The 72,089-nt window shown below is 43.7% G+C and overlaps 3 protein-coding genes and 1 long non-coding RNA gene across 11 annotated transcripts; 2 read left to right on the forward strand and 2 right to left on the reverse strand.

Moving 5' to 3' along the window:
- The first annotated feature begins 9,022 nt into the window (after window positions 1-9,022).
- On the forward strand, window positions 9,023-12,345 carry LOC149976970 (uncharacterized). Its single transcript, XR_016487500.1, has 2 exons — window positions 9,023-11,558; window positions 11,942-12,345. It is a non-coding gene; the product is annotated as an uncharacterized LOC149976970 (long non-coding RNA).
- Window positions 12,346-15,403: 3,058 nt separating this feature from the next.
- On the reverse strand, window positions 15,404-40,839 carry cdk16 (cyclin dependent kinase 16). 7 transcript variants are annotated; one of them, XR_016487495.1, is made up of 18 exons: window positions 40,331-40,839; window positions 33,832-34,054; window positions 30,161-30,337; window positions 27,818-27,951; window positions 27,554-27,679; window positions 24,599-24,655; window positions 24,318-24,432; window positions 23,953-24,047; window positions 23,722-23,784; window positions 23,120-23,243; window positions 22,226-22,346; window positions 22,013-22,110; window positions 21,733-21,838; window positions 21,590-21,632; window positions 21,359-21,449; window positions 21,173-21,250; window positions 16,393-17,824; window positions 15,404-16,318 (listed from the first exon to the last, which is right to left on the reverse strand). XR_016487495.1 is itself a non-coding variant. In XM_036947580.2 (17 exons), exons 2-17 carry the CDS (start codon window positions 33,950-33,952, stop codon window positions 17,787-17,789), a joined length of 1,587 nt encoding a protein of 528 aa, XP_036803475.1. In that variant the 5' UTR covers window positions 33,953-34,054; window positions 40,331-40,839; the 3' UTR covers window positions 15,404-17,786. The 7 variants fall into 7 exon arrangements, 3 of the variants coding, with proteins under 3 accessions (XP_036803475.1, XP_090059919.1, XP_036803476.1); XR_016487496.1 differs by having other exon boundaries at window positions 15,404-15,946; window positions 17,732-17,824; window positions 40,331-40,832; XR_016487498.1 differs by having other exon boundaries at window positions 15,404-15,946; window positions 17,732-17,824; window positions 40,617-40,773.
- On the forward strand, window positions 38,725-56,333 carry comta (catechol-O-methyltransferase a). 2 transcript variants are annotated; one of them, XM_021566978.3, is made up of 6 exons: window positions 38,725-38,943; window positions 52,366-52,537; window positions 52,735-52,852; window positions 53,254-53,447; window positions 53,612-53,743; window positions 53,855-56,333. In XM_021566978.3, the coding sequence occupies exons 2-6, from the start codon at window positions 52,367-52,369 to the stop codon at window positions 54,032-54,034; spliced, it is 795 nt and encodes a 264-aa protein (XP_021422653.1). In that variant the 5' UTR covers window positions 38,725-38,943; window position 52,366; the 3' UTR covers window positions 54,035-56,333. The 2 variants fall into 2 exon arrangements, with proteins under 2 accessions (XP_021422653.1, XP_021422652.1); XM_021566977.3 differs by lacking the exon at window positions 38,725-38,943 and adding an exon at window positions 46,401-46,927.
- A 7,346-nt stretch (window positions 56,334-63,679) lies between these two features.
- Window positions 63,680-65,603, reverse strand: abt1 (activator of basal transcription 1). The gene is given in 4 exon segments (NM_001165126.2): window positions 63,680-64,396; window positions 64,599-64,774; window positions 64,875-65,211; window positions 65,480-65,603. Coding segments are annotated over 3 exon segments (858 nt in total). The 5' UTR covers window positions 65,176-65,211; window positions 65,480-65,603; the 3' UTR covers window positions 63,680-64,015.
- Window positions 65,604-72,089: the final 6,486 nt, after the last annotated feature.

Raw genomic sequence — 72,089 nt, forward strand, 5'->3', positions numbered from 1 at the left:
GGGTGGTTGGCCTCAGACGATAACGCAGTTGAAGAAGCCGGATGTGGAGGTCCTGGGCTGGCATGGTGACACGTGGTCTGCGGTTGTGAGGCTGGTTGGACTTACTGCCAAATTCTCTAAAATTAAGTTGGAGGTGGCTTATGGTAGACAAATTAACATTACATTCTCTGGCAACAGCTCTGGTGGACATTCCTGCAGTCAGTATGCCAATTGCACACTCCCTCAAAACTTGAGTCACCTGTAGCATTGTGTTGTCTGACAAAACTGCACATTTTAGAGTGGCCTTTTATTGTCCCCAGCACATTTGTGTAATGATCATGCTGTTTAATCAGCTTCTTGATTTGTCACACCTGTCAGGGAGATTATTTTGGCAAAAGAGAAATGCTCACTAACAGGGATGTAAACAAATTTGTGCACAAAATTTGGGAGAAATAAGATTTTTGTGAGTATGGAACATTTCTGAGATCTTTTATTTCAACTCATGAAACATAGGACAAACACTTTCCATGTTGCGTTTATATTTTTGTTCACTATAAATCATTGATTGGGACATATTATTTATTATAAGATAAAATCTCTTCATCTTGAATATATCAACTGTATCTGTAAAATTGTTTTATTGTATCTAAAAAGAAGTTCAGCAGGTGAACCGGTCTGTGAAAATTCCCAGTCAACTCATGATTGATCAGATATACCAACAAAAAATTAACAACTTTTTATTGAGTTTAAAACATTTTTCCAGATGTACAAAAAAACAGTGTACAAAAAAACAATGAAAGAAATGCACACAAATATACCCCCCCCCCCCTCCCCCACACACACACCCTTCCCCGACCCGAAGAAAGCATCCCACCCCTTCCCATCCCACCCAGCAACTGAAGTTACGTATCAGTCCCGCGCCCACCAATCCATCCCATTCCCCCGCCCTCCCCCATTCCCGTGGGCCTCAAAGCAAAGAAAATAACAAAAGTCTAAAGCTTTAGCTGAGATTGTTCTTTACAGAGTCAAGTATATTTGTCCAGGGCTCAATTGTTCCTTCATAGCACCTTGACCTGACTGCAGATAATTCTGTTATAACTTCAAGTCAGTTAAGAACAAATTCTTATTTTCCATGACAGCCTAGGAACAGTGCTGCCTGTTCAGGGGCAGAACAACAGATCAGCTCGGGGGTTTGAACTTGCAACCTTCCCGTTACTAGTCCAACGCTCTAACCACTAGGCTACCCTGCCGCCCCCAGTGGGAGAAAGTGAGGTGGTGCCAGCAGTAATCTGCTCTGACTGATTGAGAGATTCAATGAGTTATCATCGTTAAGTAACTATAGATGAAAAGCATTGAATATTTAAAATGTATGTACTTCAAACTGAATTTTGTAACTTTGCCCCAGAAGCATTTAGCTGCAGGGCACTCCCACATCATATGAAGGAATGTGTCTGATGTAGGGGACACTGGGAACTGTTGGGAGTTGGGGCCAATTTCATCGTAAAAAAGTTTCCTTGGGTGTTAAATACAGTCTGTGAAGAAAATAAACATGTTTAAATTGATGGTTCGGATTACAGGATTACAAGGTCATATTTTCAAATATTCGGTTTCTGTCACGATCGTCGTAAGAAGCGGACCAAAGCGCAGCGTGGTGTGAATGCATGATTTAATGAAGACGGGAAAAAAAACACGAAATACACTAAAACAAACAAACAAACTAACCAGACGAATGTGACCGCTATAGAAACAGAGTGCTAACATGCAACATCACATAGACAATAACCCACAAACCACAATACAACACAGGCTACCTAAATATGGTTCCCAATCAGAGACAACGACAAACACCTGCCTCTGATTGAGAACCATATCAGGCCAAAACACATAGAAACAGACTGACTAGACATGCAACATAGAATGCCCACTCATATCACACCCTGACCAACCAAAACATAGAAACAAACAACGCAAATAATGGTCAGAGTGTGACAGTACCCCACCCCCCCCTAAGGTGCAGACTCCGGCTGCAAAACCTAAACCTATGGGGGAGGGTCTGGGTGGGCATCTGGCCACAGTGGCGGCTCTGGCGCGGGACGTGGACCCCACTCCACCATAGTTATTGCCCTCTTCAAGGGCCTCTTTAGAGTGACGACCCTCGTCTCCAACCTTGAGTCTAAGACCCTCTTAAAGGCCCCACTAGACTGAGAAGCGCCTCTGGACTGAGGGGCAGCTCCGGACTGATTGACGGCTCTGGCGGCTCCTGGCTGGCTGACGGCTCCTGGCTGGCTGACGGCTCTGGCGGCTCCTGGCTGGCTGACGGCTCCTGGCTGGCTGACAGCTCTGGCGGCTCCTGGCTGGCTGACGGCTCTGGCGGCTCCTGGCTGGCTGACGGCTCTGGCGGCTCCTGGCTGGCTGACGGCTCTGGCGGCTCCTGGCTGGCTGACGGCTCTGGCGGCTCCTGGCTGGCTGACGGCTCTGGCGGCTCAGGACAGACGGGAGACTCTGGCGGCTCAGGACAGACGGGAGACTCTGGCGGCTCAGGACAGACGGGAGACTCTGGCGGCTCAGGACAGACGGGAGACTCTGGCGGCTCAGGACAGACGGGAGACTCTGGCGGCTCAGGACAGACGGGAGACTCTGGCGGCTCAGGACAGACGGGAGACTCTGGCGGCTCAGGACAGACGGGAGACTCTGGCGGCTCAGGACAGACGGGAGCACCTGTAGGGATGAGACGGAGAGACAGCCTGGTGCGGGGGGCTGCCACCGGAGGGCTGGTGCGTGGAGGTGGCACTGGATAAACAGGACGTGCAGGCGCACTGGAGCTCTTGAGCACCAAGCCTGCCCAACCTTACCTGGTTGAATGCTCCCGGTAGCCAGGCCAGTGCGGCAAGGTGGAATAGCCCGCACTGGGCTGTGCTGGCGAACCGCGGACACCATGCGAAAGGCTGGTGCCATGTACGCCGGCCCGAGGAGACGCACCGGAGACCAGATGCGTAAAGCCGGCTTCATGGCACCTGCTCGATGCCCACTCTAGCCCGGCCGATACGAGGAGCTAGAATGTACCGCACCGGGCTATGCACAGCACCGGGGACACAGTGCGCTCCACCGCATAACACGGTGCCTGCCCGATCTCTCTCTCTCTCCGGTAAGCACGGGAAGTTGGCGCAGGTCTCCTACCTGGCTTCACCACACTCCTTGTATGCCTCCTCTCAATACATTTTTGGGGCTGCCTCTCGGGCTTCCAGCCACACTGCTGTGCTGCCTCCTCATACCCGCGCCTCTCTGCTTTCGCTGCCTCCAGCTCTGCTTTGGGGCAGCGATATTCCCCTGGCTGTGCCCAGGGTCCTTCGCCATCCAGAATCTCCTCCCAAGTCCATGAGTCCTGCGTTCTTTGCCGCTGCTGCTGCTGGCCGTTACCATGCTGCTTGGTCCATTGTTGGTGGGTTATTCTGTCATTATCGTCGTAAGAAGCGGACCAAAGCGCAGCGTGGTGTGAATGCATGTTTTAACGAAGACGGAAAAAAACACGAAATACACTAAAGCAAACAAACAAACTAACCAGACGAACGTGACCGCTATAGAAACAGAGTGCTAACATGCAACATCACATAGACAATAACCCACAAATCACAATACAACAAAGGCTACCTTAATATGATTCCCAATCAGAGACAACGATAAACACCTGCCTCTGATTGAGAACCATATCAGGCCAAAACACATAGAAACAGACTGACTAGACATGCAACATAGAATGCCCACTCATATCACACCCTGACCAACCAAAACATAGAAACAAACAACACTAATAATGGTCAGAGTGTGACAGTTTCAGTTGAAGAGTTGTTCAGACTCAATTATCGGTGGACATTTTTAATGGCTAGCTCAGAATATGATCTTTCCAAGAGTTGTTTATATATATTAGATAAGTTCAGCCCTTTCGGGAGCCCAGAATTTATTTAAATGTGATATACTGTTACGGTGAGTGAATGAGGACCCAAAAGCGAACTAACTTAAACAGAGCTTCTTTAATAACCAAACATAGGTAGGCTCAGATAGACCGGCAGATTCCGACAGGACAGGACAAGGTTACAGCAAACATGACGATAGTCTGGCTCAGGCATGAAACACAACAAACAAGAATCCGACAAGGACAGGAACAAAAACAGAGAGAGATATAGGGACCTAATCAGAGGGAAAAAGGGAACAGGTGGGAAACGGGGTGAATGGGTAGTTAGGAGGAGACAAGGCACAGCTGGGGGAAAGAGGGGGAGAAAAGGTAACCTAACAACGACCAGCAGAGGGAGACAGGGTGAAGGGAAAGGACAGAAACACACAACATGACAATACATGACAGTACCCCCCCACTCACCGAGCGCCTCCTGGCGCACTCGAGGAGGAAACCTGGCGGCAACGGAGGAAATCCTCGATCAGCGCACGGTCCAGCACGTCCCGAGAGGGAACCCAACTCCTCTCCTCAGGACCGTACCCCTCCCAATCAACGAGGTACTGGTGACCACGGCCCCGAGGACGCATGTCCAAAATCCTGCGGACCCTGTAGATGGGTGCGCCCTCGACAAGGATGGGGGGGGGGGGTGGAAGACGAGCGGGGGCGCGAAGAACGGGCTTAATACAGGAGACATGGAAGACCGGGTGGACGCGACGAAGGTAACGCGGAAGAAGAAGTCGAACTGCGACAGGATTAATGACCCGAGAAATACAGAACGGACCAATGAACCGCGGGGTCAACTTGCGAGAAGCCGTCTTAAGGGGAAGGTTCTGAGTGGAGAGCCAAACTCTCTGACCACGACAATATCTAGGACTCTTAGTTCTACGCTTATTAGCAGCCCTCACAGTCTGCGTCCTATAACGGCAAAGTGCAGACCTGACCCTCTTCCAGGTGCGCTCGCAACGTTGGACAAAAGCCTGAGCGGAGGGGACGCTGGACTCGGCGAACTGAGATGAGAACAGCGGAGGCTGGTACCCGAGGCTACTCTGAAAAGGAGATAGCCCGGTCGCAGACGAAGGAAGCGAGTTGTGGGCGTATTCTGCCCAGGGGAGCTGTTCTGACCAAGACGCAGGGTTGCGAAAAGAAAGACTGCGTAAGATGCGACCAATAGTCTGATTGGCCCGTTCTGCTTGACCGTTAGACTGGGGGTGAAAGCCGGAAGAGAGACTGACGGAAGCCCCAATCAAACGGCAAAACTCCCTCCAAAATTGAGACGTGAATTGCGGACCTCTGTCCGAAACGACGTCTGACGGAAGGCCATGAATTCTGAAAACATTCTCGATGATGATTTGTGCCGTCTCTTTAGCAGAAGGAAGCTTAGCAAGGGGAATGAAATGAGCCGCCTTAGAGAACCTATCGACAACCGTAAGAATAACAGTCTTCCCCGCTGACGAAGGCAGTCCGGTGACAAAATCTAAGGCGATGTGAGACCACGGTCGAGAGGGAATGGGAAGCGGCCTGAGACGGCCGGCAGGAGGGGAGTTACCGGACTTAGTCTGCGCGCAGACCGAACAAGCAGCCACGAAACGACGCGTGTCATGCTCCCGGGTGGGCCACCAAAAACGCTGGCGAATGGAAGCAAGCGTACCCCGAACGCCAGGGTGGCCGGCTAACTTGGCAGAGTGAGCCCACTGAAGAACGGCCAGACGAGTAGGAACGGGAACGAAAAGAAGGTTCCTAGGACAAGCGCGCGGCGACGGAGTGTGAGTGAGCGCTTGCTTTACCTGCCTCTCAATTCCCCAGACAGTCAACCCGACAACACGCCCCTCAGGGAGAATCCCCTCGGGGTCAGTGGAGGCTACTGAAGAACTGAAGAGACGAGATAAAGCATCAGGCTTGGTGTTCTTAGAGCCCGGACGATAAGAAATCACGAACTCGAAACGAGCGAAAAACAGCGCCCAACGCGCCTGACGCGCATTAAGTCGTTTGGCAGAACGGATGTACTCAAGGTTCCTATGGTCAGTCCAAACGACAAAAGGAACGGTCGCCCCCTCCAACCACTGTCGCCATTCGCCTAGGGCTAACCGGATGGCGAGCAGTTCGCGGTTTCCTACATCATAGTTATGTTCCGACGGGGACAGGCGATGAGAAAAATACGCGCATGGGTGGACCTTGTCGTCAGAGAGGGAGCGCTGAGAAAGAATGGCTCCCACGCCCACCTCTGACGCGTCAACCTCGACAACGAACTGTCTAGAGACGTCAGGTGTAACAAGGATAGGAGCGGATGTAAAACGATTCTTGAGGAGATCAAAAGCTCCCTGGGCGGAAACGGACCACTTAAAGCACGTCTTGACAGAAGTAAGGGCTGTGAGAGGAGCTGCCACCTGACCGAAATTACGGATGAAACGACGATAGAAGTTCGCGAAGCCGAGAAAGCGCTGCAGCTCGACGCGTGACTTAGGGGCGGGCCAATCAATGACAGCTTGGACCTTAGCGGGATCCATCTTAATGCCTTCAGCGGAAATAACAGAACCGAGAAATGTGACGGAGGAGGCATGAAAAGTGCACTTCTCAGCCTTCACAAAAAGACAATTCTCTAAAAGGCGCTGGAGGACACGTCGAACGTGCTGAAGATGAATCTGGAGTGACGGTGAAAAAATCAGGATATCGTCAAGGTAAACGAAAACAAAGATGTTCAGCATGTCTCTCAGGACATCATTGACTAATGCCTGAAAGACAGCTGGAGCGTTAGCGAGGCCGAAAGGAAGAACCCGGTATTCAAAGTGCCCTAACGGAGTGTTAAACGCCGTCTTCCACTCGTCCCCCTCCCTGATGCGCACGAGATGGTAAGCGTTACGAAGGTCCAACTTAGTGAAAAACCTGGCTCCCTGCAGGATCTCGAAGGCTGAGGACATAAGAGGCAGCGGATAACGATTCTTAACTGTTATGTCATTCAGCCCTCGATAATCTATGCAGGGGAGCAGAGACCCGTCCTTCTTCTTGACAAAAAAAAACCCCGCTCCGGCGGGAGAGGAGGAGGGGACTATGGTACCGGCGTCAAGAGCTACAGACAAATAATCCTCGAGAGCCTTACGTTCGGGAGCCGACAGAGAGTATAGTCTACCCCGGGGGGGAGTGGTTCCCGGAAGGAGATCAATACTACAATCATACGACCGGTGTGGAGGAAGAGAGGTGGCCCTGGACCGACTGAACACCGTGCGCAGATCGTGATATTCCTCCGGCACCCCTGTCAAATCACCAGGCTCCTCCTGTGAAGAAGAGACAGAGGAAACAGGAGGGATAGCAGACATTAAACATTTCACATGACAAGAGACGTTCCAGGAGAGGATAGAATTACTAGACCAATTAATGGAAGGATTATGACAAACTAGCCAGGGATGGCCCAAAACAACAGGTGTAAAAGGTGAACGAAAAATCAAAAAAGAAATGGTTTCGCTATGATTACCAGAAACAGTGAGGGTTAAAGGTAGCGTCTCACGCTGAATCCTGGGGAGAGGACTACCATCCAGGGCGAACAAGGCCGTGGACTCCCTTAACTGTCTGAGAGGAATGTCATGTTCCCGAGCCCAGGTCTCGTCCATAAAACAGCCCTCGGCCCCAGAGTCTATTAAGGCACTGCAGGAAGCTGACGAACCGGTCCAGCGTAGATGGACCGACAAGGTAGTGCAGGATCTTGAAGGAGAGACAGGAGTAGTAGCGCTCACCAGTAGCCCTCCGCTTACTGATGAGCTCTGGCTTTTACTGGACATGAAGTGACAAAATGGCCAGCAGAACCGCAATAGAGACAGAGGCGGTTGGTGATTCTCCGTTCCCTCTCCTTAGTCGAGATGCGGATACCTCCCAGCTGCATAGGCTCAGCTCCCGAGCCGGCAGAGGAAGATGGTAGTGATGCGGAGAGGGGGGCAACGGAGAACGCGAGCTCCTTTCCACGAGCTCGGTGACGAAGATCAACCCGTCGCTCAATGCGAATAGCGAGTTCAATCAAGGAATCCACGCTGGAAGGAACCTCCCGGGAGAGAATCTCATCCTTTACCTCTGCGCGGAGACCCTCCAGAAGACGAGCGAGCAAAGCCGGCTCGTTCCAGCCACTGGAGGCAGCAAGAGTGCGAAACTCAATAGAGTAGTCTGTTATGGATCGATTGCCTTGACATAGGGAAGACAGGGCCCTGGAAGCCTCCTCCCCAAAAACAGATCGATCAAAAACCCGTATCATCTCCTCCTTAAAGTCCTGATACTGGTTAGTACACTCAGCCCTTGCCTCCCAGATTGCCGTGCCCCACTCACGAGCCCGTCCAGTAAGGAGAGATATGACGTAGGCGACACGAGCAGTGCTCCTGGCGTAAGTGTCGGGCTGGAGAGAAAACACAATATCACACTGGGTGAGGAACGAGCGGCATTCAGTGGGCTCCCCAGAGTAACACGGCGGGTTATTGATTCTGGGCTCCGGAGATTCGAAAGCCCTGGAAGTGGCCGGTGGATCGAGGCGGAGATGGTGAACCTGTTCTGTGAGGTTGGAGACTTGGGTGGCCAGGGTCTCAACGGCATGTCGAGCAGCAGACAATTCCTGCTCGTGTCTGCCTAGCATCGCTCCCTGGATCTCGACGGCTGAGTGGAGAGGATCCGAAGTCGCTGGGTCCATTCTTGGTCGGATTCTTCTGTTACGGTGAGTGAATGAGGACCCAAAAGCGAACTAACTTAAACAGAGCTTCTTTAATAACCAAACATAGGTAGGCTCAGATAGACCGGCAGATTCCGACAGGACAGGACAAGGTTACAGCAAACATGACGATAGTCTGGCTCAGGCATGAAACACAACAAACAAGAATCCGACAAGGACAGGAACAAAAACAGAGAGAGATATAGGGACCTAATCAGAGGGAAAAAGGGAACAGGTGGGAAACGGGGTGAATGGGTAGTTAGGAGGAGACAAGGCACAGCTGGGGGAAAGAGGGGGAGAAAAGGTAACCTAACAACGACCAGCAGAGGGAGACAGGGTGAAGGGAAAGGACAGAAACACACAACATGACAATACATGACATATACAATATTGAATAACACCACAAACCAGATAACAATCTTGAGAAATGTACAACTTTATTGAGCTATATATTTTTGAATACATAGAATTAACATCTTACAACATTTATATATTCAAGATACTTTTCCATACTTAAATCGTAACAAGTACAGTGCAGTGAAAAAGTATTAGCCCCTTTTCTGATTTCTTTACATTTTTGCATATTTTTGATATTGAATGTTATCAGATCTTCAACCAAAACCTGTGTACACAAATAACAATTTGATACTTATTTAATAAAGTTATGAAACACTCAATGCCTCTGTGTAAAAAAAGTAATTGCCACCGTACACTCAACAACTGGTTGTGCCACCTTTAGCTGCAATGATTGTAACAAAACGCTTCATGCAGTTGTCATCAGTCTCTCACATCGCTGTGGAGCAATTTTGCCCCACTCTTCCATGCAGAACTGCTTTAACTCAGCAACATTTGTGGGTTTTCAAGCATGAACTGCTCGTTTCAAGTCCTGCCACAACAACTCAATCAGGATTAGGTCTGGACTTTGACTAGGCCATTCCAAAACATAAAATGTGTTGCTTTTCAACCATTTTCATGTAGACTTGATTGTGTGTTATGGATCATTATCTTGCTCCATGATCCAGCTGCGCTTCAGCTTACGGATGGATGGCCTGACATTCTCCTGTAGAATTCTAGAATTCTCTGATACAGAGCATTGTTCCTCTAATGATGACAAGTCGTCCAGGTCCTGAGGCAGCAAAGCATCCCCAAACCATCACACTACCACCACCACCACCACGCTTGACCGTTGGTAAGAGGTTCTTACTGTGGAATGCAGTGTTTGGTTTTCGCCAGACATAATGGGACCCATGTCCTCCAAAAAAGTTGACTCAAGTTTGCCAAATAAGTACCTGGATGATCATCAAGATGCTCTATGGACAGATGACTCAAAAGTATAACTTTTTGGACGACATGGGTCCCGTTATGTCTGCCGAAAACCAAACACTGCATTCCACAGTAAGAACCTCATACCAGTGGTCAAGCATGGTGGTGGTAGTGTGATGGTTTGGGGATACTTTGCTGCCTCAGGACCTGGATGTCTTTCCATCATTGAAGGAACCATAAATTCTGCTCTGTATCAGGAGAATGTCAGGCCAGCCGTCCGTGAATTGAAGCTGAAGCACAGCTGGGTTATGCAGCAAGACAATGATCCAAAATGCACAAAACAAGTCTAGATCCGAATAGTTGAAAAGCAACAAATTTGAAGTTTTAGAATGTTCTAGTCAAAGTTCAGTCCTGATCCTGATTGAAATGTTGTGGCAGGACCTGAAATGAGCATTTCATATTTGAAAATCAACAAATGCCACTAAGTTAGATTACAATTACTTTTTTACACAGGGCATTGGGTGTTGCATAACTTTGTTTATTAAATAAACAATATATGTAATTGTTGCGTTATTTCTTCACTCAAGTTTTGGTTGAAGATCTGGTAACATTCAATGTCAAAAATAGAGAAAATCAGAAAGGGGCAACGAGTTTCACAGCACTGTACGTGGACTCAATAAAGCAATTTATAGTTTGCAGTTACTTGGAAGGAAATGGCTGACTTAAAGACACACAGAGCAATTTGACAGCTTCTGAGCAAAGTTCGGAAGAATCATATCATGCAATATTGCAGATAACTTTGGTATTGGACTGAGGCAAAAGCTGATGGCAACCAAAAGCAAAGCTCTTTTACAATTCACATTGAGGCGTGCATTTATAGCTGTGTTGTACACATTTGTTTGTTGATTAACAGTATATCAACCGATAGAGACTATGAAATATCTTAATAAATCCAGTCAAAAGGTAATAACATTTTAAATGTACAGACGCAGACAATATAGCATAGCGTTATTTCACCAAAATATTTTTTATAAAAGGAGAATTACACAACCAATGCTGTAATCATCTGTTCAAAATTGTGGCTTGTAAATGTTTTGCCTTTAAAATGAATTATTCTTTAATGGGGAATATACTAACAGCTCATATAACCAAGTTCCTCAGGTTGTGTTAAATGAATCTAAATAATCTCTCTATAGTATTATGGTCTTAATCCTCCCAATTCACTGGGGTGAGCTAGAATCGTGATGTGCTGAAGACCATTAATACACGGCCATTTAATTGAAGTGAAACTTTGGCTAAATCAAACCTCAGGAGGACAATTACATTCATAAAATACTATTCCGAATGGCATTATTTGTAGATAAGTGTTTGTAGTACAGTTACATTAAAAGATTCAGACACTCAAAAGAGTGGATAAATACAGGAGCAAACATTACATTGGCCAGTGACTGTCATGACTGTAAATCTTTTCTTATATTGTCTGACTAAATGTATGTAGTTGTGAAGAAATAAAGCATTTGCGTGAATTATTTTGCTTCCATAAAGCAAATGTGCCAAGCTCTGTTTTTCGCTGTATCTAGTCCATCTGACAAGTCCTGGAAGATTGTGTATCACTACCCAGAAGGGAGCGCTCAACTGTCAGCCATATATCTGTGGTATTTCAGTGCGTCACCGATATAATAACCACAGGTTCATGATGGTGTGGTATTTCAGTGTGTCACCGATATAATAACCACAGGTTCATGATGGTGTGGTATTTCAGTGTGTCACCGATATAATAACCACAGGTTCATGGTGTGGTATTTCAGTGTGTCACCGATATAATAACCACAGGTTCATGGTGTGGTATTTCAGTGTGTCACCGATATAATAACCACAGGTTCATGATGGTGTGGTATTTCAGTGTGTCACCGATATAATAACCACAGGTTCATGGTGTGGTATTTCAGTGTGTCACCGATATAATAACCACAGGTTCATGATGGTGTGGTATTTCAGTGTGTCACCGATATAATAACCACAGGTTCATGATGGTGTGGTATTTCAGTGCGTCACCGATATAATAACCACAGGTTCACCGTGTGGTATTTCAGTGTGTCACCGATATAATAACCACAGGTTCATGATGGTGTGGTATTTCAGTGTGTCACCGATATAATAACCACAGGTTCATGATGGTGTGGTATTTCAGTGTGTCACCGATATAATAACCACAGGTTCATGGTGTGGTATTTCAGTGTGTCACCGATATAATAACCACAGGTTCATGATGGTGTGGTATTTCAGTGTGTCACCGATATAATAACCACAGGTTCATGATGGTGTGGTATTTCAGTGTGTCACCGATATAATAACCACAGGTTCATGATGGTGTGGTATTTCAGTGTGTCACCGATATAATAACCACAGGTTCATGGTGTGGTATTTCAGTGTGTCACCGATATAATAACCACAGGTTCATGGTGTGGTATTTCAGTGTGTCACCGATATAATAACCACAGGTTCATGATGGTGTGGTATTTCAGTGTGTCACCGATATAATAACCACAGGTTCATGGTGTGGTATTTCAGTGTGTCACCGATATAATAACCACAGGTTCATGATGGTGTGGTATTTCAGTGTGTCACCGATATAATAACCACAGGTTCATGATGGTGTGGTATTTCAGTGCGTCACCGATATAATAACCACAGGTTCACCGTGTGGTATTTCAGTGTGTCACCGATATAATAACCACAGGTTCATGATGGTGTGGTATTTCAGTGTGTCACCGATATAATAACCACAGGTTCATGATGGTGTGGTATTTCAGTGTGTCACCGATATAATAACCACAGGTTCATGGTGTGGTATTTCAGTGTGTCACCGATATAATAACCACAGGTTCATGATGGTGTGGTATTTCAGTGTGTCACCGATATAATAACCACAGGTTCATGATGGTGTGGTATTTCAGTGTGTCACCAATATAATAACCACAGGTTCATGGTGTGGTATTTCAGTGTGTCACCGATATAATAACCACAGGTTCATGGTGTGGTATTTCAGTGTGTCACCGATATAATAACCACAGGTTCATGATGGTGTGGTATTTCAGTGTGTCACCGATATAATAACCACAGGTTCATGGTGTGGTATTTCAGTGTGCCACCGATATAATAACCACAGGTTCATGGTGTGGTATTTCAGTGTGTCACCGATATAATAACCACAGGTTCATGATGGTGTGGTATTTCAGTGTGTCACCGATATAATAACCACAGGTTCATGGTGTGGTATTTCAGTGCGTCACCGATATAATAACCACAGGTTCATGGTGTGGTATTTCAGTGTGTCACCGATATAATAACCACAGGTTCATGGTGTGGTATTTCAGTGTGTCACCGATATAATAACCACAGGTTCATGATGGTGTGGTATTTCAGTGTGTCACCGATATAATAACCACAGGTTCATGATGGTGTGGTATTTCAGTGTGTCACCGATATAATAACCACAGGTTCATGGTGTGGTATTTCAGTGTGCCACCGATATAATAACCACAGGTTCATGGTGTGGTATTTCAGTGTGTCACCGATATAATAACCACAGGTTCATGATGGTGTGGTATTTCAGTGCGTCACCGATATAATAACCACAGGTTCATGGTGTGGTATTTCAGTGTGTCACCGATATAATAACCACAGGTTCATGATGGCGTGGTATTTCAGTGTGTCACCGATATAATAACCACAGGTTCATGATGGTGTGGTATTTCAGTGTGCCACCGATATAATAACCACAGGTTCATGATGGCATGGTATTTCACTTGACAATTTACACTGTAGTCCTTTCCAAACCGCTGCTCAGATGGGAAAAATAATAACTATTGCCGCAATCCAAAGAGCTTTTGAATATCCAAATCCAGTTTTTACACACAGTGGACGGAGCCTATCAAACAAAACATTCTCTTCACAAAACATCTTGAGCATTTACATATTCATACAATATACACACAGATCTAAAACATATTCAGATGTGCAGCCATGAAGAACGTGTCAGAGAAAAATGCCAGTCTAATGTGTTGGTTGCTCCATAGGCTACATTCCATTTATATCTGCAACTTCCTGTAGTGTTATACCTACTGAATATGGCCCAGTTTTCCCAACCAACTATAGGAAAAACATCCTATCACATTGCTGTGTACTGTAGCCTCCACATAACATGCCATTCCTAAATGCTATCAGAGCACCAACTTGTTTGGCTTCTGCATCAGACATTTGCCAAATGTATTGCTTGGGTTTGTTTAAATTCCTTTTCAAATGGTATGTTTTACAGTACCTACATATGTACACACACACACACACACCAGTTTACAGTACATGTTCATACCTTTTCAACCTCATCAACACATCACATGCCCATTAGATATGCTGGGCTGTATGGTAAAGCTGCTTCAAAACCAAGTCTCATTGCATTGTCCAATCTGTAATCCAACTCTCCTTGACAACTGAAGAACATGGTCTTAACCTCGGCACATACACTACACCTTAGAATTGAACTTGTTTTGCTTTATAAAGAAATGTCAAACAGTTTTATCAATACTGAAAACTACAAGAAGTTTCTTGTTTCTTGGCTCAATAAAAGAAAAACGAAGCGCTTTGTCAACAGTGATATCAAAATCTCACTCTTTGAATCCAAATGTAAAAGTGACAATGGGCAATAAAACAGTCTCCAGTATCTTTTTTTTGTTCTACTTAAAGTTGTGACTTCATTGTTTTTGTGTTAGATATAAAGTATTCAATCCACTGGTAAATTTGGACAGGGATCACGTACTGTACAACTTGTTATTGCGTAGTACAACAGTTATTGCGAAATATAAAATGGGACAAGAGGCGACTTCACGACCAACCTATTAGCCCTTCCATGGCAACATATCCATGCTTCTTCTGACAATGTATATGGAAGAGCCCCTTTCACCATCAGAGAAAACAAATTATAAACATAAAATGCAAATATCTACACTGATTATGTATTCTATGAACAAATAAACCTTTTCTCATTAAAAGCACAATAACAATATAATCAATGATCATCGTAAGAAAACTATATTCTTATCTTCAAAATGACATAATGAGAAGAGTATCCTCATCTCATTGCACAGTCCTCTGCTCGGTTCCGTAAAATAATCTAAGGTTATTTACAACATACCATATTCTTTTTCCACAATATAACATTGCCGTGCTTCACGACACATATCCTCTGCTCTGACTCTCTCACTCTGGCTCTTTCATACACACACATACACACACACACACACACACACACACACACAGACAGCACACGCTCACTCATTCACACTTACTAAGTTCACAACATCTCGCTGCTAGGATCACACCCCAACCCACCAAACTAACCCAATGGTTGAGATGGTGAGAATTCATAACCAACTGCATTTCTCTCCACGTTACCACCTCAATCCAAAAATGTATACTTTGGTTATTTGAGGTTTGAAACACATCATCTATCCCCATTCAAAACGACGAGCCAGAAATGTCAGATGACAGTTTTATGCAATGTTCACTTTGGTTTTCACAGATTCCACATACGGAAGTGCTTTAGAACAGTGTTTCCCAACCACGGGAACGTGGCCTATCCACAGGGGGTACTTGAGAAGACTCATGAGACCATAGGCCTACTGGTAAATTGTACATGGGTAAAAGGTTGGGAACCACTGCTATAGAACAACAGCCGTGGTTAATAGGTGGGCTAACTACATCAGCAGGCGGTGTAAAAGTAGTGACACTGTGTCTGGTGCACTCTCTCACTCTCCTCAGAATGATGACCACACATCACCCTGTACATAGTGGGGACATTTGCAGACTGTCTCTTTCACTCCAAACAGGTAGATGTGTAAACACAATTACATTACACCCAACAATACTGTACCCTGTGCCCTAAAGAGTCATTAAACCTATCAGGGTTGTGATGTTTCACCGTGGAAGCTCAATTTGTATTGGATGCATGTCTATATAATCAATAAAGAGAACGCCATCTCCAGGTTTTTGGTACAACGGTTCCCCAAATTCCAGAATTCCTGCAAGAATGAGGAGAATTCCTGTAAGTGCTATGGATTCCTCAGAGAACTGCAAAACGTTGTGTGAAAATAGAACAGAAGTGCTTTTCTTTCAAACCATTGTACCATATCAGCCAAGCACAGCATTATGAAAATAAATAAATAAATACAACATGAGGATTTCCCCCAAATGCCACCATGACACTGTTGGGATTAATCTACCTGGTACTAAACTAACCCTTCAATGATTACGGAGATGGGAGGGCTAGACTGTAATACCTTGCTGTGGTGGAAATGGGAGGGATAGACTGTAATACCTTGCTGTGGTGGAAATGGGAGGGATAGACTGTAATACCTTGCTGTGGTGGAAATGGGAGGGCTAGACTGTAATACCTTGGATTGATGGAGCTGGGAGGGATAGACTGTAATACCTTGCTGTGGTGGAAATGGGAGGGATAGACTAATACCTTGCTGTGGTGGAAATGGGAGGGCTAGACTGTAATACCTTGCTGTGGTGGAAATGGGAGGGATAGACTAATACCTTGCTGTGGTGGAAATGGGAGGGATAGACTGTAATACCTTGCTGTGGTGGAAATGGGAGGGCTAGACTGTAATACCTTGGATTGATGGAGCTGGGAGGGATAGACTGTAATACCTTGCTATGGTGGAAATGGGAGGGATAGACTGTAATACCTTGGATTGATGGAGCTGGGAGGGATAGACTGTAATACCTTGTTGTGGTGGAAATGGGAGGGATAGACTGTAATACCTTGGATTGATGGAGCTGGGAGGGATAGACTGTAATACCTTGCTGTGGTGGAAATGGGAGGGATAGACTGTAATACCTTGCTGTGGTGGAAATGGGAGGTCTAGACTGTAATACCTTGCTGTGGTAGAAATGGGAGAGATAGACTGTAATACCTTGCTGTGGTGGAAATTGGAGGGATAGACTGTAATACCTTGCTGTGGTGGAAATGGGAGGGATAGACTAATACCTTGCTGTGGTGGAAACGGGAGGGCTAGACTGTAATACCTTGCTGTGGTGGAAATGGGAAGGTATGGGAGAGATAGACTAATACCTTGCTGTGGTGGAAATAGGAGGGATAGGCTGTAATACCTTGCTGTGGTGGAAATGGGAGGGATAGACTGTAATACCTTGCTGTGGTGGAAATGGGAGGGCTAGACTGTAATACCTTGCTGTGGTGGAAATGGGGGTGTGGAAGACCAAGGTGAGACACTTCAGCCTCACCGTATTATTCCCCCCCTCAATTAGAAGACAACTCTAATCAACTTATCACTTATTCAAGCCTTGTCATTTTTCAAATTATTCCTTCATTGTGGTATTATACAATAACAAATAGAAAGGTTCTAGCTAGGGGTATTACAATAGCATTGTGCATAATTTAAGTGAGTCGAAAACTTTGGTCCAAATCCATTAAAATGTACGGGTGATGATTATTGCATTCAAAGAATGTCCTGACATGTCTAAATGTAATTATACAGGGCTGCAATTATGTCAGCCTGTAAACTAAAAATCACAGTAGTTAGCTATACAAGGAAAAATGGTAAGGCTTTCTTTGCCTGTCAGCATTTACAGTATACGTGATGGTAAAAGTGTGTCTGTGACAGTAAACTGTTCTATATAGAGGAGAGAGTGCATATTGAGAGCAAACACAGAAGAAAAACAGGTATCCTCCTCAGCCTCGTCTTACATGTAAACAGCTAGTGAACCTCTCAACACTAAATGGACCAACAATGACAATTCAAAAGGTATAAAGATGATGAATATGTATCCCTTCATCGCACACAGAAATGTCTCAGCTTCCCGTCCTCTCGTTCGTCCGTCTCTGTCTCACTCCACTCAGAAAAGCAGGCTCTGTCGTCGAGATATGCTGTTCACTGTGAGGAGAGAGAGAGACCGTGAGAGGAGTGACAGACAGACCCCAGGAGGAACACTCATCATCACAGGTACTTGAACAGAGACCAGAGGGAGAAGGTTCCATCAGGGTAAGAGAGCTGCTGACAAAGGAGATACCGTATGAAGACAAACAGCACACACAGTGATACGTTGACAACGGAAATAAGTAGCACTTGTGTCAAAATTCAACACAAATGTGTGTTTTGTATCCGCATCATTACATTCCAAACCATCATTAATTACCGCTGCCCTCCACGGACAGCACAAAAATATTTGAAATAAAGTACAGATATCAGGAGCATTATGGTATTATTTGACACTAGTGCCGTATTTTCACTTTGCATTGTCAAAACAGGGCCCACAATACAAATTCAGTGTGGAAACAGATGAATGTGTTTGGTAACCATGTTGAATGATCTATCAGGGCGTTGGCCCAAAGAGAGAGAGAGCGAGAGCGAGAGCGAGAGCGAGAGCGAGAGCGAGAGCGAGAGCGAGAGAGAGAGAGAGAGAGAGAGAGAGAGAGAGAGAGAGAGAGAGAGAGAGAGAGAGAGAGAGAGAGAGAGAGAGAGAGAGAGAGGAGCAGGAACAAACATAGGGTTTTCATACAGGACAACTCAGTGGGTAAGGTCCCTACAGGCAATATGTCACATCAGCATTCCCCTTTGGTGTGTCAGGAAGGGGAGAAATGTAAATTACTCTGAACTCAAATACACCAAGTCCTGGGAGGCCGAAAGGGGTACATTTTTTGCATGTAAAAAAAACTATAAAAACTATACAGAGTATTGCACAGTATTAACGTCAAACATAGTTGAAGTAAACTGTACTTTTCCCTTCCGCATTGTTGATAAGCTTCAAGTAGATAGAATAGCAGCAGTGTTGTAAATGAGAATGAGTCAGAGATCCACCCTCTCATTATCACCCCACTCCTGACTCCTCAGGCTAAATCAGGAGTTATCTACAGGACGGTTAACCCTTCCTCTGTCATATAACAGGAACGAGTTTAGGGTGAGAGAGCAGAACACCCCTCAGAAAGACATATGAATAATTAATGCAGGAAATTATGTAATCATGAATTTCTCATTATAAACTGTGTTACAAAACAACACACATTTTATCCATGGCTGATATTTGGATTATGTAAGCAACAGGCCAATTGATTTCTCTTCACATTTTTTACTGCATGTGTGTGTTGGGCATAATTTGGATATTGATTTTCATTGTTGAGCAGGGGTTTAGTAGTCTGTGTTTTATTACATTTGTTAAAAAGGAATTGTTTTCCTCAGTAAAAGACAGCATTGCCTCCCGAGTGGCTCAGCGGTCTAAGGCACTGGTCGCCAGCTGGACAGTGTTTCCTCCAACACATTGGTGAGGCTGGCTTCCGGATTAAGAGAGCAGTGTGTCAAGAAGCAGTGCGACTTGGCAGGGTCGTGTTTCGGAGGACGCACGGCTCTCGACCTTCGTCTCTCCCGAGTCCATAGTGGAGTTGCAGCGATGGGAGAAGACTAACTACCAATGGGATATCATGAAATGGGGAGAAAAAGGGGTAAAAGTCCAGGGGAAAAAAACAGCTCATAAACAATGCAGCCAAGAGAACACAAATAATAATTATCTGATTGGCTGGGTCCAGTGAATTCTCTGATTGGCTGGGTCCAGTGAGAGCTGCTCAGGCGGGAGGTTAAGGGAAGCAGACTCTTATGAGAAGCTCATTCTCCATCACTACACAGATCAGTGATCTGACCAGGCCTGAGGTGGGCTGACTACAACACACCAGGTCTGAGGAGGGCTGACTACAACGCACCAGGCCTGAGGTAGGCTGACTACAACGCATAATGACCAGGCCTGAGGTGGGCTGACTACAACGCACCAGGCCTGAGGTGGGCTGACTACAACGCCCAATGACCAGGCCTGAGGTGGGCTGACTACAACGCACAATGACCAGGCCTGAGGTGGGCTGACTACAACGCACAATGACCAGGTCTGAGGTGGACTGACTACAACACACCAGGTCTGAGGTGGGCTGACTACAACGCACCAGGCCTGAGGTGGGCTGACTACAACACACCAGGCCTGAGGTGGGCTGACTACAACGTATAATGACCAGGCCTGAGGTAGGCTGACTACAACGTATAATGACCAGGCCTGAGGTGGGCTGACTACAACGTACCAGGCCTGAGGTGGGCTGACTACAACGTATAATGACCAGGCCTGAGGTGGGCTGACTACAACGCACAATGACCAGGCTTGAGGTGGGTTGACTACAACGCACAATGACCAGGCCTGTGGTGGGCTGACTACAACGCATAATGACCAGGCCTGAGGTGGGCTGACTACAACGTACCAGGCCTGAGGTGGGCTGACTACAACGCACAATGACCAAGCCTGAGGTGGGCTGACTACAACGTATAATGACCAGGGGACTGAATGCTCCTGAGTCAGAGCTGAGGGCAGGCATGTTTTCAACAAATCAAACACAACCAGGAAGAACAGGGGACCAACCAGAAACAGCTATTTTAGCAAATAAAACCTATAACCATTCAGAGGTGGAGTACTGTGCACTAGCCCTGTTGATGTGATGTGACTTGGTGTTTGTTCGAGGATAGTCTTGTATTCAAGGTGCTGTTCAGTGATGCATGCTGTTTGTGTTCATTTCTAACAAACGTCTGAGGCTATGTTCATGAGCCAAAAAAAATTGGCATAAAAAAGCTCGCCTAGCATACTTAAATATCTGAGAGCACTGCTCTTGCTACTCCTTTCTCTATATTATTGTGTATGAGTGTGTATTACAATGAAGTGGGAATTTCCATTGAAAGTAAAGACCACCTAATGTGCTTTGTATGGATGTACACATGTAAATAAATCTCAAGTATCGTGTAAAGTAGTCTTGACATAGTGTAAAGTAGTCCTGACATAGTGTAAAGTAGTCTTGACATAATGTAAAGTTCTCAATATAATGTAAAGTAGTCTTGACATAATGTAAAGTTCTCAATATAATGTAAAGTACTCTTGACATACAATATTCTTCTAGCCTCAAAGTCTAAGGAGGTGTTTTGAGAATGGTTACATATTCATTGTTAAAAGCCATGGGATGATAGACTGACACATTGAAGTGCATCAGAGGGGAAAGGAGGGGATTGGTTCGCAGCCTCCTCATGAGAGAAGGAAGTGAACTGAATATACCTAAGGTGTGCCGGAACCTTAGGCATCCCTGTACGAGCTCTGGAACACAGTGATGTAGCCATTAAGTTTACATTTTGTACAAGGAAGTTGGGACATTAAAATAAGACATTTCGTTTATGGGATGAACTACAACTGTAAAGAGAGGAACTTACCTGAGTCAGACAAGGAGCTACTTCTACAGCCGGGCTCCTTCTCCAGCTGAATGTCTTGAAGTGAAAATATTGATGTAGCTAGGAGAGGATATGTTCATATTATACAATTATTTACCAATGACATGACACTACACTGCTGTTAATAATGTGTGTGAGTCATGTGTGGAGGAGTGAAGGCCAACTCACAGTCAGGCAGTGTGATGACTCGGTCTCCCAGACTGTGGAAGTATAGATGCCTCATGGCCTCCTCTGCTGAGATGCGCTTCTTTCCCTCAAACTAAAACACAGACGGACACACAGCTTCACTCTACTGTCGCTAATGGCAACGAACACCTCCAGGACGATCATAAAGATTATCTAAAAAGGTGAGATGGGAGTTTGTCAATGACGATAATGTTGCCACAGGGGTGGTCTCACCTGCAGCAGTTTGGACAGCAGTTCCACTCCTTCATTGTCCAGTCTAGGAATAAACAACAAATACACAATAAATTAAAGTAACTCTCATTGAACGAGCAGGTCTAACGTGTCATAAACAGTCACAGTGCCGAGCACTGCATCACCTTGGTGTGTGATTCCGTAGACAGTCGGCTCTGTACCGGGGGTAGTTGTATGAGATGAATTCCTCATTGGAGGTGATTCCAGGCCAGGATGTCTCATTGGGTGTACCTGGAGCAGACACAAACAAGTGCTTCAACTCTCAAGACATTGAAAAGGAAGGGATGTTTTATATCCTTAGCCGTCTCAATGGTGCCAAAAGGCATTTCTCCCCGTCTCCTCTCCTTCAAAAGGGCAGGGCCACACCATGGACCAAGTTGGGCAGTGACGGGGGTACAGTCTCACCTAGCAGTTTAAAGATGAAGTGCAGCTCCTCCTCCACTGTGGAACCAGGAAACAGGGGGCGGCCTGTAGACATCTCATAGAAGATACAACCCACTCCCCTACAGAGTCAAAATATAACGTTACTATAACAACTTCACTGACATTTTAGAACAGAATGTTATAACGAAACATCAATATCAACCCGATTGGCTAAGACCAATAGTTTATTCTTACCACATATCTATCTGCGTTGAGTAGTCAGTGCTTCCTAGGAGGATGTCTGGGGGACGGTACCATAGCGTCACCACCTCGTTGGAGTATGTCTTGGTGGGAATGGACTTAGCCCGGGCCAGGCCTGAGACAAAAGCATGATTCACTATTCAACAAAACGTTTGAAAGAAGCTTAACATTTTTACATGACAGTTTGTGGGAGAGGCTCTTGGGGCATATTGGCTTATTACACCAACAAAACTCTGTCGTACTACCAACAAAACTCTGTCGTACTACCAACAAAACTCTGTCGTACTACCAACAAAACTCTGTCGTACTACCAACAAAACTCTGTCGTACTACCAACAAAACTCTGTCGTACTACCAACAAAACTCTGTCGTACTACCAACAAAACTCTGTCGTACTACCAACAAAACTCTGTCGTACTACCAACAAAACTCTGTCGTACTACCAACAAAACTCTGTCATACTACCAACAAAACTCTGTCGTAATACCAACAAAACTCTGTCATACTACCAACAAAACTCTGTCGTAATACCAACAAAACTCTGTCGTACTACCAACAAAACTCTGTCATACTACCAACAAAACTCTGTCGTAATACCAACAAAACTCTGTCATACTACCAACAAAACTCTGTCATACTACCAACAAAACTCTGTCGTACTACCAACAAAACTCTGTCATACTACCAACAAAACTCTGTCATACTACCAACAAAACTCTGTCGTACTACCAACAAAAAAATGGATGTCCTTTTTTTCTGAACACATCGTTTTGTCGTTACTCTTAATTATTGAGAACGTTAAACTGAAGCACTACAGATAATACTCTGGTTCCACAGAGACTTCTGAGGTGTGGTGATAAGACTGTCTGTACAGTTGGAGGTACTGACCAAAGTCAGCCAGTTTGAGCTCTCCGCGGTCGTTGATGAGCAGGTTCTGGGGTTTGAGGTCTCTGTGGAGGACTTTGCGGCGGTGGCAGTAGTTGAGGCCACGCAGCAGCTGGAACAGGAAGAGCTGAGGAGGAAAGGCACAGTAACAGACATGAGATAAGACATGTCTGCAAAGACATGACAATACCACAGACCACCCAGAGACACAGACCACCCAGAGACACAGGGACACACTGAGACACAGGGACACACTGAGACACAGGGACACACTGAGACACAGGGACACACTGAGACATGAGGTATACTGTAGGTGAGAGAGACACAGGGACACACTGAGACATGAGAGGTATACTGTAGGTGAGAGAGCCACAGGGAGACAATGTGCAACGACAAAAGACACCAGTAAAGACCCTACTAAATCACTAACTACACATTTAAAAACTATTGGCACCGTGCCATTTCATCTACTGTTGAGTAGATGTATACATCGGACTGGAATGATAGAATTCCGTTTTATGATACATGCTGATACATGCTATATAATGATAAAGAATGTAAGGGAAATCATGTATCAAGGTATTGTAGGCTGATGAGTGCCTCACCTTCACATTGTGCATGTGGATAGAGTTGCCACAATCCTCCAGATACTGCTTAAGGTCTTTATCCTGCGTGACAAATCACAAATCATTTACACAACTTTGACACTGGCACAAACAAATTCATTTGGATTTGTTTTCATTCAAAATGTAAGGAGTCGACAGATGAACAGTGTGTGTGACGCGCTGTCAGATGCTCTTATGCTTCTCCTCCTTTCTGTGTGGACGATGACTCACCAGGTACTCAAAGACCAGCGTGAGAGACTTCTGCGTGTGGATGATGTCATGGAGGGTCACTATGTTCGCGTGTTTCAGATCCTTCAGCAGAGACACTGGGGGAGAGAGAGATAACCAATGCATGATTTTAAAAAATACTTATACAGCATGCCTCAACTCTTTCCATATCAGAGGTCAGCAGCAGCAACTGTGGTTGACTGAGGTCAATCCTGTAAATAGCCAGTGCTCCCTTGGCTTGCTCTGGTTTCCACTTTCCAACCTGTTGGGTTTTATTTTTAGCTGGCGGCCCAGGCTCAGGCCCACCCGACACAAAGGTGTTTGGGCACTATGCCCAGTGCCCACCCTGTGGTGGTGTGGTGTCTCACCTTCTCTGATGGCAGTGCAGGGAGCCCCCTCCTCATGCTCCAATCGGATCTCTTTCAGAGCCACCAGGTTGTCAGTCAGCTTGCTGCGCCCTTTGTATACCGTGGCATAGGTTCCCTGGGAGAGAGATAATACTTAGACAGACTACAGTAGGAGCACATCATAAAAGCAGTGCATACAGTACATGTGAACAGTAGCAGCAGCAAACCTCAACACTGCCAGAGCAAATAAACAACGACTAAGGGGTAGGGTAATGTCAATGTATATGTTTGTAACAGCATACCTCTCCTAGCTTATCCAGCTTCACATAGGTCTCCAGCTTCCCAAAGCCAATCTCGGACTGAGAGAAAAAACACATTGTATCTTTAGAGGATTCTAGAAGTCTTACCACATGTAAAATCACAGAATGAGAACATGCTTTGTTATTCACAAATATGACAAACAGACAGACTCCAGAACATTGTTACAAACTACGAGACTGGCTTCATCCAGGAAGATGAACTACGAGACTGGCTTCATCCAGGAAGATGAACTACGAGACTGGCTTTATCCAGGAAGATGAACTACGAGACTGGCTTTATCCAGGAAGATGAACTACGAGACTGGCTTTATCCAGGAAGATGAACTACGAGACTGGCTTTATCCAGGAAGATGATACAAAGAAGGTCAATCTCATCAGGACACGTGCAACCACTTCTGTTGAGATGTCTGGCAGTGAACGTGTAAGCTCTGACCTTGAATAAATATCAATGAAAAAAAATGGTGGAGGAACAGTATAGCAAGGCATAACCGCAGGGGAGAACAAAATTGTAGTGCACATGAAAATACAAGAACTAAAATGCAAGAGGGAGAGTCTTAAGAGCTCAACACACACAGGGACAAGACAGCTCATGAAAAAAGCATGGGCCAGACAGAGTGAGCATGAGGACATAGAGGACGAGGAGGAAAGAGAGGGAGGGGGCAGTAACCTATCAGGGAGACATAGAGGAGGACAGAGAGGGAGGGGGCAGTAACCTATCAGGGAGACATAGAGGAAAGAGAGGGAGGGGGCAGTAACCTATCAGGGAGACATAGAGGAGGACAGAGAGGGAGGGGGCAGTAACCTATCAGGGAGACAAAGAGGAGGACAGAGAGGGAGGGGGCAGTAACCTACCAGGGAGACATAGAGGAGGACAGAGAGGGAGGGGGCAGTAACCTATCAGGGAGACATAGAGGAGGACAGAGAGGGAGGGGGCAGTAACCTATCAGGGAGACAGAGAGGAGGACAGAGAGGGAGGGGGCAGTAACCTACCAGGGAGACAAAGAGGAGGACAGAGAGGGAGGGGGCAGTAACCTACCAGGGAGACATAGAGGAGGAAAGAGGGGGGGGGGGGCAGTAACCTATCAGGGAGACATAGAAGAGGACAGAGAGGGAGGGGGCAGTAACCTATCAGGGAGACATAGAGGAGGAAAGAGAGGGAGGGGGCAGTAACCTATCAGGGAGACATAGAGGAGGAAAGAGAGGGAGGGGGCAGTAACCTATCAGGGAGACATAGAGGAGGAAAGAGAGGGAGGGGGCAGTAACCTATCAGGGAGACATAGAGGAAAGAGAGGGAGGGGGCAGTAACCTACCAGGGAGACATAGAGGAGGACAGAGAGGGAGGGGGCAGTAACCTATCAGGGAGACATAGAGGAGGACAGAGAGGGAGAGGGCAGTAACCTACCAGGGAGACATAGAGGAGGACAGAGAGGGAGGGGGCAGTAACCTATCAGGGAGACATAGAGGAGGACAGAGAGGGAGGGGGCAGTAACCTACCAGGGAGACATAGAGGAGGACAGAGAGGGAGGGGGCAGTAACCTACCAGGGAGACATAGAGGAGGACAAAGAGGGAGGGGGCAGTAACCTATCAGGGAGACATAGAGGAGGACAGAGAGGGAGGGGGCAGTAACCTATCAGGGAGACATAGAGGACAGAGAGGGAGGGGGCAGTAACCTACCAGGGAGACATAGAGGAGGACAGAGAGGGAGGGGGCAGTAACCTACCAGGGAGACATAGAGGAGGACAGAGAGGGAGGGGGCAGTAACCTACCAGGGAGACATAGAGGAGGACAGAGAGGGAGGGGGCAGTAACCTACCAGGGAGACAGAGGAGGACAGAGAGGGAGGGGGCAGTAACCTACCAGGGAGACATAGAGGACGACAGAGAGGGAGGGGGCAGTAACCTATCAGGGAGACATAGAGGAGGACAGAGAGGGAGGGGGCAGTAACCTACCAGGGAGACATAGAGGAGGACAGAGAGGGAGGGGGCAGTAACCTACCAGGGAGACATAGAGGAGGACAAAGAGGGAGGGGGCAGTAACCTATCAGGGAGACATAGAGGAGGACAGAGAGGGAGGGGGCAGTAACCTATCAGGGAGACATAGAGGAGGACAGAGAGGGAGGGGGCAGTAACCTACCAGGGAGACATAGAGGAGGACAGAGAGGGAGGGGGCAGTAACCTACCAGGGAGACATAGAGGAGGAAAGATGGGGGGGGAGGGGGCAGTAACCTACCAGGGAGACATAGAGGAGGACAGAGAGGGAGGGGGCAGTAACCTACCAGGGAGACATAGAGGAGGACAGAGAGGGAGGGGGCAGTAACCTACCAGGGAGACATAGAGGAGGAAAGAGGGGGGGGGAGGGGGCAGTAACCTATCAGGGAGACATAGAGGAGGACAGAGAGGGAGGGGGCAGTAACCTATCAGGGAGACATAGAGGAGGACAGAGAGGGAGGGGGCAGTAACCTACCAGGGAGACATAGAGGAGGACAGAGAGGGAGGGGGCAGTAACCTACCAGGGAGACATAGAGGAGGAAAGATGGGGGGGGAGGGGGCAGTAACCTACCAGGGAGACATAGAGGAGGACAGAGAGGGAGGGGGCAGTAACCTACCAGGGAGACATAGAGGAGGACAGAGAGGGAGGGGGCAGTAACCTACCAGGGAGACATAGAGGAGGAAAGAGGGGGGGGGAGGGGGCAGTAACCTATCAGGGAGACATAGAGGAGGACAGAGAGGGAGGGGGCAGTAACCTATCAGGGAGACATAGAGGAGGACAGAGAGGGAGGGGGCAGTAACCTACCAGGGAGACATAGAGGAGGAAAGAGGGGGGGGGAGGGGGCAGTAACCTATCAGGGAGACAGAGGAGGACAGAGAGGGAGGGGGCAGTAACCTACCAGGGAGACAGAGGAGGAAAGAGGGGGGGGGGGAGGGGGCAGTAACCTACCAGGGAGACTCTCCTTAGCCTCCGGCTCAGAGGTTTGTCAAAAAGAGGACTGTTCAGACAGAACTTCTCCAGGTAGCCATCTGGGAGACGGATGTCCGCAGGCAAGGACAACCGCTTGTTTATATCCTAACGGAAAAGATACAAAGTTAGAGGTTGAAGATTAGAAGTTAACGGTTAGAAGTTAGAATAAAACACCTCATGTGTTACTAGTGTTATAAGAGAGAGTGTGAGTGCGTGAGTCTGTGTGTGTGAGAGTGTGTGTACCTCGGTGGATATCTTGCGTACAGAGTTGTTCCTGAGGCGGACCCTGACAGGACTGTGTACTTCATCAGAAGAGGTGGCCGAGACCTGGTCACTCTCCCCATCAGAGCCGATCTTCACATCTTCATGAACTATCTCTGTACAAACACACAGCAACACTCTCAACTCCTGGTCCACATGGAAGAGTGCTAGGGTTACCAGCTCTCAATGTCCTATCGCAATCTAACGATCATAATCTTACAACCTTTGACAATAATGTTCTACTCGCCCTGTGTCTGTTAACTTTCATTATACGTTTGCTTTCTGGGAAACGTTTTGGTTCAAAAGGCACCAGGAGGGGAGCATACGGTACCGTCACAGTAAGATTTGAGAGGTAAAGCAATTCTTCGCTGATGTCTTATCATTTTGTTTCCTCGCTGTTGTCTCCCACTACAACTATTAGAGGTTTCTCTCACTGTTGTTAACTTGTTATACAGCACTGGTGTGATGTGCTTATCAGCTTTTAAATCTACTCTCCAAACAGTTTTCAAAATATGTAATTAACTTAATCCCATACTAGGACAAAAAAAACAAAAAAACAGGCATATATAGTGTCTTCAGAAAGTATTCATACCCCTTGACTTATTGCACATTTTGTTGCGTTACAGCCTGAATTCAACATGGATTAAATATAAAATGTTTTACCCATCTACACACAATACCACATAATGACAAAGTGAAATGTTTGCAAATATATTGAAAAATGAAATACAGTACGTAAATTAAATATTTCCGTAAGTAGCCACACCCCTTTGCTATGACAATCCAAATGGAGCTCAGGTGCATCCTGTTTCTATTGATCATCCTTGAGATGTTTCTTCAACATGATTGGAGTCCACCTGAGGTAAATTTAATTGATTGGACATGATTTGGAAAGTAACACACCTGTCTATATAAGGTCCCACAGTTGACAGTGCACATCAGAGCAGAAACTATACCATGAAGTCCAAGGAATGGTCTATAGATCTCCAAGATAGTATTGTGATGAGGCATATATTGGGGCAGCAGGGTAGCCTAGTGGTTAGAGCGTTGGTTGCAAGTTCGAATCCCCGAGCTGACAAGGTACACATCTGTCGTTCTGCCCCTGAACAGGCAGTTAACCCACTGTTCCTAGGCAGTCATTGAAAATAAGAATTTGTTCTTAACTGACTTGTCTAGTTAAATAAAAATATCTGGAGAAGGGTATAAAACAATTTCTAGAGTGTTGAAAGTTTCCAAGAGCACAGTGGTCTCCATCATTGGGAAAATATGTAAAAGACCTAGAGCTGTCTGTCTGACCAAACTGAGACATTGGGCAAGAAGGGCCTTGGTCAGGGAGATGACCAAGAACCCAATGACCACTCGGACAGAACTACAGAGTTCCTTGGCTGAGACGGGAGAACCTGCCAGAAGGACAAGTCTCTACAGCACTTTAGCAATCTGGGCTTCATGGGAGAGTGACCAGGCGGCAGCCACTCCTGAGAAAAGACACACGACAGCACGCCTGGAGTTTAAAAAAAGGGCACGTGAAAGACAGATCATACGGCAAAAGATGCTGTGATCTGATGAAACAAAAATGTAACTCTGACCTGAATGCAAAGTGCTATCTAACACCATCCCTACCGTGAAGCATGGTGGTGGAGGCATCATGCTATGGGGATGCTTTTCAGCAGCAGGGACTAGGAGACTGGTAAGGATAGAAGAAGCCAAATACAGCCACATCCTTGATGAGAACCTGCTTCAGAGTATAAATGGCCTTAGACAGGGGGTGAAGATTTTACCCAGCCAAAGCCCAGACCTGAATCCCATTAAAAATCTGGATAAAGACTTGAAGATTGCTGTTCACTGCAGCTCCCCACCTAACTTAACAGAACTTGAGAAAAATCTGCAAGGAAGAACGGGAGAAAATCCCAGAATCCAGATGTGCGAAGCTGAAAACAGACATACCGAAGACAACTGAAAGCTGTAATCGACGCCAAAGGTGATTCAATAAAGTATTGACTCAGGGGTGTGAATACTTATGTAAATGTGATATTTCCTTTTCAACACATTTGAAAACATGTTTTCACTATGTCATTATGGGGTATTGTGTGTAGAAAAAAATATATATATTTAGTCAATTTTGAAATCAGGCTGAAACAAGAAAATGTGGAATAAGTCAAGGGGGTGTGAATACTTTCTGAAGGCACTGTAAGTCTATAACATGACCAGTCATAACACACCCTTAACATACACACTCACACACTTGTAGCCAGAGGTCACAAACACACTCCCAGAGCAGACACACACACACATTCCCCTTCCCTGTGTGGGCCAAGTGTTTTGTACCCAGGCGTGTGGTGTGGTTGAGATAGGAGCTGAGGCTGCGGCCCAGGCTGTGTGGTCGGCGCAGGGCGGAGCCGTACGACTGGAGCAGGGAGTGCATGCTGAACGAGCCTCCACCACCACTGCCTCGCACTGAACCCCGCAAACTGCCAGTGCCACTGCCCCGCACTGACATGGTCTCTGGGAGAGAGAAGGGTGGGGAGGCAGAGACACAGGGGAGACACACACAGGAGGGAGGAATGGGGTACGGGTGGGAGTCATCGAAGGACAATGCAGGTGGAGGTGGTGGTTGTGAGGTGGACGGGGGACACAGGGCACGGCAGGGCATGGTATGATCGGGGACAGGGGTTCAAAGCAAATGAAAGAGGAAACAGATCATGATTGGGATGAAGACAGGACAACAAAAAGGGGGAAGGGGTGTAGAAAGAAGAGAAAAACAGAAAAACAAATGAAAAGTCATGGATGAAGATGTAGTATTGGGGAGAAAAGTGGAAATGTTACAGAAGTAGGCAGTAACATTTGGTAGAGAAGAACAGAGTAATGGTGGTTAAGATGAGAAGACACAGAGTAATGGTGGTTAAGATGAGAAGAAACAGGGAAGGAAAGAAAAGAGCCGGTAACTTGAAATTAAAGGATTAACCAAATGAACCGGGGGAAACACGTACAAATGTCCATCTTTCAGAGCATGCGATTCACTTTCCAAAAGAGGTTAATACACACTGGAAGACAAAAAAAATATGGGGTCAATTGACAAGGAAAACCTTCAGTATTAGTAACAGGGTTTACTGAGAAGTTTCTGAGCTGCATGAACTGGTTTCATTGCATTGTACAGGCCAGATGTGGCCCATGCTTACTGCCTCTAATAATCACAGTTGATGGTAAATTATATTACACAACAGCACTTTGTTCATTACTTCACAAAGCCAAATTCATTTCTCATTCTAAACAGTTTTTCAAAGGATTTTTTTTAAATTCAAAATGTTGATTGGTTTTAGTGCACAAATTCTTAATTTTTTTTTCCCACCAGGGAGTCAAGTTGAGGAGAATAGACTGACGTTGTTTGATTGCAACCTCCTGAGACAGCATCAATACAGCCAGTATTAGAACACAGAGAGCCATGCTGGAAGAGACATGCGTCGGATCAAATTAAGAATAGCAAGCAGGAACCAGAAGCACCGTTATCACACAAACACCCACCCCATCATCACCAGATCCTTCAGGGTGGAGCCATATAGGATTTGGAAAAGTGTAGCTATTGCCTATTTTGTGTGTGAATCTGTGGGTGCGTTCGTAAATTCACTCTGGCAATATCTACTCCAATTTCAGAGCACTCTCGTCCGAGTGTGCCAGAGCGCAGAATAACTGATGAATTTACGAGCGCACTCTAAGCACTCCAGATTGAATTTAAGAACACACACTGTGGAGTGATGGTAAGGTAAGACCTACCACTACCCTAAACCATGTATCCCAAGTAGCAGAGAAGCCATAAAAGGGTGTAATGTTTGCACTGCAGAGCTTTGCACAAGAGTGACACTACTCTGTTGCATGTACAGTACTCCCACAAATGATACTGAGTCATCATTGGTTTCAGGTCACCCAGTCATGTGTGGCATGCTTGTATAAGAAAGAAAGAAAACGTAACCTTTTACAGCAGACCTAATTTAAATATTGATGAGTACAGTTGTAAACATTTGGAGACGACACATTACGTCTCTGGTAAGAAAACAGTTGAATCAGTCAATTTGAGAGCTTTTCATCACACCATTTTGGTTTTTCATATCACCATTATGGAAAGAAGGATAAAATAACTCCCGCCTTGAGCATAAAGATGGTCCAAACTAAACTAAACATTCTGCACATTGAACTACAAAGCTGTGTGCAGTTTCACCTGTTATTACTTCTTTGACAATTAGGCCTAATTGGTCAAAGATACTGCCATATTGGTTGTTGCAGTATAATCATTCAGGGGTGAAGTATCCTACAGTTGTATTGTATAGGTAACTTGGTAGGGGTCAGCCTATACTGGAGTCATTGTATTGTATAGGTACAGTGGGGCAAAAAAAGTATTTAGTCAGCCACCAATTGTGCAAGTCCTCCCACTTAAAAAGATGAGGCCTGTCATTTTCATCATAGGTGCACTTCAACTATGACAGACAAAATGAGAAAAAAAATCCAGAAAATCACATTGTAGGATTTTTAATGAATTTATTTGCAAATTATGGTGGAAAATAAGTATTTGGTCAATAACAAAGGTTTATCTCAATACTTTGTTATATACCCTTTGTTGGCAATGACAGAGGTCAAACGTTTTCTGTCTTCACAAGGTTTTCACACACTGTTGCTGGTATTTTGGCCCATTCCTCCATGCAGATCTCCTCTAGAGCAGCGATGTTTTGTGGCTGTTGCTGGGCAACACGGATTTTCAACTCTATGGGGTTGAAATCTGGAGACTGGCTAGGCCACTCTAGGACCTTGAAATGCTTCTTACGAAGCCACTCCTTCATTGCCCGGGCTGTGTGTTTGGGATCATTGTCATGCTGAAAGACCCAGCCACGTTTCATCTTCAATGCCCTTGCTGATGGTAGGCTTTGTTACTTTGGTCCCAGCTCTCTGCAGGTCATTCACTAGGTCCCCCCGTGTGGTTCTGGGATTTTGCTCACCGTTCTTGTGATCATTTTGACCCCAAGGGGTGAGATCTTGCGTGGAGCCCCAGATCGAGGGAGATTATCGGTGGTCTTGTATGTCTTCCATTTCCTAATAATTGCTCCCACAGTTGATTTCTTCAAACCAAGCTGCTTACCTATTGCAGATTCAGTCTTCCCAGCCTGGTGCAGGTCTACAATTTTGTTTCTGGTATCCTTTGACAGCTCTTTGGTCTTGGCCATAGTGGAGTTTGGAGTGTGACTGTTTGAGGTTGTGGACAGGTGTATTTTATACTGATAACAAGTTCAAACAGATGCCATTAATACAGGTAACGAGTGGAGGACAGAGGAGCCTCTTAAAGAATAAGATACAGGTCTGTGAGAGCCAGAAATCTTGCTTGTTTGTAGGTGACCAAATACTTATTTTCCACCATAATTTGCAAATAAATTCATTAAAAATCCTACAATGTGATTTTCTGGATTTTTTTTCTCATTTTGTCTGTCATAGTTGAAGTGTACCTATGGCCTCTCTCATCTTTTTAAGTGGGAGAACTTGCACAATTGGTGGCTGACTAAATACTTTTTTGCCCCACTGTAACTTGGTAGGGGTCAGCCTCTACTGGAGTCATTGTATAGGTAACTTGGTAGGGCTCAGCCTCTACTGGAATCATTGTATAGGTAACTTGGTAGGGCTCAGCCTCTACTGGAGTCATTGTATAGGTAACTTGGTAGGGCTCAGCCTCTACTGGAGTCATTGTATAGGTAACTTGGTAGGGCTCAGCCTCTACTGGAATCATTGTATAGGTAACTTGGTAGGGCTCAGCCTCTACTGGAGTCATTGTATAGGTAACTTGGTAGGGCTCAGCCTCTACTGGAGTCATTGTATAGGTAACTTGGTATGGGTCAGCCTCTACTGGAGTCATTGTGTTGGTTTGTATCAGTCACTGTACCAGAGTCATTGTGTGTGTTGGTTTGTATCAGCCACTGTACTGTAGTCACTGTGACTGTGTTGGTTTGTATCAGCCACTGTACCGGAGTCACTGTGACTGTGCGCTGTGTCCTGAGGGCTGATGGTCTCACTGGTCTTATCCCCACTGTTGCCCCCCCTCAGGGTGAGGGACAGCTGCCGCTTGATCTTCCTCATGCGGTCCATCAGAGGGGGCAGCGGGGGGCGGGATGCGGAGGGTGGGGGGCGAGACGTGGAGGGCGGGGGCCGAGACGCAGAGGGCGGAGGGGTAGCCACAGTTCAAGCTCTCTGAGGGCACAGACAGACACAAGTAAACAAACACATTGTTAAACAGTTGTTAACCTGTCCTGTAGGGGGAACTACTAACAAAGATTGACACATCATATTAAATTATCCTCTACAACAGTCAAAGGATGACAGGTCATTCACTCCTCAGTAGTCAAATAAGACAAATGTTTAAGCCTCGAGAAGAGAAGCTGCTTCATTTTGGATTAAAAACTGATGAGAACTCAGTGGTTGGATTTGACACTAATGATAGTCTTTTGCTATTAAGGGAGCTCTCATCATTCAGACTTTGCCTATACTGGGCGTCACAAAAAGACTGTATACAGTGCCTTGCGAAAGTATTCGGCCCCCTTGAACTTTGCGACCTTTTGCCACATTTCAGGCTTCAAACATAAAGATATAAAACTGTATTTTTTTGTGAAGAATCAACAACAAGTGGGACACAATCATGAAGTGGAACGACATTTATTAGATATTTCAAACTTTTTTAACAAATCAAAAACTGAAAAATTGGGCGTGCAAAATTATTCAGCCCCTTTACTTTCAGTGCAGCAAACTCTCTCCAGAAGTTCAGTGAGGATCTCTGAATGATCCAATGTTGACCTAAATGACTAATGATGATAAATACAATCCACCTGTGTGTAATCAAGTCTCCGTATAAATGCACCTGCACTGTGATAGTCTCAGAGGTCCGTTAAAAGCGCAGAGAGCATCATGAAGAACAAGGAACACACCAGGCAGGTCCGAGATACTGTTGTGAAGAAGTTTAAAGCCGGATTTGGATACAAAAAGATTTCCCAAGCTTTAAACATCCCAAGGAGCACTGTGCAAGCGATAATATTGAAATGGAAGGAGTATCAGACCACTGCAAATCTACCAAGACCTGGCCGTCCCTCTAAACTTTCAGCTCATACAAGGAGAAGACTGATCAGAGATGCAGCCAAGAGGCCCATGATCACTCTGGATGAACTGCAGAGATCTACAGCTGAGGTGGGAGACTCTGTCCATAGGACAACAATCAGTCGTATATTGCACAAATCTGGCCTTTATGGAAGAGTGGCAAGAAGAAAGCCATTTCTTAAAGATATCCATAAAAAGTGTTGTTTAAAGTTTGCCACAAGCCACCTGGGAGACACACCAAACATGTGGAAGAAGGTGCTCTGGTCAGATGAAACCAAAATTGAACTTTTTGGCAACAATGCAAAACGTTATGTTTGGCGTAAAAGCAACACAGCTCATCACCCTGAACACACCATCCCCACTGTCAAACATGGTGGTGGCAGCATCATGGTTTGGGCCTGCTTTTCTTCAGCAGGGACAGGGAAGATGGTTAAAATTGATGGGAAGATGGATGGAGCCAAATACAGGACCATTCTGGAAGAAAACCTGATGGAGTCTGCAAAAGACCTGAGACTGGGACGGAGATTTGTCTTCCAACAAGACAATGATCCAAAACATAAAGCAAAATCTACAATGGAATGGTTCAAAAATAAACATATCCAGGTGTTAGAATGGCCAAGTCAAAGTCCAGACCTGAATCCAATCGAGAATCTGTGGAAAGAACTGAAAACTGCTGTTCACAAATGCTCTCCATCCAACCTCACTGAGCTCGAGCTGTTTTGCAAGGAGGAATGGGAAAAAATGTCAGTCTCTCGATGTGCAAAACTGATAGAGACATACCCCAAGCGACTTACAGCTGTAATCGCAGCAAAAGGTGGCGCTACAAAGTATTAACTTAAGGGGGCTGAATAATTTTGCACGCCCAATTTTTCAGTTTTTGATTTGTTAAAAAGGTTTGAAATATCCAATAAATGTCGTTCCACTTCATGATTGTGTCCCACTTGTTGTTGATTCTTCACAAAAAAATACAGTTGTATATCTTTATGTTTGAAGCCTGAAATGTGGCAAAAGGTCGCAAAGTTCAAGGGGGCCGAATACTTTCGCAAGGCACTGTATATGAATGGACAAAGCCATTGATCACGTGACACCATTCTTTCCTATGTGAAGATTCAATAGCGCATTGAAGCCAAATAAAATCGGTTAAGATAACGATTCATAACGAAATGACGTTGAGGTTAGCTCAATGCTGACCCCTCTCATTGAGTAACTCAAGTTGAAGGCTGACCAGGGTACTGCAGGCTTCCATTAGCAACTAAATGATCCTTGTAACTTCTTCTGTGTGTGACAGAAGGACGACATACATCTGGTGTTTCAAAAGCAATTACTGGTACCATGATGGTCTTAAAAATATATATACAGTACCAGTCAAAAGTTTGGGCACCTGGGCCTCCCGGGTGGCGCAGTGGTTAAGGGCGCTGTACTGCAGCGCCAGCTGTGCCACAAGAGACTCTGGGTTCGCGCCCAGGCTCTGTCACGACCGGGAGGTCCGTGGGGCGACGCACAATTGGCCCAGCGTTGTCCGGGTTAGGGAGGGCTTGGCCGGTAGGGATATCCTTGACTCATCGCGCACCTGTGGCGGGCCGGGCACAGTGCACGCTAACCAAGGTTGCCAGGGGCACGGTGTTTCCTCCTCCGACGCTGGCTTTTTGTGTATCGGAGGACGCATGACTTTCAACCTTCGTCTCTCCCGAGCCCGTACGGGAGTTGTAGCGATGAGACAAGATAGTAGCTACTAAAAACTATTGGATATCACGAAATTGGGGAGGAAAAAGGGGTCAAATTAAAAAATAAAAAAAAATGGGCACCTACTCATTCAAGGGTTTTTCAGGTTTTTTCGTACATTTTTACTATTTTCTACATTGTAAATAGTGAAAACATCCAAACTATGAAATAACACATGGAATCATGTCGTAACCAAAAAAAAATCAAAGTAGCCACGCTTTGCCTTGATGCACTCTTGGCATTCTCTCCACCAGCTTCACCTGGAATGCTTTTCCAACAGCCTTGAAGGATTTCCCACATATGCTGAGCACTTGTTTGCAGCTTTTCCTTTACTCTGCGATCCCACTCATCCCGATTTGGTTGAGGTTGGGTGATTGTGGAGGCCAGGTGATTGTGGAGGTTGGGTGATTGTGGAGGCCGGGTGATTGTGGAGGCCGGGTGATTGTGGAGGCCAGGTCATCTGATGCAGCACCATCACTCTTCTTCTTAGTCAAATAACCCTTACCCAGCCTGGAGGTGTGTTTTGGGTCATTGTCCTGTTGAAAATCAAATGATAGTCCCACTAAGCACAAACCAGAAGGGATGGTATCGCTGCAGAATGCTGTGGTAGCCATGCTGGTTAAGTGTGCCTTGAATTGTAAATAAATCACAGACAGTATCACCAGCAAGCACCCGGAGATCATCCGTTAACCTACTCTGCACCTCACAAAGACACAGCGGTTGGAACCAAAAATATAACATTTGGAATCATCAGATGAAAAGACAGATTTCCACAGGTCTAATGTCCATTGCTTGTCTTTCTTGGCCCAAGCAAGTCTCTTCTTATTGGTGTCCTTTAGTAATGGTTTCTTTGCAGCAATTCGACCGTCACAGAAAAGGAAGACCTGATTCACATAGTCTCAATGAACAGTTGATATTGAGGTGTGTCTGTTAGTATTTATTTGGGCTGCAATCTGAGGTGCAGTTAACCCTAACTTATCCTCTGAAGCAGATAATTCTGGGTCTTCCTTTCCTGTGGCGGTCCTCATGAGAGCCAGTTTCATCATAGCGCTTAATAGTTTTTGCGACTGCACTTGAAGAAACTTTCAAAGTTCTGATGGACGGTTGTTTCTCTTTGCTTATTTGAGCTGTTCTTGCCATAATATGGACTTGTCTTTTACCAGATAGGGCTGTCTTCTGTATACCACCTCTACCTTGTCACACCACAACTGATTGGCTCAAACGCATTAAGAAAGAAATTCCACAAATGAACATTTAACAAGGTACACCTGTGAATTGAAATGCATTCCAGGTGACTACCTCATGAAGCTGGTTGAGAGAATGCCAAGAGTGTGCAAAGCTGTCAGCAAGGCAAAGGGTGGCCACTTTGAAGATTCTCAAACATAAAATAAATGTTGATTTGTTTAACACATATTTGGTTACAACATGATTTCATGTGTTCTTTCATAGATGTGATGTGTTCACTATTATTCTACAATGTAGAAAATATTACAAATAAATAAATAAAGACCCTTGAATGAGAAGGTGTGTCCAAACAGACATGTTCAATGACCTTGAAAACTACATCTCAACTTATCTTTCAAATAGTACTGAAAAAGCAAATACTAAATACCAATGGAAAAAAATAGCAGTTAGTCTCTTGAGCATCTGGGAGATATTCAGGACTGGGCCGACTACTAAAGTTGTGCCAAACCTCCAGAAGCCCATGTTTTTGCCTTGTGACTAATGACTCAATTTGGCACGACGATGCCCAACAGTTTCAGCTCCAAAGCTTCTCTTTTGAAGGCTAGACGCTTGGTGACCCATTAAATTGCATATTGGCCTAAAAGGGGACTTCTTCTGTATGCACTCTGAACGCTGTCCATCCGAAGAAAATGGGCACTTCTAGGCTATCTGGTGACAGTTGTGTTAGTGCTGTAGACTTTGGAGGCATGGGGTGAGCAGGAGGGCGGACAGGGTAATCTTATGGGGCTTAGATAGCCCTGGTGTAAGAATGTCTTTGTTTATACTAAGACCCTGAGGTATGTTGAGAATGTCATCATTATCTCAACAATCTAAAGTGGTTCTACTGTTGTTGGAAAGGCTATTGGGTATGTCACTGACTGACCATTAGCTAAACTAAGTCATATTTTTCACAAAGGATTCACAGAGAAAACATTTGAAATAGTTGGAATACTTTGGATGGTGAGAGTGGAGTAAGGTTCTCCTCCTCTGGCATCCATTGCAGGGAAATCTAGAAGTGAAATCTTAGATGAAGACACTCCAAAAAGGTATTTGATTTTAAGAGGCTATTTACTTTGTGTTTGAAACATTAAACTTAACTTGTCCTGTGCAGTTAGGCTAAATGTAAAATAAAACAAAGTGCCTGTCTGAATAATTCTTAGAAATCATTTTTAGGCAAGCCTGGCCTTAATAATAATGATAATAATAAATGGGATCTAGCGCTTTTCAAGGACCCAAAGTCGCTTTACAATTGTAGGAATAAAACAAAAAAACAGCACGAGCACAGAAACTGTCCGGGTGCACTGGCATCCTCTCAGATAGGTCTAGTTGTCCCTATGTGTTTGTGTTCACATACTTTTAAAACTGGTGCATCATGAACCTTGTTGACATGGAGCAGTGTGACCATGAGAATCAGACAGTGCTGCCTGCCCGCCTATGCGAATCCGACAGGGCTGCCTGCCCGCCTGGTACTGATGGGACAGCTCAACATCAAGATGACGTTTTGAAGGCAATGCCCAGGTTGTCAACAGCAGGTGACTAGCACCCTGGAGGTTTGTGACTGCAGTTAATCAACAACATAGCAGCTAGTCGTGCATCCTTAGCTCATATGTAACCGGGGTAATCATGACAAAAACAAGCAAGACACTAGAAATTGCATGCAAGCAGGCAAATGAGCTATTCACACAGTGTAGAGGGTCTCCCCAATGGCATCCCAAAAGACCCTTAAGTTTGCTGGGTTCCCATCTGACAAAAACGAAACAAACTGACTATAGCTAGCTGACCAGGATAGGAACATACCCGGTAGCGTTACGTCCATCACATTATGTACGCACGATTCATTTTGAAGGGATATCCTAAATAAGGATTTGTGACCTAGCTTTAGCTGGTTAAGCTGTTTAGCTTTATGAGGTTTCGTAGCTATAATGCAAGAATCATTCAGCTAATGTGTGCGATAGAAACCAATGGTACACGACAGAAAAGTAATCGCCGTTAACAAGTTAATAAATGATCTAGTTAGTTAGCTATAGCTATCAAGCTAGCGTCAGTGGCTGCGCACAGCTCGGCCCTTCCTAGCTAAACTACAGCTAGCTCGCAACATGTTTCATTTACGCATGATTATGCATTGGAATGAAAGCGATTCAAAGTCTAAGAATGATTAGAAAGCGGTGATCACGAACATGCCATTTGGACATGTTTTATTCTTCAACAAAGACAATGTTGAATTATTGTAATACGTGTGATTGAAGAGCTTTAAAAGTGGGAGGTACAGTAAACCGATCTTTTGACATCAACAGTGGTTGCTGCAACAAGCTATCAAGTATTTTCGGCGGAACGTAGCTATTGACAAAAACATTTTTTTACATCGTATTCTAGCTAACCAACCCGGTGTAAATACCGTTTTGCGCAACAAGGACAGACTGCTTTGTCGCTTACCCGAGGACGCGAGATCCCGTATGCCCTTGTAATCTTAGCAAAAATATCCCAAAGCCAGTGTGCTCTCCCAATAGTCCTCAGCCATTATTCTGCTGGTTGAGATACAGCACCGGTTCGCCCCTGTCTGACAGCATGCCCTGTTCGCATTCTGAAAAATTGTTCAAACGTTTTAGCAGCTGTTCAGTTCCAAATGCGGAGGGTAGTAGAGCAGCTGCGAATAGATTCTGGAGTCACTCACTCCGGCTGATTGGAGAGGTGGAGATCCGTTAATTACGCATTCGCTTACCAGCCCCAAGTCAGGTCGTGTGACATTCCACAGTGTTTTTTATTATTTCCGTTATGTCTGGGTATTTTTAACTAAGTCTCTATCAATGGAAGCTATTCAAAATGTATATAAATTCCTCATATTACCCTAATAGAATAGGAAAAGCTTACAGTGGAATGACCCAAATTCCATTCAACAAGCTAAGACTGTCGACTGTACCATTGCCTTGGCCCACTCAGGGGATATTGAGTGCAGGGGCGCGTTCATCGGGACACAGCGTTTTGGAACATTCAGATAGACATGTGATATATAGAAGAAACATGCTTCTATGGCTTATAAAACGAGGACTCATGTCGGCTCTATTAATTTAATTTATGTCTGCAACTTTCGACAACGTTTGGCAACTGAATGTGGCCCCGGTAAGAAGGAGCAAAAACCGTTCTTTGTGAATAGGGGATTGACGTAAATGTTTACATCTGCTGAACTTTATGTTTTGACCTGTAAAAACGCTAAAAGACGCAGGAAATGGGGTTTCAAATGAGCGTTAAACCTCTGAAGACCTTTTAAATGGTAGGTATAGGTATATATATAGCAGATACAACTGCATTGGATTGTAGCATGCACAATTTCAATGTTGTAAATAAACATACACTGGAGATAATATGGAAGAACTTGGGTGATTGATTGCAAAAATTCCCGGTCAGTGCTATCCTTGGCATCCTTGGCATGCCTGCCCTAAACACCTGGTGTGTTTACGGACATATTCAATAAATCCTTATCCCAGTCTGCTGTTCCCACATGCTTCAAGAGGGCCACCATTGTTCCTGTTCCCAAGAAATCTAAAGTAATTGAGCTAAACGACTACCGCCCCGTAGCACTCACTTCTGTCATCATGAAGTGCTTTGAGAGACTAGTCAAGGACCATATCACCTCCACCTTACCTGACACCCTAGACCCGCTCCAATTTGCTTACCGCCCCAATAGGTCCACAGACGACGCAATCGCAACCACACTGCACACTGAACTAACCCATCTGGACAAGAGGAATACCTATGTGAGAATGCTGTTCATTGACTACAGCTCACCATTTAACACCATAGTACCCTCCAAACTCGTCATCAAGCTCGAGACCCTGGGTCTCGACCCCGCCCTGTGCAACTGGGTACTGGACTTCCTGACGGGCCTCCCCCAGGTGGTGAGAGTAGGTAACAACATCTCCACCCCGCTGATCCTCAACACTGGGGCCCCACAAGGGTGCGTTCTGAGCCCTCTCCTGTACTCCCTGTTCACCCACGACTGCGTGGCCATGCACGCCTCCAACTCAATCATCAAGTTTGCGGACGACACTACAGTGGTAGGCTTGATTACCGACAATGACGAGACGGCCTACAGGGAGGAGGTGAGGGCCCTCGGAGTGTGATGTCAGGAAAATAACCTCTCACTCAACGTCAACAAAACAAAGGAGATGATTGTGGACTTCAGGAAACAGCAGAGGGAGCACCCCCCTATCCGCATCGATGGGACAGTAGTGGAGAGGGTAGTAAGTTTTAAGTTCCTCGGCGTACACATCACGGACAAACTGAATTGGTCCACCCACACAGACAGCATCGTGAAGAAGGCGCAGCAGCGGTAACACAATGAGTACCCGAGTAGTGCAGCGGTCTAAGGCACTGCATCTCAGTGCAAGAGGCATCACGACAGTCCCTGGTTCGAATCCAGGCTGTATCCTAACTGGCTGTGATTGGGAGTCCCATAGGGCGGCAAACAATTGGCCCAGCATCGTCCGTGTTTGGCCGGGATAGGCTGTCATTTTAAATAAGAATTTGTTCTTAACTGACTTGCCAGTTTAAATAAAAATAAAAAATAAATGTAAAAACAGTAAGGGGACTGTATACAAGGGGTACTGGTTCCAGAGTCAATGTGCAGGAGTACAAGGTAATTGAGGTAATATGTGCATGTCGGTATGGGTAAAGTGACTTGGCATAGATAATAAACAGAGAGTAGCAGCAGGGTGTGTGTGTTGGAGTGTCAGTGTGGTATGTGTGTGGTTAGAGTCCATTGAGTATACATTGAGCCTGTGCAAGAGAGTCAGTTCAAAAAAGTATTATCATAAAATAAGGGTTCAATGCAAATAGTCCGGGTAGCCATTTGATGAACTGTTCAGCAGTCTTATGGCTTGGGAGTAGAAGCTGTTAAGGAGCCTTTTGGACCTAGACTTGGGGCTTCGGTACCGCTTGCCGTGCAATAGCAGAGAGAACAGTCTATGACTTCGGTGGTTAGAGTCTTTGACAATTTTTAGCGCCTTCCTCTAACACCGCCTGGTATAGAGGTCTACCCTCTATAGCGCCTTGCGGTTGGATGCCGAGCAGTTGCCATACCAAGCGGTGCTGCAACTAGTCAGGATGCTCTCGATGGTGCAGGTTTAGAACTTTTTTTTAGATCTGAGGTCCATTGCTAAATCTTTTCAGCCTCCAGAGGGGGAATAGCCGTTGTCGTTCTCTCTTCACAACTGTATTGGTGTTTTTGGACCATGATAGGTTCTTAGTGATGTGGACACCAAGGAACTTGAAGTTCTCGACCTGCTCCACTACAGCCCTGTCGATCTGGGTGTGATTGGCCCTCCGTTTCCTGAAGTCCACGATTAGCTCCTTGGTCTTGCTCACGTTGAGGGAGAGGTTGTCCTAGCAACACACTGCCAGGTATCTGACCTCGGTGATCAGGCCTGTTGGCAAACTTAATGATGGGGTTGGAGTCTTGTGTGGCGGATGTGTTGTTGCCTACCCTCAGCACCTGTGGCGGCCCATCAGGAAGTCCAGGATCCAGTTGCAGAGGGAGGTGTTCAGTCCCAGGGTCCTTAGCTTAGTGATAAGCTTGAAGGGCACTGGTGTGTTGAACGCTGAGCTGTAGTCAAGCATTCTCACGTAGGTGTTCCTTTTGTCCAGGTGGGAAATTGCAGTGTGAAGTGCAATAGAGATTGCTTCATCTGTGTGTAACCGATGTGAAATGGCTAGCTAGTTAGCGGTGGTGCGCGCTAATAGCGTTTCAATCGGTGACGTCACTCACTTTGAGACCTTGAAGTAGTGGTTCCCCTTGCTCTGCAAGGGCCGTGGCTTTTGTGGAGAGATGGGTAACGATACTCGTGGGTGACTGTTGTTGATGTGTGCAGAGGGTCCCTGGTTTGAGCCCAGGTTGTGGTGAGGAGAGGGACGGAAGCTATACTGTTACATGTGGATCTGTTGGGGCGGTATGCGAATTGGAGTGGGTCCATGTTGTCTGGGATGAGGGTGTTGATGTAAGCCTTTCATGGCTACAGTTGTGAGTGCTACAGAGCGATAGTTACAGGGCGATAGGTTCCCTTGGCGTTCTTTGGCACATGGACTATGGTGGTCTGCTTTAAACATGTAGGTATTAAAGACTGGGTCAGGGAGACGTTGAAAATGTCAGTGAAGAAACTTACCAGCTGGTCAGCTCATGCGCTGAGTATGCATCCTGGTAATCCATCTGGCCCTGCAGCCTTGTGAATGTTAACCTGTTTAAAGGTCTTACTCGCATCGGCTCTGGATGGCATGATCACACAGTTGTCCGGAACAGCTGGTGCACATATGCATGGTTCAGTGTTGCTTGCCTCGAAGTGAGCATTTAGCTAGCTCGTCCGGAACAGCTGGTGCACATATGCATGGTTCAGTGTTGCTTTCCTCAAAGTGACCATTTGGTCTGGTAGGCTCGCGTCACTGGGCAGCTCATGGCTGGGTTTCCCTTTGTAATTCGTTATAGTTTGCAAGCCCTGCCACATCCGACGATCTTCAGAGCCGGTGTAGTAGGATTCGATCTTAGTCCTGTATTGACACTTCCTGTTCACTTCACTTCCTGTTTGATGGTTCATCGGAGGGCGTTGCAGGATTTTTTGTAAGCATCCGGATTAGTGTCCCACTCCTTGATAGCGGCAGCTCCAATCTTTAGCTCAGTGCGGATGTTGCCTGTAATCCATGGCTCCTGGTTGGAATATGTATGTACGATCTCTGTGGGGACGAAGTCATCAATACACTTATCAATGAAGCCGGGGATTGATGTGGTATATTTCTCAATGCTGTCAGATGAATCCCAGACCATATTCCAGTCTGCGCTAGCGAAACATTCCTGTAGCTTAGCATCCGCCTCATTGGACCACCTCTGTATTGAGCGCGTCACTGGTACTTCCTCTTTTAGTTTTTTCTTGTAAACAGGAATTAGAAGGATAGAGTTATGGTCAAATTTGCCAATTGGAGGGCAAGGGAGAGGTTTGTCCGCATCACTGTGTGTGGAGTAAAGGTGATCTAGAGTTTTTTCCCTCCAGTTGAACATGTGACATGCTGGTAGAAATTAGGTAAAACGGATTTCAGTTTTCTTGCATTTAAGTCCCCGGTCACTAGATTAGCATTTTCTTGTTTGCTCATGGCCTTATAATTTCAACTTCATTGGGGTAGGTATGTCCCAAGGATCCCGGATAGCACAGACCAAAAATTCTCTGGGTTAGTTTCAAACAAGTTAGTACAGAAAATAAACTCCCTGACTGTACTCATTCAATCGGAAATAACCTATGATTTGAAAACCGACCTAAAAGTTAGCTCAATAACCATGGTGACGTCCAGTCAGTCACTCCTGTGTTCTTGTCCAGGCAGAGACATCCCTGCAGCACTTCTTTCTAAACATGCCACAGAGACTTGACAGAAAACCGTAAACGTGGAAAACCCTTGACCCCGGAAGACTAGGGCTAACATACCAACCATGACTGTTGAGCTCAGCAGCCCAGTATTACTTATAATACTGGCAAGTCCTGTACTCTGCAATGGGCTATAGTTATATAGAGCACATAGCGTTATAGTTTATGTTTATTTTTTGTTGTTGCTGAGAACTCATTCCAACTGATATATTCAGTGGACTGAACAACAGCAAAATACAGTGCTATAGATGGTTTATTAATCAGAATAATGGAATAATGGAAAACACTGGGACGAGTAGCTAAGTAAACATGCAAATGTCAACCTGGAGTGCAGTATCATAGGATAATACATCCACTGGCCACAAGAGGTCACTGTTTAGTCTGGACTAGGCTCATAATAAAATATCAACAGCGTGTGTGTGCGTGCGTGCGTGCGTGCGTCTGTGTGTGTGTGTGGGTGTGTGTGTGTGTGTGTGTGTGTGTGTGTGTGTGTGTGCGTATCAATATCACACAAGCAATAAGGCTACCTCTCTTCCTACCGATATGTGTAATGCGGCATCTTTATGAAAAACCTGGATTTATCTCTCTATGCTGCAGATAATGACAGTATTACTATTTATTACAGGTAAAAATGCACTACAATGCAGCATATTAGTTAAATAGAGATTATTATCAAGTGTAGGATGTGTTGTGCTATCATGTTTTAGAGGCAATCTCACAAAATAACAGTGTGTTTTTCCAGTGTGTGGGGATGTGCTAGCTGGGAGGGAGCATCTGTGTTCAAGTGTGATGGAGATTGCGGATGGCAGGTACAGAGAGAGAATGAGGCTGTGCCTCTCCACCCTCTGGCCCTCCTGGTAGAGGCCCATAAGGTCAGGCAGGGTACGGTGGTCTGCAAAACAGAATCCAGGGACACTTACATGGGAACTGACATTATTGATTCTATTTTAACCATGTTTTTCTTTTCTTCTAATTTTGTTGTAATAATGACGTGTTATTCAAGCTCTTTCCATTCTGGCATATCCTGAGTATGACAAAATGCAGTCCGTACAGGGTGTAGTTCTCCTGCTGCTCTCTCTTGGTCTATTTTACAGAATATGTGAATTAGTGTAGAAGGGGAGGGTGGAGAGGGGGAGGGGCAGAAAGCGAGAGATAGGATAGGAAGAGAGAGACAGGAGCATGGCAAGAGGAATAAAAAGAGAGATAGGATGAGAGAGAGAGGGATAGAATAGGATGACAGAGAGAGGAGCATGGCAAGAGGAAGAAAGAGAGAGATAGGATTATTGCATGATTGGCTAAAGAGGGATTTAAAACTCTGCCCAGTTGGCTGTTGATTAGCCTTTCTCTCTTTGTGTGGGTGTGTTTTGGGGCTTATGCTATGTCACTGTGTGTGTGCAACTGAGCCAAGCTCTGCAGTTTGACCTAAAGCTGCACATTCCTTTCAGCTCACGTCAAATCTGCCTGGGAGAGTAATAGCGAGAGAGTACAGAGCGAGAGAAAGAGAGAAAGAGAGAAAGAGAGAGTGAGAGAGGAGCGTGCCCCGTAGTGTGGTGGGGGACTTAAAGGGGAAATAGGCAACAAAGGATAAGAGGTTGTGGAGAAGCAGCTCTTAGCGTGGAGACATCAGCAGGAAGTAAGATATGGCTCTATTGGAAATTATGTTTCAGAATTATGTTCAACAGTTTGTCTGTCCTTTCTTTGTTGTGTTAAATTCCATGAAAAGCCATGGTGAGATTGCTTTCTCTGTGTGTGTGTGTGTGTGTGTGTGTGTGTGTGTGTGTGTGTGTGTGTGTGTTGCTGTTTTGAAAATGTGAAAAATGTTAACTTGAAACTCCCCCCACCACAATAACAGTATTGTTTGTGGTGCTTTGCCCTGACCTGAAATAAGAGGGCTTACTGACATCTGAGAACATGTATAATATGTTAGTGTAGAATTACTTAAATTCATGTGTATATATTAAATATAGATATATTTTATATTGCATGAAATATATATTTTTTCTTGGTAATTTGCAGAGCTAAATATCTTTACTTGGCCATGTAATGAAGCTTGAACATGCCTTCAACCTCCCCCAAAGAGATTAGGATAAAATCATCACATGCTTTATTATCCGTGTGTAAACTAATATTGTCTCAGCTGACAGATTCACCGCCTGTCTGCTACTGCTTATGCTATTGTTGCTATCTCATCTACCTGCTGAGTTCAACGTCTATTTTCAATTAAGATTTGTTTGAGTTGTGAACTAACGTGAATTCAAGGTGAAACCAACAACAAATGTCCCCATGTCATTGGATTTAGGTTAAAAGTTGGGTGGAAAAAAACCCAGAAATGTCCTTATGTTGATAGATATCTTTGTTGTTGAAATGACATGAAAACAACATTGATTCAACCCGTTTTTTTGCCCAGTGGATGATAGCGTCTTTAATTCACCGTGTGAACATTTCTCAGGCACCTCTATTGTTCTTTTGAAATCGTGGGCTCTTAAGTCCTCAACAACAACTGAAAGGAAACTCCGGTCCAAAGTGTATTGCTGCCTACTAATTAGGGAGGGTTGTAAATGGGACTAATTTGTCAACATGTTGCGTTGTTGTTCTATATTGGCCAAACCCTGATATTGTAACAGGAGCACAATTTGATTTCCTTACTAGTTCGATTTACATCTGTTACATTTTGGAGTAATAACACAAATGATTGCAACACCTTTAACATATTTTAGGAAAATTAGGATTTTCTGAAACAGATGCCACAAAAGGTCATCAATCCTTTAAAAATAATTTAATCATTTTGATCACAATGTAATTTCCCTTCATTTAAATTGACTAAAACCAAGAGACACTAGACTCACCAAATGACCAATGGAATCTTCACATTTATGACATACTAAAAGGGTGTGATTAGCTAATCCTTTTCTTTGTAGACCCCTCCTCAGATGATAGTTTGCCACCGGAGAGAATGCTCAAGGTCCTTACATATCTTTGTATTCAGTGATTTTTAAGGTGGTAACACTAATGACATAAAACCAAGGGACACGCCATACTAGTAAAACAAGTATTTTAATAGCCTTCTGTTTTTATTGATATATACAATATATTACCTCACTGTCTAGCCTTCAAAATAGTATATATATATATATATATATATATATATAAATAAATCCCCTAAATATGTCACCACACCTCTTCACATCCCCAGTGGGACAAGCCAACCTGCTAGCCCCCAGTAGTTTTTACAGTGTATACAAATAGATGTGTTGCAGTAAAAAGGACGTACATAAGTTTTAAATAACAGTTCAATAAAACGGAGAATGTATTACTTGTAATGTTTTTGTCATTTTAAAGTGTTTCTACATGGTGTCAAAGTCAAGCATTTACCACCGCAGTTCAAGAATGACCCTATTGTCACTTTACTGTGACACGGATCTTAACCCTGGGCTTGAAGCCAGTTTTCACATAATACGTGCAGAAACAGCACATCTAGAACCAAGCAAAACAATTGCACCATTTCCTTCACATGCAAGAAAAGTGCTGACTGTGGTGCATTACACATCTTTCTTACTTTCCAGCAGCTCTTCCCACTGCAGTTTCATTTGAAATTGATGTTTTAGTTCTATTTCATATTTAACTAGGCAAATCAGTTAAGAACACATTTTTAGTTACAATGACGGCCTAGGAACAGTGGGTTAACTGCCTTGTTCAGGGGCAGAACGACAGATTTTTACCTTGTCAGCTTGAGGATTCGATCTAGCAACCTTTCGGTTACTGGCCCAACACTCTAACCACTAGGGTACCTGCCGCCCCAATTTAATTGGGTCTACAGAGGGTTATTAGAAATTATGTATGATTTTATATGCGTCGTGTACTGTCGGGATTCATAGGAGGAGTTGAAAAATATTAACCAAACACCAGTGAAGCACCATTCAATGCCAATAGGGTTTTATTTATGATATTCATAATTCATGAGGCTGTCTTATCTTCATGCACAGTACTGTAGTAATCTTTACTAGCATGTTGTTCATCTTAACTATACATGTTGGACCACCATGAAGTTAGATTCACTCTGCTACAAAGGCCAGTGCCCTTTTCAAAAAGTAATGACTTCACCCTTTTTTTTTTTTTGTCTTCCACCCATTTTGAGGTTGATCAGTTACACTGTAAAAAAAAAAAAAAAAAATCCAACTTAACTAATTGCTTAATCTGTAACGGTCGTCGTATGAAGGAGAAGAGGAGGACCAAGGTGCAGCGTGGTATGTGTTCATATTTATTCAAATGAACACGGAAATAACAAAAATAATAAAGAGACACAACCGAAAACACTTCTGGCTGGTGCAGACACACAACAGAAAACAATCACCCACTACACACAAGAGAAAAACGGCTACCTAAATATGGTTCTCAATCAGGGACAATGATAGACAGCTGCCTCTGATTGAGAACCATACCAGGCCAAACATAGAAATAGCAAATCATAGAAAAACTAACATAGACAACCCACCCAACTCACACCCTGACCATACTAAAACAAAGATATTATAAAAGAACTAAGGTCAGAACGTGACATAATCAGCGTTATTCTGTGAGTTGAGTGTACTTCAAATGGACAAGAATTTGAGCTAATGTGTTGTTTACTCAACAAACTATGGTCGAAGTGAGCTGAATTTGAAAAAGCTTGTTGCGTAAAATTACAAATTCATGTTTGCCTTTGGAAGGTTAGGCAACACGGTATGTGGTTCAGCTATATGGCCAAATGCTGAGCAAACTCACAATCCTATTGAAGCTGGTTGCCTTACAATTGTACGTTAAATCAACAAACTCTGCTTGTTGAGTAAAATTGCAAATGTATGTTTGCTCAAAACCACACCCAACATGATCATATTTCCCAGAGCATGCTCTATTGCAGAGTGATTTTCATAATTGTTTGTTTCAATACCTGTGTTTTTGCATTGGTTGATTCATCTTATGGAACATAAATAACATACATTTTTCTAAACTAATCCAATCCGTTAGTAGTTTGACTTTTTCCATGTGTTACTGAGATGGCTGTTCCAGTTTATATGATTTAGGTAGTCTCAATAATCATAATCAATCATCCCTACCCTGGCAGTCATTCTCAATGCGGGTTACGGGTGATTAAAATGTTCAATTGTTGTATATCTTCACCGTTGGATTCCAATAGGAGTTACACATCACTTTGCAAGCCAGCATAATGTGACTTACAGGCTTGATGTGGCCTGTAAACCAGGAGTTTCAGACTACTGCGTTAGGGTGTAACTAGGCCTTCAAAGAAAGGCCTTATGATATACACTACCTGTCAAAAGTTTTAGAACACCTACTCATACAAGGGTTTTTCTTTATTTTGACTATTTTCTACATTGCAGAATAATAGTGAAGACATCAAAACTCTGAAATAACTCATACGGAATCATGAAGTAACCAAACAAGTGTTAAACAAATCTAAATATATTTTATATTTGAGATTCTTCAAATAGCCACCCTTTGCCTTGATGACAGGTTTGCACACACTTGGCATTCTCTCAACCAGCTTCACCTGGAATACTTTTCCGATCTTCTTGAAGGAGTTCCCACATATGCTGAGCACTTGTTGACTGCTTTTCCTTCACTCTGTGGTCCTACTCATCCCAAACCATCTAAATTTGGTTGAGGTCAGGGGATTGTGGGGGCCAGGTCATCTGATGCAGCACTTCATCGCTTTCCTTCTTGGTAAAATAGCTCTTACACAGCCTGGGGGTGTGTTGGGTCATTGTCCCGTTGAAAAACAAATGATAGTCCCACTAAGTGCAAACCAGATGGGATGGTATATCACTACAGAATGCTGTGGTAGCCGTGCTGGTGCGTTGAATTCTAAATCAATCACAGACAGTGTCACAAGCAAAGCACCATCACACTCCATGCTTTACAGTGGGAAATACACATGCAGAGATCACCCATTCACCCACACCGCATCTCACAAAGACACGGTGGTTGGAACCAGGAATCTCAAATTTGGACTCCAGACCAAAGGACAAATTTCCACCTAATGTCCATTGCTCGTGTTTCTTGGCCCAAGCAAGTCTCTTGTTACTTAAACTCTGTGAAGCATTTACTTGGGCTGTAATTTCTGAGGCTGGTAACTAATGAACTTATCCTCTGCAGCAGAGGTAACGTCTTCCTTTTCTGTGGCGGTCCTCATGAGAGCCAGTTTCATCGTAGCGCGTGATGGTTTTTGCGACTGCACATGAAGAAACTTTAAAAGTTCTTGACATTTTCCACATTGACGGACCTTCATGTCTTAAAGTAATCATGGACTGTCATTTCTCTTTGCTTATTTGGCCTATTCTTGCCATAATGTGGACATGGTCTTTTACCAAATAGGGCTCTTCTGTATACCCCCCTACCTTGTCACAACACAACTGATTGGCTCAAATGCATTAGGAAGGAAAGAAATTCCACAAATTAACATTTTCGAAGGCACACCTGTTAATTTAAATTTATTCCAGGTGACTACCTCCTGAAGCTAGTTGAGAGAATGCCAAGAGTGTGCAAAGCTGTCATCAAGGCAAAGGGTGGCTGTTTGAAGAATCTCAAATATAAAATATATTTTGATTTGTTTAACACTTTTTTGGTTACTACATGATTCCATGTTTTATTTCATAGTTTTGATGTCTTCACTATTATTCTACAATGTAGAAAGTAGTCAAAATAAATAAAAACCCTTGAATGAATAGGTATTCTAAAACATTTGACCGGTAGTGTATGTAATGTAAAGAGTTTAATTTTACACTAGGAAATATCCAAATAAGGTTGAACAAATTCTCAAGTTGAATTATATGTTCACTCAACTTAAAATTCAAAGTTGAGTGAACATTTCAACTTGAGAATGTATGTTGGTTCAGCTATATTCTCAAATGTTGAGCAAACTCACAATCCTATTGCAGCTAGTTGCCTTACAATTGTAGGTTGAATCAACATATTATTATTGTGTTGTCGCTACAGAGGCCTGCTGAGGACAAACATAGGGAAACAGTACCCTAGTGTGCTCTCCTATAACAGTGTGTCTGGTCTTTTCCTCCCCAGCATGTTGCTGTCTTTCCTGGCTTTGTGCTGTGGCGGAGCAGCTGTTCTGTATGTCCTGTATTCCTGGCTGATCCCTGCAGCTGTGCAGTACAATGCATGGTGGGCCCTGCTCTGGCACGACACCATTGTAGAGAGGGCACTCAATATCCTCACCCGATCCACCCGACCCCAGGTGACCTCTCAGACCTTTCACCCTTTGGAACTCATGTTTACTCAGTTACATTCACTCGTTTTTTAGTGCAGAAAAGTGATAGAAGATGAAGATATCATAGCTTCTTTAAAAAAACATCTTTCCCCTGTATTAATATCAGAAGTTTCTTCTGGTCTGGTTCTTCTCACACAAACCCTCATTCTCCCTCTGATGCCCAGCGTCTTCTGAGAGCAGTTCAGAAGAAGGCAATCAAAGGAGACCCTCAGAGTGTCATCTCTACTATCGATTACTTCTGCAGGCATTCTGAATGGGCCATGAATGTGGGAGATGAGAAAGGTATTGTACACCTTGTGTTCTGCTTTCACGTGCATTTCCTGGTTGCCTCCTCTCTCAGTGTGTTCTTACACACTCTCTTGAATGTTGACCTGTGGATTCTTCCCTCCCTCTACAAGTCTATCTTGTTTTGTGAGAGAATAGCCTTAAGACTTATCACAGCTCAGTCATGAATGTACTGTTTCTCTGGGTCAATAAAACATCTGCATGACTGCACATGCATAGAAGGGTACTTGACACACACACATGTGCCAGAAGCACATGCCACAAGCACAGGCAGTCAAATAACCGGTTACTATTGAATATATACTGGTATGTGGTAATATGCCATATGTTACCTAGGAAACTACACAAAGAACTGTGTAGTTATGTTAGTCACATTATTGTCCTGTCTGTGTATTTAGGGGCCATCTTGGACTCTGTGGTGTGCGAGGTTAGTCCATCCACTGCCCTGGAGCTGGGTACGTACTGTGGTTATTCCACTGTTCGTATTGCCCGCCTGCTGCCCCCTGGCACCAAGCTCATTACCCTGGAGTTCAACCCAGACTATGCCGCTGTGGCTCGTCAGATCATTGAGTATTCTGGGCTCCAGGACAAGGTGAGGGTGCTATGGACAGACGGGCTGAATTCAATAGAACACACATTGTGATCTTTATGTATGCTTAAACATTGCTCTGGTGTGTTGACTGAATTCCAAACAGGTTTACAGTAGACAGAGTCAATCATATTTATGTTATTCAAACTCCCATGATGTTTTGGCAGATTTGTCTGGTGGAAGGAGCCTCAGGAGATCTAATCCCCAAGATGCAGGAGCTATTTGGGATTAAAACGTTTGATTTTGTCTTCTTGGACCACTGGAAAGACCGCTACCTGCCTGATATCAAACTTCTAGAGGTAAAAAAACAGCTGTATATGTCTGCAATTACCCTGTACATGTACCGTATTACTTTGCATGAAAATGAACAGCAGCCAATTCTTCCCTTCTTCCTTTGCATCTTTCGTCAGGAGTGTCAGCTGCTGAGGAAAGGATCCATACTGCTAGCAGACAATGTCATCTGTCCTGGAACCCCTGACTACTTGGAGTATGTCAGGAACAGCCCCCGGTACGAGAGCAAATATTTCAAATCCCACCTGGAGTACACTAAAGTGGAGGATGGCCTGGAGAAATCTGTGTTCTTGGGATAAAGACGTGACAGGCCGTGGTTCATATTCAATAACACCTACCGCACCTATGTTTATCCAGTATCTTTGTTTACTTACCTACTGCCCATGTACACACTAAGGAGTGGCACTGTGAAAACAAAACATCTATCTGAAAGGCTCTGTGCAATTGGGATCCTTGGGACATCCCTGGTCCATTGAAGTTTACATTTAAAATGGTTATGGTTAAAGTAAGTGTAAAGGTTAAGGTTGGGTAAGGGTTACATTTTATGGTAGGGACATCCCAAGGATCCCGGATAGCACTGACCTGTCTGTAAGGAAGGCCTACCTGCTACTTTTAGAGGACCCAGCACCATTTTGACACTACTGCGTAAATACTGCCATGTGGGTTTAATTTAAATGAGCTCTCTGTATCCTTCCGTCTGCCATAGTGGAGCACAAAAAGGAAGGGCGGGTGTATTGTCCCTATTCACAAAGCCTTTATTTGACGGTTTAAAACTACTTAGTGTTGTGTAATAGGAGTCAAACCAAGATGAATAAAATCAGGAAGTCATCTTATTACCATATTTCTGATGTGATTACAGTAAAATGCAGTGCTTTACATTATATTCTTTATGCTTCACATTTTGTAAAATTGTTGTATATTACATGTTAGTCATTTAGTAGACACTTATACAGAGCAACTTACAGGAGCAATTAGGGTTAAGTTCTTTGCTCAAGGGCACGTTGGTCGATTTTTCACCAAGTTGGTTCCAGGATTCAAACCAGCAACCGTTTGGTTACTGGCCCAACGCTCTTAACCGCTACACTACCTGCTGCCCTATAAATTAATTTATCAATTGTAAACCTTGCTTGTCAGGCATCAATTGTTTAATACTTGCAAGATTTGCTGAACATTCGTATTTTTAATGATGGATTTTACTCAGATTATTTTGAACCCATCTTTGTAATGAAGGGTTTGGAGTTGTGATGATAATGAAGATATTGAGAACAACGGACAAATGCTTAAATCCAATTAATGTCTTTATTAACATCGCAAAGGATGGGTCGTGCTCAGACGAGTACCTTGCCAAACCTACATTTGACATAACTCTAACTTAAACAACATGTACATCCTAAGATCATTACCGAATTTATCATTACGAAAACATTGGGTCAGTTACAGTGCCTTCATAAAGTACTCCTACCGCTTGACTTATTTCCACATGTTGTTGTGTTACAGCCTGAATTCAAAATCAATAACATGGAGTGTTTTTCTCACCCATCTACACACAAAAGTTCATCATAACAAAGTGAAAACATGTTTTTAGAAATGCTTGCAAATGTGTTGAAAATGAAATACAGAAATATCTCATTTATATAAGTATTCACACCCCTGAGTCAATACTTTGTAGAAGCACCTTTGGCAGCGATTACAGCTGTGAGTCTTTCTGGGTACGTCTCTAAGAGCGTTCCACACCTGGACATTTTCCTAGTATTCTTTACAGAATTCTTCAAGCGCTGTTAATCATTGCTAGACAACTATTTTCAGGTCTTGCCAGAGATTTTCAAGTAGATTTAAGTCATAACTGTAACTCGGCCATTCAGGAACATTCACTGTCTTCTTGGTAAGCAACCCCAGTGTGGATCTGGTTTTGTGTTTTAGGTTATTGTCCTGCTGGAAGGTGAATTCATCTCCCGGTATCTGGTGGAAAGCAGACTGAACCAGGTTTTTCTCTAGTGTAAAAACTGATCTGAGTTGTGTTGGTAAAAGGACTGTATCTTGCTGTAACTGTTGGTTTGAGTTAGGGCGTGGTGCAGTTCCCATTAGAGATTGTGGTTTATTATTTCAGTTAAATTGGTGAAGATAATGATGACAGATGATAACATGTTTGAGGATGTATGGATGGGATGGTTACTTGGTCATAAGCATCCAAATACACAAAGGAAAGGGTTACAAGAGAAAAGGTGTCTTGTAGCAAACCACTTACAAACAGAAATGGTAAGATTTGCCACACTGATTAGTGACAGGTGTGGGAATTTAAAGGTTGTGAAGGAGCTGGAGTCCCTCCTCTGCTGGAGGGGGATTGGACAGGGGGATGGTGGTTGGTGATAGGGTGAGGGGACTGTCGGTCAGGATAGGTGCAATTAGACCACATCTAGGGTTTTGCCTGTGCTTAGCTCCATTCCATTTCTTTTTTATCTTGAAAAACTCACCGGTCCTTAATGATTACAAGCATACCCATAACATGATGCAGCCACCACGGTGTTGAGAATATGTAGAGTGATACTCAGTAATGTGTTGTATTTTCCCCAAATTAAAGACTTACTGCCTTGTCTCTTTTATTCTGTACTGGCTTCCTTCTTTTCTACAATGTTGTTGATCCATCCTCAGTTTTCTCCTTTCACAGCCATTAAACTCTGGAACTGTTTTAAAGTCCCCATTGGACTCATGGTGAAATCCCTGAGCAGTTTCCTTCCTCTCCAGCAACTGAGTTAGGAACAACTTTGTAGTTACTGTGTGTATTGATACACCATCCAAAGTGTAATTAATAACTTCACCATGCTCAAAGGGATGTTCAATATCTGCTTTTTTACATTTTTACCCATTTACCAATAGGTGCCCTTTGTGGGGCATTGGAAAACCTCCCTGGTCTTTGTGGTTGAATCTGTGTTTTAAATTCACTGCTCGACTGAGGGACCTTACAATTATCTGTATGTGTGAGGTGCAGAGATGAGGCAGTCCTTCAGAAATCATGGTAAACACTATTATTGCACACAAAGTGAGTCCATGAAACCTGACTTGTTAAGCAAATTTGTACTCATGAACTTAACAAAGGGGTTGAATACGTATTGAGGCAAGACATTTCAGCTTTTCATTCATTTAATACATTTGTAAAAGAAAATCTAAAATCCTAATTCCACTTTGACATTATGGAGTACTGTTCATAGGCCAGTGACAAATTATTTTATTTTTTTTACATTTAATTGATTTTAAATTAAGGCTGTAACACAGCAAAATGTGGAACAAGTCAGGGGTACTTTCTGAAGGCAATGTACATATTCACTTTGGTCACCATAGCTTGAAGGTAATGTATGCATTGGTAAGTCTTCTTTGTGTTCCATGAGTAGTACTGACTTGCCTAGTTAAATAAAGATTCAATAAAATAGCCCACGTTAACATACTGTATGTAGCCTAAGGAACAAGGTTCATGAAATTGATAACTTGCTAGTAACAGAAAACATTAATATACTGACTATCTCTGAACTCACTTAGATAAAACAGTGGTAACAATACATGGTTTCAACATCTTCAGATGCCAATGGTGGAGGTGTTGCCGTTTATGTTTAGAATCATATTCCTGTAGGGATTGGAAAGGATCTCATGTCAAATGCTATTTAAGTCATATGGCTACAGGTTCACCTGCCTCACCTAAAGCCCATTCTTGTGGGAAGCTTATATAGACCACCAAGTACCAACAGTTAGTATCTGGATAATATGTGTGAAATGCTTGATAATGTACAGTATGTGATATCAACAGAGAGGTATATTTTCTCGGTTACCTAAATAGAATGGCTTTCATTAAACTGCCCACTCAAGAAAAAGCTTCAAACTGTAACCAGTACCTGCAACCTGGTTCAGGTTATTAGTCAACCTGCCAGGGTAGTTACAAACAGCACAGGAATGAAATCATTCACATGTACAGTGCCTTGCGAAAGTATTCGGCCCCCTTGAACTTTGCGACCTTTTGCCACATTTCAGGCTTCAAACATAAAGATATAAAACTGTATTTTTTTGTGAAGAATCGACAACAAGTGGGACACAATCATGAAGTGGAACGACATTTATTGGATATTTCAAACTTTTTTAACAAATCAAAAACTGAAAAATTGGCCGTGCAAAATTATTCAGCCCCTTTACTTTCAGTGCAGCAAACTCTCTCCAGAAGTTCAGTGAGGATCTCTGAATGATCCAATGTTGACCTAAATGACTAATGATGATAAATATAATCCACCTGTGTGTAATCAAGTCTCCATCAGATTTAAAATACACTTTATGGAACAGGGCAGACTGTGAAAAGACACACACAGACACACACAGACACACACACATGATAACATAGCACTATACACACAGGTACACGTGGATTTTGTGTTCTAGATAAGTGGTAGTAGAGTAGTGGTCTGAGGGCACACACGTAATGTGTTGTGAAATCTGTTATGAAATGTATTGCAGTGTTTTTTAAATTGTATATAACTGCCAACATTTTGCTGGACCCCAGGAAGAATAGCTGCTGCCTTGGCAGGAACTAATGGGGATCCATAATAAACCCCAGGAAGAATAGCTGCTGCCTTGGCAGGAACTAATGGGGATCCATAATAAACCCCAGGAAGAGTAGCTGCTGCCTTGGCAGGAACTAATGGGGATCCTTAATAAATACAAATACCTTTCTGAGAAAAGTTACCTAACAAACACGCAATGAACATAATACTACGTGACGTGTCCAAGCAAATATTCAAATCAAATCTAAGTTTATTTGTCACCTTACAGTGAAGTGCTTTACTTACTGGCTCTAACCAATAATGCAAAAAAGGTATTAGGTGAACAATAGGTAGGTAAAGAAATAAAACAACAGTAAAAAGACAGGCTATATACAGTAGTGAGGCTATAAATGTAGCGAGGCTACATACAGACACCGGTTAGTCAGGCTGATTGAGGTAGTAGGTACATGTAGATATGGTTAAAGTGACTATGCATATATGATGAACAGAGAGTAGCAGTAGCGTAAAAGAGAGGCTGGCAGATGGTGGGTGGGACACAATGCAGATAACCCGGTTAGCCAATGTGCGGGAGCACTGGTTGGTCAGCCCAATTGAGGTAGTATGTACATGAATGTATAGTTAAATTGACTATGCATATATGATAAACAGAGAGTAGCAGCAGCGTAAAAAGAGGGGTTGGGGGGGGGCACACAATTTAAATAGTCCGGGTAGCCATTTGATTACCTGTTCAGGAGTCTTATAGCTTGGGGATAAAAACTGTTGAGAAGCCTTTTTGTCCTAGACTTGGCAGTCCGGTACCGCTTGCCATGCGATAGTAGAGAGAACAGTCTATGACTGGGGTGGCTGGGGTCTTTGACCATTTTTAGGGCATTCCTCTGACACCGTCTGGTATAGAGTTCCTGGGTGGCAGGCAGCTTAGCCCCAGTGATGTACTGGGCCGTACGCACTACCCTCTGTAGTGCCTTGCGGTCAGAGGCCGAGCAGTTACCGTACCAGGCAGTGATGCTATTAGAGGGAGAATAATGTTTTTTAATGTTAACAGAGATGCATGCAGTTGAAGTCAGAAGTTTAATGAATAATGTAGAAATTGGTTGGAGTCATTAAAACTCGTTTTTCAACCACTCCACAAATTTCTTGGTAACAAACTATAGTTTTGGCATGTTGGTTAGGACATCTACTTTGTCAATGACACAAGTACATTTTTCCAACAATTGTTTACAGACAGATTATTTCACTTATAATTCACTGTATCACAATTCCAGTGGGTCAGAAGTTTACATACACTAAGTTGACTGTGCCTTTAAACAGCTTGGAAAATTCCAGAAAATGATGTCATGGCTTTAGAAGCTTCTAATAGGCTAATTGACATCATTTGAGTCAATTGAAGGTGTGCCTGTGGATGTATTTCAAGGCCTACCTTCAAACTCAGTGCCTCTTTGCTTGACATCATGGGAAAATCAAAAGAAATCAGCCAAGACTTCAGAGAAAAAATTGTAGACCTCCACAAGTCTGGTTCATCCTTGGGAGCAATTTCCAAATTGTCCTATATCGACATAACCTGAAAGGCCGCTCAGCAAGAAAGAAGCCACTGCTCCAAAACCGCCATTAAAAAAAAAGCCAGACTACGGTTTGCAACTGCACATGGGGACAAAGATCGTACTTTTTGGAGAAATGTCCTCTGGCCAGTATTTATGCTGCAGTAGTTTGTGTCGGGGGGCTAGGGTCAGTTTGTTGTATCTGAAGTACTTCTCCTGTCCTATCCGGTGTCCTGTGTGAATTTAAGTATGCTCTCTCTAATTTTCTCTTTCTCTCTCTCGGAGGACCTGAGCCCTCGGACCATGCCTCAGAACTACCTGACATGATGACTCCTTGCTGTCCCCAGTCCACCTGGCCGTACTGCTGCTTCAGTTTCAACTGTTCTGCCTGTGATTATTATTATTTGACCATGCTGGTCATTTATGAACATTTGAACATCTTGGCCATGTTCTGTTATAATCTCCACCCGGCACAGACAGAAGAGGACTTGTCCACCCCACATAGCCTGGTTCCTCTCTAGGTTTCTTCCTAGGTTTTTGCCTTTCTAGGGAGTTTTTCCTAGCCACCGTGCTTCTACACCTGCATTGCTTGCTGTTTGGGGTTTTAGGCTGGGTTTCTGTACAGCCCTTTGAGATATCAGCTGATGTACGAAGGGCTATATAAATACATTTGATTTGGTCTGATGAAACAAAAACAGAACTGTTTGGCCATAATGACCATTGTTATGTTTGGAGGAAAAAGGGGGAAGCTTGCAAGCTGAAGAACACCATCCCAACAGTGAAGCATGGGGGTGGCAGCATCATGTTGTGGGGGTGACTGGTGCAGGAGAGACTGGTGCACTTCACAGAATAGATGGCATCATGAGGTAGAAAAATTATGTGGGTATATTGAAGCAACATCTCAAGACATCAGTCAGGAAGTTAAAGCTTGGTCCCAATTGGGTCTTCTAAATGGACAATGACCCCAAGCATACTTCCAAAGTTGTGGCAAAATGTCTTAAGGACAACAAAGTCAAGGTATTGGAGTGGCCATCACAAAGCCCTGAGCTCAATCCTATAGAGAAAATTGACCCAACCTATTGTGGGAAGCTTGTGGAAGGCTACCTGACACATTTGACCCAAGTTAAACAATTTAAAGTAAATGCTACCAAATACTAATTGAGTGTATGTGAACTTCTGACCCACGGGGAATGTGATGAAAGAAATAAAATCTAGAATAAATCATTCTCTCTACTATTATTCTGACATTTCATATTCTTAAAATAAAGTGGTGATCCTAACTGACAGGACATTTTTACTAGGATTAAATGTCAGGAATGGTGAAAAACTGAGTTTAAATGTATTTGGCTAAGGTGTATGTAAACTTCTGACTTCAACTGTATATACTGAACAAAAATATATAAACGCAACATGTAAAGTTTTAGTTTCATGAGCTGAAATAAAAGATCCCAGAAATGTTTATAATGAATTCATTTAAATTGATTGATTTCCTTATATGAACTGTATCTCAAATAAATCGTTGAAATTGTTGCATGTTGCGTTGATATTTTTGTTCAGTTTACAGTCGTAGCCATAAGTTTTAAGAATGACACAAATATTAATTTTCAAAAAGTCTGCTGCCTCAGTTTGTATGATGGCAATTTGCATATACTCCAGAATGTTATGAATAGTGATCAGATGAATTGCAAAGTCCCTCTTTGCCATGCAAATTAACTGAATCCCCCAAAAACATTTCCACTGCATTTCAGCCCTGCCACAAAAGGACCAGCTGAGATGTCAGTGATACTCTCATTAACACAGGTGTGAGTGTTGACGAGGACACGACTGGAGATCACTCTGTCATACTGATTGAGTTCAAAATAACAGATTGGAAGCTTCAAAAGGAGGGTGGTGCTTGGAATCATTGTTCTTCCTCTGTCAACCATGGTTACCTGCAAGGAAACACGTGCCGTCATCATTACTTTGCACAAAAAGGGCTTCACAGGCAAGGATATTGTTGCCAGTAAGATTGCACCTAAATCAACCATTTATTGGATCATCAAGAACTTCAAGGAGAGCGGTTCAATTGTTGTGAAGAAGGCTTCAGGGCGCCCAAGAAAGTCCAGCAAGCGCCAGGGCCGTCTCCTAATGTTTATTCAGATGCGGGATCAGGGCACCACCAGTACAGAGCCTGCTCAGGAATGGCAGCAGGTAGGTGTGAGTGCATCTGCACGCACACTGAGGCAAAGACTTTTGTTGGAGGATGGCCTGGTGTCAAGAAGGGCAGCAAAGAAGCCACTTCTCTCCAGGACAAACATCAGGGACAGACTGATATTCTGCAAAAGGTACATGGATTGGACTGCTGAGGACTGGGGTAAAGTCATTTTCTCTGATGAATCCCCTTTCCGATTGTTTGGGGCATCCTGAAAAAAAGATTGTCTGGAGAAGACAAGTGGAGCACTACCGTCAGTCCTGTGTCATGCCAACAGTAAAGCATCCTGAGACCATTCATGTGTGGGGTTGCTTCTCAGCCAAGGGAGTGGGCTCACTCACAATTTTGCCTTAGAACACAGCCATGAATAAAGAATGGTACCAACACATCCTCCGAGATCAACTTCTCCCAACCATCCAGGAACAGTTTGGTGACGAACAATGCCTTTTCCAGCATGATGGAGCACCTTGCCATAAGGCAAAAGTGATAACTAAGTGGCTCAGGGAACAAAATATAAATATTTTGGGTCCATGGTCAGGAAACTCCCCAGACCTTAATCCCATTGAGAACTTGTGGTCAATCCTCAAGAGGTGGGTGGACAAACTAAAACCCACAAATTCCGACAAACTCCAATCATTGATTATGCAAGAATGGGCTGCTACCAGAAGTTAATTGACAGCATGCCAGGGCGGATTGCAGAGGTCTTGAAAAAGAAGGGTCAACACTGAAAATATTGACTCTTTGCATCAACTTCATGTAATTGTCAATAAAAGCCTTTGACACTTATGAAATGCTTGTAATTATACTTCAGTTTTCCATAGTAACATCTGACAAAAATATCTAAAGACACTGAGGCAGCACTTTGTGAAAATTAATATTTGTGTTATTCTCAAAACTTTTGGACACGACTATAGTTGAAACAAATCAGTAATGAGTGATTTTGATCCTGACTTGGTCTTATTTCTGCCGTTGACCAAATGATCTGTTCTTGTTAATATTACCAGGAGTCTGAAAGTATTGAAATACATATTGTATACTGAACAAAACCATAACATGCAACATGCAACAATTCCAAAGATTTTACTGAGCTACAGTTCATATAAGGAAATATGTCAATTGAAATAAATTCAATAGGCCCTAATCTATGAATTTCAATTGACTGGGCAGGGGTGTAGCCATGGGTGGGCATAGGCCCACCCAATGGGGAGCCAGGTCTAGCCAAACAACATTCGAGTTAGCTTATGGTAGAGAAATGAACAATCAATTATCTGGCAACATCTGTGGTGGACATTCCTGCAGTCAGCATGCCAATTGCACGCTCACTCAAAACTTGAGACATCTGTAGCATTGTGTTGTGTTGCAAAACTGCAAATTTTAAAGTGGCCTTTTATTGTTCCCAGTATAAGGTGCACCTGTGTAATGATCATGCTGTTTATTCAGCTTATTGATATGTCACACCTGTCAGGTGGATGGATTACCTTGGCAGAAATGCTCACTGACAGGGATGTAAACAAATTTGTGCCCAAAATTCGAGAAAAAAACTTTGTGTGTATGGCAAATCTCAGATGTTTTATTTCAGCTCATGAAACCAACACTTTACATGTTGCGTTTATATTTTTGTTCAGCATATATCAATGTATGGTTTGTGTTTATCTTTACAATAATTAAATGAAATAATTAAGAGGTATTTCCATTTAATATTTCCAAATAGCACATACAGTATGAGCAGGTGTTTTCCATGGCGCTGAACATATTGTTACTGCATCATAGCTAATAGTTTACAATACATTAAACCAAAAAGAGGATCTGTCCAAGTCTCTCCTACATTTATAATCAAATTACACTGATGGAGAAAACCCTATTTTTCCCTCGAGTCTGTGTGTCTGGACAGAGCCCATCCTCTCAGTGTCGCTCACAACACCAGCAAGTGTCAGGGGCAAAAGTTTGCTCTAATTGTGATACTGAAAAGAGACCAGTCCTGGGATACTGTGTTTGACCAGAACTGCCGGGCTAGGTTCAGTCCCTGGCTTTGCTGCCGTTGAAGATCTTGGCCAGCAGAGAGACGTTGGACTGGGACTTCTGTTGTATGTCCCTGGCCTTGTCCTGGGCCTTCAGCAGGTTCTTCTTGGACATGGTCTGTTTACGCAGGCGACTCATCTGGATCTCATCCTCTGTACATCGCTGAGTGAAGTTCCAAGTCTTCTCCTCTATCTTCTCGCCCTTCCTCTCCCTCTTCTTCCTCAGTTTGTCCATGTTCTGGCTCTTCTCCACATTGGCCAGGTAGAAGTTGGTCTCTCGTTTGGCCTGAGAGATCTCAGTTCTGAGGCGCTGCTGGAGCACAGTCATCTCATAGGCCAGTCGCTCACTCAGGTGACACCACTGGAACCTGTGGAGGTACTGAACAATAACATTGACAATTAAGAGTCAGAAAAATTATTTAGACCGTAAAAATTTCAACAAAATCAAATGTTGGTATTAAGGTTTCTATTAATAAGGAATGTGAGGCATGTGGGTTATGACAGTGCTTTAAACTTCCAAAGTTAAATGTAGTCACACTAAAATGTCCGCACAGAGATCATTGAAGAGACAATTGAGATACCTTGATGTTCCAGAGGTCACTGACAAAGCGGCTCCTTTTCCGGGCGCCCATCGGTGTGTTGTGGAGGCTAGCTGCCACTCTCTTGGCCACTCTCTTGTCCCTGAACTCCACCCAGCCCTCAGTGAAACTGCATGCCTTGGTGCCAGCTTTCTTTTTCTTCCTCTTCACAGACCGGTCTGAGGACAACAGGTATCATTGTAATGATTGAGACAAAACACAGAAATCCCATCAGTGTGTCAGGGTTGATTTTAACATGCAGAGTGAGTGCAGTCTTACCTTCAGGCTGTAGGAATATCCTTCCAATCTCCCCATACAGACTCAGCATGCTGCGCATATTCTTGGGTCTCAGTCTTGGTGGTATATGACCTAAATACACTATTCCTGGCAGACACGTCTTGCCTACTGACACCTTTTTCTCTTTGAGATCACCTTCAGCCTCTTCTTTAAGTTCCTCATCATTTAGTTCTTCATCGTCATTCTCTGTGTTGTCGTCATCCTCATCTGCTTCAATCTTGGGCATTTCTCCAGATTCTTCATCAGCCATATCCTCATTCACTTTATTCTCCTCGATGTTCATCCTCTCCACCTCACGTATCCAGACAGATCAGATGGCCTAGATTTATGTTGACAAATGGATTCAGGACAATTGTATTATCACGTGGTCCGTTTACAGAGATATGTAGCAAAAAAACAAACATAGCAGCTAGCTAGCCGTTAGCCTGACACTTGGTGATCCCAACATAGAGGCTAACTAGCCGTATGATAGGCACTACTCGCTGACACTGGGTAACGTTAGCTAGCTAAGTGGCTATCATGTGGGTTAATCACGCTTTGCACAAGCGTCTCTTACATTTACGTCAAAGTTGTTGATTTCAACTCACCGTGCAGCCTCGCGTCGACGTTCCAATACGAAAATCAATACATTAATAAGTAAATAACAATACGCTTTTCAAAGTAGAAGCTACCTAGGAACACAACGCAAATTAATGTGGACTACACGTGCGCAGGAAGTGTGATGACGTATGGCAGAAAGAAAATCAATACTTCCGGTGCATTGCACTTTTAGAACAAAAGGTGGCAACATTACACTGAGAATTAATTTAGAACGCACTGGTGTAAGGGTAACATGTTGGATAGTAAAACGTTGGGTCTCACTTCATGCACCCGCTGTGATGATGACGCTCAAAGTGATGACAGTACTGCCCTACAATGCAAAAAGGCAGTAACTACTCATAGCGTGGAACTGAGAAAAAATGGCTTTTATTTGCCTTGGTTTCACAGTAACTTTAAGCAGTTACTGCTAACATGACCCCCATTTTCTCCAAAACACAGTACAATAGAGGCAGGATACTTGTCCACATAATTAAGCATGTATTTAATGTAGCAAAAATTACATGAACAAATTTTCGATCAAATGAGCAGTTATTGCCTTTTTGCTTGGTAGGGCAGAGTAGTATACAACTTGATCTTGAACAACGTGATACTTGTTACAACAACATCTACTATAGCCATGTAAAAGTTAACCTCTTTTTTTTATCCTATCACCTTTTTAGGCAACTTGATCTGGGACTTCACTCGCTATAACATGCAAGGTTGATGTCTTCTTCACTGGGGCCAGTCTCAAAGCCAGAGCGAAAGAGTGCACTGTCTGCAGAACTTGCAGTCTACAGTCTAGCTTGCAGGTGGAAGCCTCAGGAGAAGACTACATTTGAGACATGACATAAAGAAATGTTCACAGGGAGACATGTCTCATAGCCCAGACCACCCTCTCCCATCCTCTCTGGTGTTCTTTCTTGCAGGGCTGCACTGGTGCTTTAATATGCATGGCCATGTGCCTGTTGCATGTGTGTCCCTGCATTATTAAACAGGATGACTTGGGTTTACTAAGTGCTGCTCTGCAACCCTGTCAGTGGTCTGTCTATCTTTAAATATAACCATGAACACTAAATCTGAATTCTCCAGGGAGGAAGGAGAGATGGCATGTTTCATATTGAATGCTGTTACATAAAGATGGAAGATGGAAGCGTTGAATTAGATTCTCTGTTTTCTCCCCTTCTTTAACGAGTTTTTCACCCTTTGTTAAATTGAAATGTAAATGTTCCTTAGTGCTTGTCTCTGGGAACAACAACATCAGTCAAGTAGCGGCAGGGTAGCCTAGTGGTTAGAGCATTGGACTAGTAACCGGAAGGTTGCAAGTTCAAATCCCCGAGCTGACAAGGTACAAATCTGTCGTTCTGCCCCTGAACAGTTCCTGGGCCATCATTGAAAATAAGAATTTGTTCTTAACTGAATTGCCTAGTTAAATAAAGTAGATTGCTACTTAGGCCTATATATTGTCACATAACGTTTGCTGTTGTTCTGCTGGTAAGTGTATCAACATCTGTGTAAACCGGTGAGCTACTGTATCCTAACCAAATGTCGTTGTTATTTCCTAAACTGTATCTTCAATGAAAAATTACTATTCTGTATATGTATATTCATAAACATGTATGAATACCTGCATATGAACTGCAGCCCTGCTAGGCTATGTCCACATTGATTGAAGTCATTCCACATTACCATGCAAGAAAACAGATTATTCATTTGGATAATTCATCTAAATAGTCCTGGAATACGTGAAAATTATGTTAACTTTTTCATAAAAGCATGAAACTTGGTACACTTGTACAGTTTGGGGCCCTCAATATTTTCAGATATGGAGGCATTGGAAAAACACCTCCTGACGGGCATGGAAGCTATTTTCCATTCTGCCATAGCCCAAAAAAATATTTTGCATTATATCTACTGAAGCAAACATTAAATCACAGAAAAGGTGATGTCTACCCCTATGTTGTGATGGACAAAGATTACAATGATACCATGCACGACTTTAAAAAAAACAATGGCGGCAGTGGCGATCATTTTGCTATTACACCATAACCTGACTATGTATTTTCCGTTCATATCTGCTGAACCAAGCATGATAACACAGAAAATGTGATGTTTTCTGGTCAATGATTACAATGATTGCAAAATCAAATATTTTTTATTCTACTTTACTGAAAATGTATGCATGGAGTCAGCCACTAGGGGAGGAGCAAGCAGGATTCTGCACGGGACAAGGATGGATGTCTGGTCCCCCCCACACACTTGAACTTCTAATTTCATAGACTTCAAGAACACTTTGGTAGTATGCATTGTGTCACTGGAATATTCTGAGATTCTATGGTATACTTATTTAGATTGTTACAATCATGGACATTTTTCAACTACTTCAAGGATAGTTCCAACAAATTAGTACCTTTTGCATCTGATACTTGAAGTAGAAATTGTGCTCCAATATTACATTTAAAAGCCTGTTATATTAAATAAAGTGCCCTTTAATATAGGTCACATGAATAATTCAATAAATCAAATTTTTATTTGAATAAAGACTTGCTAAAAAGCCAAAATTCTGCATTTTGACATGTCCCTCTGCAACTTCTGTGACTTCTAGGAAGATTTCACCATCATTGTAAAGCCCTTGTCATTTCTGAATATTATTATTTATTTCATGTGATTAAATGTTTGTTCCTCATTTTAAGGTCAAGCCTGTCACATGAACTGAACTTTTAATATTAATATGGTAAAACGGTGAAACTATTCCTTTTTAAATATCTTTTTTCAAAAGAAACATTGAACATTAATAGTGAAATAAAAGCAGGTGAGCTGGTTCTACTCTTTTTGGCCATTTTATGGTGTTTTGTGGTGGGAAACTGAGCAGGTGGAGCTTAACACATCAATCCTGTTACCCAGAGATAGACAGGCTAGAATAACACATCAACCCTGTTACCCATAGATAGACAGGCTAGAATAACACGTCAACCATGTTACCCAGAGATAGACAGGCTAGAATAACACATCAACCCTGTTACCCAGAGATAGACAGGCTAGAATAACACATCAACCCTGTTACCCAGAGATAGACAGGCTAGAATAACACATCAACCCTGTTACCCAGAGATAGACAGGCTAGAATAACACATCAACCCTGTTACCCAGAGATAGACAGGCTAGAATAACACATCAACCCTGTTACCCAGAGATAGAAAGGCTAGAATAACACATCAACCCTGTTACCCATAGATAGACAGGCTAGAATAACACATCAATCCTGTTACCCATAGATAGACAGGCTAGAATAACACATCAACCCTGTTACCCAGAGATAGACAGGCTAGAATAACACGTCAACCCTGTTACCCAGAGATAGACAGGCTAGAATAACACATCAACCCTGTTACCCAGAGATAGACAGGCTAGAATAACACGTCAACCCTGTTACCCATAGATAGACAGGCTAGAATAACACATCAACCCTGTTACCCAGAGATAGACAGGCTAGAATAACACGTCAACCCTGTTACCCATAGATAGACAGGCTAGAATAACACATCAACCCTGTTACCCATAGATAGACAGGCTAGCATCTGGCTGTGATTGGGAGTCCCATAGGGCGGTGCACAATTGGCCCAGGTTTGGCCGGGGTAGGCCGTCACTGTAAATAAGAATTTGTTCTTAACTGACTTGCCTAGTTAAATAAATGAAGATAGCTATGACAACGCCTACAGGCCTGATTGGGATTTCTCCTGCAGAATATGTTTCTGGACAATCCTTGTTGTGAAAAGGGCTATATATATATAAATAGCTTTTGATGTGGTGAACCAAAGCATATTTTGTGGCAGGATTTGCTTATTTTCTGTTCCTGTCTTCATGAACATCTCAAAATGAGCTTGATGGATCTGGACTGTTATTGCGATCATTAAGGAGAACTCTAAAGGGCAAAAAAAAATGTATCTTCTGAAATATAGTTTGAGGATTGGTGGATGGCCTTTGGGACCGACAAACACTGAAGGTACATATGTGCCCATGAAATCACCAAGTCCCTGGGTCCAGACAGGCAAAGGTACTTCTTGTTTTCCCATGAATTTACACAGTGTCACACAGAATCTACGTTTACAACCAGCGGCAAGAAGACAGCAGCGGACAGCTGCATGGGTCAGTATGCCACTGAAATAATATTCTATGACGTAGTTTGTCAGAAACCGCAATTTCTTTGGGATACTTCCCATGGCTTGCCATGGCAGTCCACCATTATATAATCATCTGAACTATTTATGACGTTGTACAGCGCACAATTGTAATCCTTGACCATCAAGACATACAGTGCATTCGGGAAGTATTCAGACCCCTTGACCTTTTCCACAGTTTGTTCCATTACAGCCTTATTCTAAAATCGATTAAAGAAAATGTGTTTCTCATCAATCTACACACAATACCCCATAATGACAAAGCAAAAACTGTTTTTTAGAAATGTTTGCATAGTTATTACAAATAAAAATACAGCAATATTGCGCTTTTGGCAAAGTGCAAATAGAACTTATATTTTCGCGCTTGGCAACGCAGATGCTCGCGCGAGCAGTGTGGGTGCAATGATTGAAAAACATGTTTGTGTAAATGTATTTTGCGACCTGAGTGGTCTGGTCAGCATGTAGTCTATGGAAGGGGGTGAGAACCATAAGCTTCCTAGGTTTTCTATTGAAGTCAATATACCCAGAGTTAAACGGAAGCTAGTTGTGCTGTTGAGGCTACTGTAGACTTTCATTAAAAAATAGTTTGTTTTAATCAATTATTTGGTGACATGTGATGATATTTAGTATAGTTTTATATAAAAATGATAGCTTTTCTGTGTTATCAGGCTTCATGGTTATCATGGTTCAGCAGATACAGTATAATGGAAAATACCTCGTGTTTATGTCGGAATAGCAAAATGGCCACCACTGCTGCTAGGGGGCGTTTTGGATGTTGTGCATGTCATAATTGTAATCATTGACCATCAAAACATAAGGGTAGACATCACATTTTCTGTGATTTAATGTTTGGTTCAGAAGATATGATGCAAAATACATGATTTGGTTATGGGGCAGGTATTCTTGCAATGCCTCCATATTTTAAAATATTCAGGGTCTCAAACTGTACAAATATACCAAGTTTCATGTTTTTATGAAAAAGGGAACATATCACCTAAAATTTGTCAAATATTGCCTGGACTAAAATAGAAAATTGACATTGCACAATATACTCAATGATTCAAGTGTTCAAAGACTTCAAATAGTTCTTAATTAGACAGAGAAATATTAAGTGAAGTGCTGTGTGACAGATCGGAAATGCCTCGCAGAGTATGTTTTTTTTTTGTCTGTTTGATTTGCTGGATGAATGACAGCTTCAAACATGTATTTGACAGGGCACTGTCCACCAAATTTGTACACAAACAAAACAGCGTTAAAATTAGCATGCTATGAATCACTTGTGACAAGCAGATAGAGAGAAACAGGGGGAAGAACAGAGAGGAGGCATGGTGGATTATCGCTGCCAGACATTATTTCAGGGCACAATTTCAAACAAGAATGTATATCACATGAGGGTTTGAAGAATTATGGAATTACGAGGAGGAAATAAAGGACATCAGATTATGTGTGGGAGGAGAGGGATACAAAAGCAAATTGTAAGACAGGAAAGGTGTATTTGTAGATATTGTAGTTCACTAACATTAATGGTGAATCACAGATGATAGCTGTTATACCAAAAAGACAAACTCACTGCTATATTTGACATTCGTTTAGTTGGAGCCCTAAAATATAGATGGATGGCTCAGAGAACCATTGTCTCAATAACAAAGTGAAAAAGACATGCACCAGTTTGTTCCACTCGCGTACAAATATTCATTTGAGAGGGCCATGCGGCACTAGTTTAACATGAAAAGCCTGTATCACAGCAAATTGTTTATTCTTTAAAAAGTAAGTATTTACAACAAGAAGTAGTGTGGAGGTCCCTGAGTAGCGGTTGATATGTTTTGTTCTCACTGAGAACAAAGCCCAGAGTAAACTGGAGAGAGTTGGAGTGTACTCTTCAAACCCTGGGTGAAACAGGACTGAAAGCTGTGACCATGACGGTGTAAACATCAAAGTGCATCTCTGACGGGAGATCCAACAACAGGAGATAAACACTGAGCCATCTGTCTGGATCCTTGTGACTGCACCAGTTAGAGTCACACACACACACACACACACACACACACACACACACACACACACACACACACACACACACACACACACACACACACACACACACACACACACACACACACACACACACACACACACACACACACACACCACAGCCAGCACCTCTCACAACCCATTAGGTGTGTCTGAGGAGCCCTCCTTTCAAAGGTGACACACACTGCTGAGATCAACAATAGCAGGAGAGAGAGAGGGATAGAGGGAAAGAGAGAGGGATACAGGGAAATAGAGAGGGAGAAAGACAAGGAGGGAGAAAAGACAGTGAGAGAGGTAGGTAGGTAGGTAGGGAGGGAGGGAGGGAGGGAGGGAGGGAGGGAGGGAGGGAGGGAGGGAGGGAGGGAGGGAGGGAGGGAGGGAGGGAGGGAGAGCACCACCCTTCTCATTTACA

Source organism: Oncorhynchus mykiss, chromosome 16 (genome assembly GCF_057628025.1).
Source record: "Oncorhynchus mykiss isolate SJ-2025 chromosome 16, ASM5762802v1, whole genome shotgun sequence".
NCBI lineage: Eukaryota > Metazoa > Chordata > Actinopteri > Salmoniformes > Salmonidae > Oncorhynchus > Oncorhynchus mykiss.

Excerpts from the sequence above, each read along its gene's own strand:
- cdk16 (XM_036947580.2), bottom strand. The coding sequence starts at position 33,952 with ATGGACCGCATGAGGAAGATCAAGCGGCAGCTGTCCCTCACCCTGAGG. Across the intron at positions 27,952-30,160 it reads CAACCACACCACACGCCTGG|AGATAGTTCATGAAGATGTG; the intron begins GTACAAAACACT and ends GTGTTTGTACAG. Across the intron at positions 27,680-27,817 it reads TACGCAAGATATCCACCGAG|GATATAAACAAGCGGTTGTC; the intron begins GTACACACACTC and ends CTTTTCCGTTAG.
- comta (XM_021566978.3), top strand. The coding sequence starts at position 52,367 with ATGTTGCTGTCTTTCCTGGCTTTGTGCTGTGGCGGAGCAGCTGTTCTG. Across the intron at positions 52,538-52,734 it reads CCCGATCCACCCGACCCCAG|CGTCTTCTGAGAGCAGTTCA; the intron begins GTGACCTCTCAG and ends TCTGATGCCCAG. Across the intron at positions 53,448-53,611 it reads ATTCTGGGCTCCAGGACAAG|ATTTGTCTGGTGGAAGGAGC; the intron begins GTGAGGGTGCTA and ends ATGTTTTGGCAG.